The sequence below is a fragment of the Miscanthus floridulus genome, chromosome 16 (assembly GCF_019320115.1).
Source record: "Miscanthus floridulus cultivar M001 chromosome 16, ASM1932011v1, whole genome shotgun sequence".
Taxonomy (NCBI): domain Eukaryota; kingdom Viridiplantae; phylum Streptophyta; class Magnoliopsida; order Poales; family Poaceae; genus Miscanthus; species Miscanthus floridulus.
Window position 1 is genome coordinate 41,750,473 of NC_089595.1, and position 72,089 is coordinate 41,822,561.

The 72,089-nt window shown below is 46.3% G+C and overlaps 1 protein-coding gene, 1 long non-coding RNA gene and 1 pseudogene across 3 annotated transcripts; 2 read left to right on the plus strand and 1 right to left on the minus strand.

The window, feature by feature from the left end:
• Nucleotides 1-14,585: 14,585 nt before the first annotated feature.
• On the minus strand, nt 14,586-17,890 carry LOC136512834 (uncharacterized). Of its 2 annotated transcripts, XR_010773231.1 has the most exons (5): nt 17,399-17,890; nt 16,843-16,995; nt 15,746-16,711; nt 15,218-15,295; nt 14,586-14,778 (listed from the first exon to the last, which is right to left on the minus strand). It is a non-coding gene; the product is annotated as an uncharacterized lncRNA (long non-coding RNA). The 2 variants fall into 2 exon arrangements; XR_010773230.1 differs by lacking the exon at nt 16,843-16,995.
• A 1,706-nt stretch (nt 17,891-19,596) lies between these two features.
• On the plus strand, nt 19,597-21,948 carry LOC136509949 (uncharacterized). The gene is made up of 2 exons (XM_066504530.1): nt 19,597-20,833; nt 21,719-21,948. Exons 1-2 carry the CDS (start codon nt 19,597-19,599, stop codon nt 21,946-21,948), a joined length of 1,467 nt encoding a protein of 488 aa, XP_066360627.1.
• Nucleotides 21,949-22,784: 836 nt separating this feature from the next.
• LOC136510617 (probable galactinol--sucrose galactosyltransferase 6) lies at nt 22,785-24,210 on the plus strand (annotated as a pseudogene).
• The last annotated feature ends 47,879 nt before the right edge of the window (nt 24,211-72,089 follow it).

Consider the following 72,089-nt stretch of genomic DNA (forward strand, 5'->3'; position numbering starts at 1 on the left):
AATTTCCTTGAAGGGAAATTCAAAGATTCAAAGTATAACGTGATAGTCCCAGGTGATCATCCCATCACATTATCAAATAACAGTCGATATCATAGTCATACATCGAATTCCTATCTTAAAGAGAGTACAAATAAAAAGGTTTACTCATTATTACATTGCCACTTGATAGAGTCACTCAGAGCATATAGCATCTAGAATAGCATCAAGTAGAAAGGCAGCGGGTGCCGACTCCATCTTCTCAACCAAACTTGAGCGTAGGAACAAGACCTCTAATCCCCACAACCATCTCCTTAGTAGTCGTACTCAGGCTCAGAACTAGTCAAACAATTATCTGTATGATTTGTACTGGCCACTGGCTCCCACCCTATGCTTTGTGTTTGCTTTGTGGTGGTGGAATGCAAGGGTAGAGCAAAAGACCTATTTGTGGTTGTAGTTTCCTATGCAAGTATGTCAAGTTTTAATAATAATTCATCAAGTTTTAACCCATCTCATCCATACGTTCTCCCATCCCATCACACACATCTCACTACTCTCACACTCTCTAGGTGACAAGGATGACTCCTCGTACCTTGCCTCATCGGCCAAAGCCAGAAACCAACACAAGAACCCAGGGGGAGAGAAGAAAGGACTCCATTCACTAATCAAGGGAAGCGTAGGTCATAGGAATGTACATATATGAGGATGCGGCTATACGTATAGATTGATCAACTCTATAGAGCGTGTACACCTAGAACTATAAGATCACCATCATTGGTGGTGCCCCACCTAGGTTGATACCGACTGCCTCCCAACCGGTATGGTGCCATCCTACCACTCAGCCCTGGGCCACCCCTAGAGTCCACTGGCACGCTGAGACTATTAGACATAGTACCAGGCCCTAGAGGTCACTATGCTATGTTAGGAGGGTGTGGGCCATATGCCCATACCTCCCTACAGTATCCACTTCCTGACCTAGTAGTAATGGCACCATTCTAGTTGGTCGGGTAGCCGTCCCCACCCATTCAGGAGCGAGTGGTGTACGTAGGGTCTTATGATCCGGTTCTCTCAATATACTAGTCCTTAGGGGGACCAGACAGGATGTCTTATCAAAGAGGATAACCAACACCTCGTGCCTCGATGGCACCTCCATCCTAGGGCTTCATCCCACAAAGACACTCCACCCTAGGATCTCCTCGTCTCACATGCACCCGCCATAGGTGCCTCTCGTAGGGGATGCCTAGGTCGCACCCCCCGGTAAGATTCATCCAACAACTCATCGTAACATCCTGCCCAATCGACTCAACCCTCACCACACACCCAAAACGCAAGCCAAGATCTCCCCAGTTGTTACCACATTATCGGCACCTAGTGCCTTAACCACTTACATACAATCCTCCACCAAGCATCACATCACAGATATAATGTGTAGTTGAAGCGGTAGCAAGTAAGTAAGCGAGTGTCTAACCTAACATGGGTGTGTAGGGGTATAGGTTGTGACAAGGTAATGGCTCACAAGCAATTCTACCATGCAACCTATCATAGATCATTTTCATAAAAGTAAAGCACTAGCATCTACATTGTAGCATGTCTAATAGGATTCTACAAGGTTGGTGGGATGTGGCACCTGGCAGGTTGTCTCCAAGCTCCTCAGTGTAGTTGGGGTCATGCTCCTTAGTCTGTGGTTCCTCTAGGTCTATCAAATGAGACATAGCCATGATAAGCGACTCCTATAGATGATCACAAAGAAGCAACAGAAATTCAAAAGATCCAAATGCACTCAAACACAAGCCTATGCTGTAGAGCTCATTTTTAGAAAAATTTGGACACTGGTTTCATATTTTTCTAAGTTCGTATGAATTTTCTAAGTTTAAATCATTTTCTAGAAAAGAAAAAATTAGATTAACCAGAGGCTGACATGTGGCAGGGCTGCATTTGGCCAAGGCGATAGAGTCACTGATAGGTGGGCCTAGTCAATAGTTAGCATTGATCGGTCAATGGTCAACATTGACTAGGCTCAATGGGCTGGGTCATTGGCTGGTCTGGGCCAGGCCAAGCCTAGACACGTGGCGATCGGCCAGGCTAGCCATGTGGCATGTGCGGGCCTCTACTACGCTTGGTCCATGGGGTCGGCTCATGGTGCACGCGAGGCTGGTTCCACAATGGAGCAGGTTCATTCACCCCTCTCTCTCCTTGGCTCATGGTGGAACGTGCCCATAGCACTGCTGTCTCCTCCTCCTCCCTCCTTCTCTCTCTCGAGGTGGCGCTTCCACCAGCGGCGAGCTTGCTTGGTCGAGCGATATGATGGCCAAGCAGGGCAACCAAGGGCATCCACATCATCATGGCTTTGAGTCAAATGCGCTGAGGGCTAAAAGGCGGTGGCTTGGGGTTCTAAGCAACCGAGAATGGTGGCCCGGTGGCTCACGGTGGCACGGGGATGGCGGTGAAGGCGTCTAGGGCTTGGCATGGCTTCGGTGGGGGTCCTTCTGCTTCCTAGGTGCTCTAGTGAGCAAGGCTCGGGCACTAGGCATGGCTCTTAGGGCTTAGGCGGGGCTAGCCATGGTGGTAGCGGCTCGACGGTGACAGCGGGCTATGGAGAGAACTCTACGGTCTCAAATAGAGCCAAAGGTGGCTCTTTTTCCTTCAATTGGCATCACTAGAGAGCCAAAGGGCTCACTGACGATGACTAACAAGCACAGCAGAGTCTATTTCGCTATGAGGGCACGCAACAAAACTTCGACTGAGCACATGGCCTCGATAAACCAAGGCAAGATGGGCGCTTTTCCTTCAACCGACTAGACGGTAGGGTGCATGGGGTCACAGCAAACATCAACGGCCCCTTCTCATGACACGAGGTAGCCTGGATCATCAGGAATGTCCTTGACATGGCGGTGCTCTGACTTGCTGCTACGCCAGTGAGGCAGTCATGGGCTACAGCATCTAGGCCCTCTATGGACAAAACATGGGTGCTTTGGTGGCTACTCATCCAGGCGAGCCCCATCTGTGATGGTTTGGAAACCGCTACTAGCCTATTGCGGCCGGAACATGGTGGTGCCACGGGTGGCCTTGGCTATGGCGACCATGCGGTGTGTGGCAAGGACACACTAGTGTTCCCGAGCACCTGAGGCTTAGCAAGGCCGAGTTCTTGGCCATGTACATGCTCCGGCATGTGTGGTGTGGTGTAGAGCCTAAAGGCTCAACCTTTGCCTCTCCTAGGTGGAGAGAACGTAGCGGCGATCATGGCGATCATGCGATGGTGGATAGGAGGGGATCAGGGTTCACTGTCGAGCATGGGGGTGCAGGCTAGCCATGTAGTGATGAGGTGGGGCTATGGCGAGGTGGTGTAGTGTTATGCCAAGCAGCTACGCTGACATAGCCGATCGGGGTGGCGTCTCTAGCTCCAGCAGCGACTCCATGGCGGCGATCAGCTCTGGTGGGTGGCGCTTCTCCCCTCTTCCTTCTTCTCCTCCCTTCTCCTCCTCTTCTCTGGCTTGGTGTGGCTGGTGAAGCCACCAGTGATGGTGGGGAGGATAGGAGAGGGGCTAGGGCAGTAGGGAGGGGTGTTTTATACCCCAAGCTCACCCATGGCGGGTGGTGGATGGTGGGGAAGGGTAGAGGGGGTACTTGTAGGGCCAATACTGGCCTCTAGGCTAGGGTTTTGGGAGCGTAGAGTGATCACACGGGCATTGGTGTTCCCAATTTGAGCGGTGTCTGGTCAAAAAGGGGTCGTAGTGGGGTCAGGGTTTGGAGCCATGGCGGTGGGAATCAGTAGTGGTGCTGGCGTGATAGGGGGAAGGGTCTGGTTTGTCCGGGGATAATGGATGTGGTGTCCATCGGTGCATTAGTGCCCAACGGCCCAAGAACGGGCGGTGAGGATGCGAGGCGGGGCCTCAAATGCCTGCTCCGGCGAGATGCTCTGCCTGGCAGCTCATGGCAGGGAAAAGCATAGGAGGGGGAAAGAGCGAGGGGGATGACAAGGGGGTCCCACAGGCCTCGCCTGTTGGTTCAACCGGTGAGAGAGGGAGCAGGGGCGCGACGGACGGAAGCTAGGCCACGCATGCGCACGCCTATGGGGAGAGCTGGGCCATGAAGCTGAGCTGGCTTGGGTAGCTTGGGCTGCTTTGGCCTTTGCAATTTCCCTACTTTTCTTAATCCTTTTCTATGCACACTCACCATGCATGGGTTTTGTTAGAAAAAAATTAAGTTCAGATTTTTGGGTTATTGGAAAACATGGGTTGTTACATGCTCCCTCGAGGGGATGTTGTGGTCATGAAGGAAGAGAAGGAGGAGGTCATAACGAGCACTGCGGGGATTGATGCCTTGGTCCCTAGAGGGGCTTGTGTCAAATGCTCCGCCGCAGGCGGTTATCGAGCTCTCCAATAATGAATCGGAGGGTTTGATTGCTTCCTTTGCTACCGTCAGCAGTGCTAGTCCCTCTGACGCCGACCCCTCTACTTCTTGGGTCACCACCCTTCCTAACACTGAGTCATGACTTAGAGTTTGCTCGCCTGCTCTCTACGGAGTTAAACTGGGAAGAGATTCCTAGCGATAGGGAGCAAGCCCAAAAACTCTTCGTCGAGCCAAACCGGGAAGCCCTCTGAACTTTGGGTGACAAAGCTTTGGTGGACCTAGTTAGTGATGATGAGGACGTCAACGAGGGCGACGCTGGTGAGGGCAAAGAAGCGGCCACCCCAGGCGACAAGGAGGAGGAGGGTACCGTGACAATCAATGGGCTATCGAAGCAGTCCTCCACCAAGGCCTGAGCTTGATGACGATCACCTTGGTTGGGCTCTTTTGTCCACTGTATCATAAGGAGCTCGTCCTTGTGGATCGGGATTTGTTTAGGCCCAACTCGGTGTTTGGTATGAGAATAATTAGTTTAGGGTATTGGAATACTCCTTTTGTAATTCCACGTTTCAGCGAGGTTTATTAATGGAGAAAAAAAACTTTTGTCAGTCTATTTTTGCATTTTAATGTTTTGCACATTGTCTGCATAGCAATAGTCTGATCATAGCTTGTATCTCCATCATCTTTGATTAAATGAGCTAATCTATCTATCCTAAGCTGGTCAGGCTTTCCTAGATTCTCACTTGCTTACCGAAGATGCTGCTATTTTTTCTCTTTTACATAGATCATCAGGTTTGGACACTTTAGCTTGGCATGACTTGGTAAAATTTTGGACTAGTGAGTATGTATATGGTAGCCCCTGACTCTTTATCTGAATTTGAGATTCAGATGAAGAGTAAAGACTAGTAGGGAAATTTTTAGCAGCTTTGTTGCTCTTTTTATCTGGTCAATTGAACGAAAACCTAAATAAAAGAGCAACGATCTGCTTGAAGAACTATCAAAAAATAACCAGGGTAGCCCCCGAGCCTTAGGTTGTATTGACAACGGGCTCATATGAAGCTACCAGCAGGCTCCAGCCCCCGAGTATATCAATTCTAAAGGGGCAAGATATTAAACCGAACATATGTAAGAAATATTGACTGAATTATTGCAAAATTTTGAAATAATACTTATCTTTAGACATAGAAACATTGTAGTTGGTCTATATTCCATGTATTCAGGAGTATATCACCGTCGATTTTAGCCAATCTATAAGCCCTGGGCAGGCTATCTCAACTACGATGTACGGTCCCTGCCAAGGGGAAGACAATTTGGTTTTGTCCTTTGTATGTTGGTCCTTTTTTAGTACTAAATCCCTGATGCTTAATGCCCGACTGTGCATATGGTGGTTATGATATTTTCGAAGGGACTGCTGATATTGCTGTACTCGATAAGAGGTTCTATCACGCTCTTCCTCAAGTAGCATTAAGTCAAGATCACGACGCTCAGGTTCTTCATCTTCGGAGAACATCAATACATGTGGCGACTTAAGTCGTATATCTAACAGGAGTACTGCTTCTACACCGTACACAAGGAAGAATGGGGTTTCACCTATAGCATAGCTAGATGTCAGTGCGCATTGACCATAATACTATTGGGACTTCTTGTACCCATTTTTTGTCATAAGCATTGAGCTTGTCAAAAATTTGGGTCTTAATCCCTTGCAATATTATACCATTTGTTCGTTTGACATTTTCGTTGGTCATCGGGTGGTTTACTGAAGATCGAGGATGCTTTATCCCATAAGCAACACAAAAAATCTCAAACTTATTGCTTATAAATTGTGTTCCACTATCCGATATCAATCGCTTAGGTATGCCAAAAATCATTACTTTACCATGCAAGAATTTGACTTTGTTTTCCTTGTTGATACGTCCGACCGACTCTGCCTCAACCCATTTAGTAAAGGTGTCGATGGCAATGATCAGGAACCTATATCCTCCTTGGGCTTTTGGGAATGGTCTAAGTATGTCAATACCTCATGTAGCGAATGGACAAGATAGTGGAATTGTATTCAATGCTTGGGCTGGCCGGTGTATTTGCTTTGCAAAAAATTGATATGATTCACAAGTTCTAACTAGTGCGGTGGCGTCTTTGAGAGCTGTTGGCCAGTAAAATCCTTGTCAAAAGGCTTTTCCTACCAAGGCTCGATGAGAGATATGGGACCCACAGATTCCTCGGTGGATGTAGTGGAGCAAACTAATGCCCTCGGTCTGTGTGATACATTTGAGAAGAAACCCATTACAGGCCTCATTTGTAGAGGATACTGTCTACCATTGTATAGAGCATGGCTTTACGGCTGGTTCATTCCATATCTGCACCATCAACCAGAGTATCTTGGTTTGTGAGGTATGCCTAGATTGGATCCATCCAGTTCTCTCCGTTTCTAACTAGAGCGACAGCATGAGCCAAATCGCCTAGCATAGACTTCACAAGGAATTGGCTGTGTATTGCCTCATCGCTTGACTAGTCAAGCAGTGGGGTTTTTACCCAACCTTGAGATTAGAATAGAGGGTTTCTCAAGCACTTTGACCAGAACGTCTCCCAGTAGGTGCTGTTGTGAAGCTGCTCAATTGGCCAAAGAGTTGGCATCAGTATTATATTTGTGGGGGATATATTGGACTTTGAGTCCATCAAATTTTGATTCTAACCATTGATATGCATGTAAATCTGAGGCCATGCTCTCATTCGTTGCTCGATATCCTTTGGATATTTGTTGGGTGACTACTTCTGAATCCCCTTTCATAAGTAGCCTTTGGATTCCCAAGGATATGGCAATTCATAAACCTGTTAACAGGCCCTCATATTCAGCAATATTGTTGATTGGACTTGGGTTAGTAAAATCAATTTGAATTGCGTACCTTAGAGCATCTCCCTCTGGTGATACCAGGACAACTCCAACCCCCACTGCCGTTTTTACATTTCACACCAGTCGTAAAACATGAGCCAATGCTTGGGGTTCTGCGCTGCCTCTTTAGGTTCGGGGTTTATCCACTATACAACAAAATTAGCTAGAGCCTACGATTTGATCATAGTTCGGGGTACAAATTATATGTCATATTGTCCTAGCTCTATTGACCATTGGGCAATCCTACCGATGGCATCTCTATTATGCACAATGGTGTCCGAGCGGATAAGATGAAACCACTTTGATCTTATGACTCAAGAAATAATGCTTAAGCTTTTGAGAAGACATTAGTACACCACAGAATAGTTTTTGGATATTAGGGTACCAGGATCAGGCATCATGTAGGACTTCACTTATGAAATAAACCGGGTGCTGCTTCATGGATTTCCCTTACTAACGCTCAAACACCAGGACCGCACTAACAACTTTGGGGGTTGCTGCTACATATAAGAGAATGACTTCGCCATCCTTTGGAGCCACGAGGGTCAGTAATTGTTTCAAGTATTGCTTGAATTTCTAAAATACTTCCTCAGCCTATTCATCCCATTGGAAACCATCATGTTTATGTAGCAATCTATAAAATGGCATACCTTGTTCACCTGACTTGGATACGAATCCCAACTCAGGGCTGCCATCGTTCTAGCTAATTTCTGGACTTCCTTGTGACTGCGTGGAGACTACATATCTTTGATCTCCTTGACCTTCTTGGGGTTGGCCTCGATGCCACGCTGAGACACCAAGCACCCAAGTAGCTTACCCGAACAAATGCCAAACATGCATTTATCAGGAATGAGCATCATTTTGTTCTTACGTAAATTGTTAAAAGTTTCATTTTGATCGGTGATTAGATCACCACTGGATTTGCTTTTAACAACAATATCATCTATATATGCTTTGACATTGCGGCCGATCTAGCCTTCTAGAACAATATGAACACATTTATGAAACGTAGAACCAGCATTCTTTAGGCTAAAAGGCATCTTAATATAATAGTATACACTGAAAGGAGTTACAAATGCAGTTTTTTCCTCATCATCTATGCACATGCTAATTTGGTGATACCCCAAATAGGCATTTAGAAAACATAGCAATTCGCATCCGAAGGTTGAATCTACAATTTGATCTATCCTCGGAAGGGGATATTCCAGCAGCGCCCCCACTAGCCCGCTCCCTCCTTTGAATTTGGGCCTTGGCCCTAACCGTGGTCGCAACGCCGGCCCACGCCCCGCGTCCTGTGCCACCGCTAGGCGGGCCTAGCCTGCTAGTTAGGCTGAGCCACTGCCAGCCTGGCCCCATGTGTTAGCCATAGGGGTCTTCTTCCCTAGCACCCCGCATCAGCCGGAGCAAGCCGCTGCCGCTCGATCTCTCCATGCCCTCACCATGAGGATCCCCGCCGCCTATAAAGGGCCTAACCCTAGTGTGTGGTGCCCCCCTTAAACCCTAGAAGCCATAGCCACCAACCCGCTAGCCCTAGCGCGATGCCACCATAGCCACGCCGCCGAGCTTGGAGCCACCACCAACATTCTCCCCGGTCATCGTGTCTCCACCGGCAAAAACCGGTCTACGGGCTTTGCCTCGAGGTGAGCAAGCCACCAGCGCCTCTACCACCTTCTCTATCGTTCTCTTGTGCCTGTGTGACCTCACTGTAGACGCTTCACCATAGACGAGTCATGCTGTTTAGTGCACTCTCTTTTCTAGCTTTTCCTTTTTGAGTGATGTGTTGTTCTTAGTCATGTTTGTTTGTTTGTCTGTTTGTGTTTCTTGGTTGCTGCAAGTAGAAGAAGAGCGGTTCTTTAGCGCTGAAGACCAGAAGCTAAGGACCGATAGTCAAAGCAGAAGCTGGAGACCAGAAGATAGAAGCCGAAGACTTCTGAGCAGCTAAACTTTGGACAAAAGGGAAGTGCAGGCTCCCTTTCATCATGTTGTTACCTATGAACTTTAATACACTTTACATTTCATTACATGTGTCTAAATTATGCAAACCCTAAGGACATGGCTAGCTCTTTACTACATTCCTTGTTTACCTGAGTTTTATTCTTGGGTAGTGTAGTTATGCTTAGCTGTTCCACCCACAACTATTACATGTTAATGAAAGTAATGATGATTAACGATTACTATAATGATGATTAATGGATAATGGAATGATGGTGAAGTAAGGATGCTTTATAGAATTGTGGTTAAGGTGATAGAAGGGGAATGTGTACTGGAGCTTGGCCCAGCTTCTAAGGGCACCCGTGTTTGCCCTCCCTAAGTATCGGTTCGTGGAGCGGCCACTTGGGACTTACCATATAGCTTCAAGCCACATGGCTCTGGCTTGATGTAGTAGCAGACCTCCTGCAAGTTTGTGTCAACTTACTGGGTAGGCGCAAGAGGGGCCCTAGTTGGTTTGATCTCGGCCTACCAAGGGGGTGAATTTTAGTTTTCTTGGTTTTCTTGTTAGTCACCACTTGGAGGAGGGATCTTACCTTATGTTGGGGAATCCTTAGCGAGTTGCTACCTACTAGTTAGGAACTATGAAAAGTCTCGTAGTGAGACCCCGCTTGCTCACCTTGGTAGTGCTTTGGAGAGTCGCGATCCCGGGCAAATGGGAATCATGACTTGAAGTGAATGTGTACACCTCTATAGAGTTAAAACAAATATATCAGTCATGCTCATGGACACGAGCAGCCCAGACTCTCACATGATTAGAATATGACTCACTTGGACAATGGAGATGATTATGTGTTGGAGGTTGCTACCTCGTGTTTTGGTTGGATTGCTATCCTATGCCCTTAATTGGGGATGCTACCCTATGGTTAATGCTGAGGTTGGTACCTCGGTTACAAGATGATAATAACAATGTTATACTCACTCTATTAATTAATGGTTGGGATCTTTCACTCACCTTAGTGATTAGGTTGCTTTAATAAAAGTTTGCCAACTAAAATGCTAATCTGCAGTAAACCTAAGTCAGCCTACCTTTGTCCATAGCCTTGCATGTCATATACTTTCCTCCTGTACTTGTTGAGTTCGACATGGACTTACCCTTGCTATTTTCCCCCTAAACCCCGAGTGTGTAGTAAAGTGCTGCTCAGAAGGACAAAGATGTAGAGGAGTTTTTCCAAAGTTTGTCAGAAGTGATTGGTGTACAGAGCCCCTAGTCAGTCGTGCCTGAGAACAATGGAGCACGAGCAGAAGTTTAGCAACTGTTCCACGTACCCTAATTCTGATAGTTGTAAGTGTTAATTTAAGTATGTTTTCCACTTTATATAAACATTGTTTCTGATATTTTCTATTCTGTGGTGTATGTGTGGACTTCCTGGGCACACATATGATGAGTACTTGGTCTTCTTTTGAAAACCGAGCAGTGACAAGCAACGAGCTCGAGTTCGTATTAGGGGTCCATGTTGGACATGATATTGGTTGTTTTGGTTGGATTCTGAGGATCCAAAACTGCTTTCTTTGTTGATGCGTCATCCTAGGTCTCCTTCACTTGAGGAGTAGGAGCAGGAGTCTTTGCCAACTCATCGTCTTCAGTGGCTTTCACTAGTGGTGACCGCCAGGTTCCTGAGCTGGTGGTGTCGAAGCCTTAGCTCGGGTTGCAGCTACCTTGGAGGACTCAGGGTCTTTTGGCACATCATTCGGCTTTAGGATAGCCAGAGTTGTGGTTGCCACCGCAGCAGTCTTTTGTAGCTTGGCTGATAGTTCCTTTAGGTCTACCGGAGCCTGTGCATAATGCCTGGTCATGTCTAGGGTTTTCATGTCACTAGCGATGACACCCTTTTGGTCACCATAAATAGTCATCGGGCCACGAGGGCCGAGTACCTTGAGTACCGAGTAGGCAAAATGAGCGACTACCATGAACTTTTTTAGGAATAGTCTACCCATGATGCAGTCAGTATGATGACTCAAATTCTACAATCTCGAATGTCAGGAATTGAGACCTCATGTTCTCGCCTTCTCTAAGGGTAACTTGTAGGTCGATTCTCTCGAGGGGGTATGCTGATATGCCTAGCATTATTCCATAGAAAGGCTCTTTGACCAGGAGGAGGTGCTTCCTAGGTAATCCCAGGTTGTCATATGTATTAGGTGAAAAGGAGATTGAGGCCACTAGTGGCTGTCACTTAAGGTTCGACCGACCTTGTAATTCCTGATGTAGGGTTTTATGATCAGCAGGAGCAACGAACCATCGTATAGATTCAGGGGATGATCATGAATGTCAAATTAGATCGATACCTCTAACTATTTAAGCCTTTTGTTCGATGGCTGGGTACTATTCACCTACCGCTCAACCTACTTCAACTTGGTCTTGGAGGCTGGTGTGGCCGTGCCGCCATAGATTATAGCAATCTCATTCTCCCCTAGGGCGATCAGATTGTCATTGTTTTGGGGGTTGGCTTGTCGCCTAGGTGACTCCTACTAGACTGGGCCTTCAGGCTTACGTGCCTACTCTTCCTCCTACTTCTGCTTCTTATAGATCAGACAATCTACAAAGCTATACTTGGTAGAACGGTGAGCATGGTTATAGACAGGAAGGTCCTCAGGTTTACCTTGTCATCGCGGCGGAGCCTTTCCTTTTCCTATGACAAGGACCTCAGCTTCGGTCTTGTGCTTCTTTTCCTTGTTCTTCTTATCTTTAGCATCGGGCTGTTTGTGCATTCGGGCTTGGGGCATCGGCTGCCTTTGCCGTTGCATCGAGAATCTTGTAGTGCTCAGCGACTGTCTTTAGGTTTTTGGTGGCTAACTTCTCCATGGTTCGTTCATCTTTACACCCTTGCTTGAAGGCTATAATCACCCAATCCTCGGTCATGTCGGAGATCGTGTTTCGGATCTTACTGAACCGACGAATAAAGTCCCAAAGATGCCCATCGGATTTTTGTACACACTGCAAACAAATCGTCCTCGTGACCAGGGATGGTTATAAGTCACATGAAAGTTGGCTTTGAACAACTGGCAGCAGATGGTTCCAAGACTGGACCGTGCACTCAGGGCAAGTTCATCAGCCATGTTTGGGCAGACCCCTGAAGGATAGTCAGTAGGAAGTTGGCTTTTTACATAGTCATCTCCTGATGCTGCCTTGATCACCATCTCATAAATTTGGATCCACTCCTTAGGGTTGGTAGTCCCATCGTACTTCTCAATGGGTCTAGGATGGAACTTATTGGGCCATATCACCTGACACAGCCTATGCGCAAATGCTAAATAGGGGCTAACCTAGTAGTTCCTATGCTGGGCCATGTTGATATTGATGGTCTCCCGAGCATCACAATTCCGGTGATGCCTATCAAGTTTGGGCCATAGATCTTGGCCTCGTCATGGTTGATAACGATTTCCTACCGATCGAGTAGATCTCTCGGGAGGAGGGTTTTGACCTCTCAATTGAGATCACGATTTGGCTGCCCTGGCATCCATGCGCTACTTCATCTGGTCAGCTAGATTTTGAGCCTGCTCAATGATTTTGCCAAGGGTGTGCCTTCTTCTGCCAGGGCTCCCATAGTGCCTAGGAGCGTTCTGATCTGGATGTTATCTTCCTGGGCTGCCCAGAAGTCAGAACTTAGATTCCTTGGAGCTAGGGTTGATTGAGTTGGTGCCCAAGGCGTAGCTGTGTTGACTGTCAGGTGCGCTACTCAAGCGTGGAGGTGGTTGGGAAACCGACGAGCCAGCCTCATCGGTGGGGGTCTGAGCATGACTAGTCATATACAGTCGACAACTTTCGAAGGGATCTAACTCATTGTCAGAGTCCTCGAAGTCTAGATCAAGCTGAGCAGTTTTGTCATTCTTCTCCTCCTCGGTCGGGTATCCCCAAGAGGCGAAAACCTCCCGGCCGACGCAAGTCAGATCGGGATCATCGATCCCCGTCCAAAGATTGAAATCACCGTCATGCTCGAATACCAAGCTTCTGAAGTGGATAGTTGGTGGCATGTTGTGGGATGGTGAATAGATCTGAGGTCCTGAGTAGTAGTCGCCCAAGATCTCAGATTTGGCTGAAGTAGGCAATACCTCGATGTCGGAACGCGTCGGTGCGGCATACCAAACTCCGTTGACGATCGACATGATCACTCTTTGCGCAAAATCCCCTACCTGGCGTGCCTCTATCAGTGTTTTTTATCGACAGATATTCGGTTCTTGGAGGAATTCGCCTGATGCAAAGAGAAAGCACAGTAGAAACATGGGATTTATACTGTTTCGGGCCCTCGGAAAGTGAGTAAAAGCCATATGTCCAGTTGCTACTTATTTGTATTACGATCTCATCGAATAGTGAGATGGCAATTACAAGATGGCTATGCCTATGAGAGTTTCGATGATTACAAAAGAGTGGATGGTTAGCTATTTATATCCGAGGCCTACTTGCCCTACAAGTTACATAGTCGTGCTCTAGTCAGAGTCTTGACGTGATCTTCAGATATCTTTCCTTGAATAGGCGAGTTGTGAACCTTCGGGTCTTCTTCGGTATAGATTCAGTTGCTAGCATATCCGGTAGTCGAGAATCCTAAGAGTACGACACCGTCACTAACATTTAACAAACGTCCTTATTCACATGGTTTTATACATAAATCAAAGACACAAGGCTAGAGAAAAATACACCGAAAACTTTGAGTTTAAATAAAAAGATGATTCAAAATGATTTTATAGACCACTGCACGGTTAGAGAGAGACACTTAAAATTTAAATTAAACAATCAATTAAATTTTCTGATATACATGGCAAGACAAAGGACATGATCCAAACGGTTCTATAAACCAACACGTTGTTGGAGAAAAAATGATTAAACTTTAAATTTAGATATACATAATCATGAAACAATTTTTAAAACTAATGCATGGTTGGAAATACAATACACTTCAAAGTTTAGTGATTTTGACTAAAAACGTAACGCTGCCACCATCGTCTTTTATCTTTTGCCGCCACCTGTACTAACTTGTTGCCGGTGCTCTCGTCCATCTTTACCTCGTCCTACCGGTCTAATCCACCTTCTGGCCAATGACACCAACACATCACTATGTAAAAAAACATCATCATAGACGCGCCTTTAGAGACATTATAGACATGTTTCGTCACGTCTGCCATAACACGTCTATAATAAGACCTTATTACAGATGCACGGAAAACACACTGTAATAAGCTATACTATGGCCGCGTGTACCAGCAGTGACTGTGATATTCAAACCCGCGTCTGTGATTACATTTAACACAGACTGGTTAGAGTAAACACACGTCTGTAGTAACCCTATCACAGACGCGTATAGTCGAAACGCGTCTGTGACAACCCCACATCACAGACGCGCATAACCAACACGTGTCTGTGATAATGAATTGAAAAACAAACAAAAATATAAATTCCAATGCCAGGTTCTTATATATACATCCAATATTAGGCAGATAACACTGATTTTTTTATACTGATAGGCTTAATGTACATGGATAGAGCAACTAATTTAAGCTTTGCTTGCTACACATTCACAATACTGTGATCTAGATAGATCATCGAGAGCAGCAAACCCTTTGCTTGCAATCTGGTTTTCGGCACCCTGATGAAAAAAGGCATATCAGCTCATGTGTGCTATAATACTAGCAAGCACATAACATAAAGTACCAAGGAATATATCATATTATCGGACCAGTAAAGTGGCTTAGAACAGATATAACATGACTAAGACCAATAACAGAAGGAAATTGCAGTGTACTTAAGAGTGTTTCACATAATACTATGACACTGATCCAAACACTACGAGTCTAACAGCAAGCTCAGTTCTACAGTTAGTGACACATAATACTATGACACTGATCCAAACACTAAGTCCAAGTTCTGTTCTCAAAAAAAGGAAGACATGCATAACTGCTTGTGGCCAGTTCTACAGTTAGTGTCACATTTACAGCAGCTAACTCAAGTTATTCATGGATTTTTATCAAACATATCAAAACCATATCAAGAACTGAAGTATTTCCAGAGAATTCTGGAGTGTTTACCTGGCTAAACAGAAGCCCTCCAGCAAGCAGCATGCCTGACGTGAGAGTGCAAGTCTGAAGAACAACTCCTTGGGGCACCTGAAATTTTATCACAATAGCAACATATGCACTATTAACCTCAAGGCTTGTACTGGCGCTACTTTTTAGGAGCAACAGAATATATCATATTATTGAACCAGCTTGTTCACAACTCAGAGCAACTTAGCAAAACTAGGGCACCCTGAACCAGCTTGCTTTCTAAAAATTTGGTTGCCCTTCATTTTTAGTTATAGGAAATAAATGGACAGCTACAAACACTATGAACCAGTTACCAGTACATGATCCAGACCCAGGTCTAAACATGAGCAAATTAAATATGTCACTGGTAAAACAAGAAAGGAAGCCTAAGGAGTGGAGTTTAGAACACACTTTTGATATTTCAAGTCCAAATTAAATGTCACTGGTAAAATCTCTAGTGATACTTCCATTAGTTACTGATCAGGTACAGCACGATAATTGTCAGATTCATGTACATACTTGATATCTTACCTTAGAAATCTATGTCCAATTAGAGTCAATAGTAATCCTCTTGGCAGAAACAGTTCGCTTGGATTGTCAACCCATCAATAGTAACACAGCTAACTAAACCTGCCAAAAAGGGAGAGAATTAAAGGGCAAGTCGCCTGCTTGTTAAAAGAAGAGTTATCACTGTATTTAAGCTACGATGGTGCAGTAGTAAATATGATGCCCAACTAGATGGCCAACCTAAAAATTTTCATATACTTCCAGGAATCAAATTACTAAAGTAAAATCACTCAAGTATCTAGTTGAAGAACACTAGGCATAATAACAGATTACTCCATGTTGGGAGAACTTAGCAACAGACTCGTTCTTAGGGTTCTTCTCCTTGAACTACTTGCAGAATTCCTCCCTGTATACACATCCACCAAAAATAGATCGAACCAGTCCAAGATCCTCCTTCCAGTCAAATTACATGCTAACAAAATCTTTGTGTTGGATGGTAATCAAAGTATGAAACCACAGAGAAGAATAAAGTAACATAGACACTTAGAAAGACACTAACCTGTCAGGTAGTCCTGAATATAGGCCAAAATCCCAAGAAAGACACTTCTCAAAATAACTAACTGCTGAAGTGAACTATAAGAAAGTGAGAACTTAAATATGCTCATTTCGACTTACCTATGACTACAAATTATTCAGTTCATATATAAGTGGACTATATAAAAACAGAAGGCTATGCAGTACACTAATACTGAGACAGTAGAAACAAAGAGATATACCACAGAGACATGACCTGCTGCAGCTTAGCATATCTCAGTATATACATTCTCTTCTTTGCACTCACGGAAGATAACTACAACACATAGATGAAAATTTTTGAACCTGGAGGGCACAGAATGACCTACCTGGCTGCAGCATCGTCGATTCAGATTTCAGAAGGTGTTGCTGCATCTATACCTTCGGAGCAGCTCCATTTGATGAGGAAAGGATAATCTAGCAGAGGGCAAAGCCATTGGAAAGGATAATTGGATCATCAGTTTCCATTGCAGATACATGTAGCAAGATACAAAGCTAACGAGAGATCACTAAACCGTAGACCCAATTGACATGGGTAAAGGGCGTACCCAGTGCAGAGAGCTCCCGCTCTGTGCGGGGTCTGGGGAAGGGTGTCAGTGGCAAGCCTTACCCTCACCTGTGCAATGCGAGGAGACCGCGACTCGAACCCGGGACCTTCCGGTCACAGGCGGTAAGACTCTACCGCTTGCACCAGGCCCGCCCTTCACCCAATTGACATGGGTGATAAAACAAATATCAAAGTTAGTAGGCATAATACATGTACACACTTGTGATCAAGGTTTTCATTTTCGGAAATTAAAATTTATCGGATGTCATAGATAAAGAGGATAAACATGATATATCGAAAATATCGGATCAAATTTAAATAAAATTTAATTTGAATTTAAGTAAATTTAAACAAAATTTGTACGAAAAAGATAGATATTTTCTTATCGGCTCCTACGGATAAAAAGAATATATCGAAAATATCAGGAGATTTCGGCCGAAAAAGAAAACCATGCTTGTGATTACATCAGATCCGAATACAAATAGCTAAATAGCTCAAGTTAGGGTTCCGGTGCTCAATTTGGCACAGCAGGAAGGGAAGAGAAGGAGCGGGCATACCTGGTGTGGTGGGTTCCCGTCATCGGCAACGGTCCCGAAGAAGACATGGGAAGCTCGGCGTAGGGCGGCGGCAGTACCTGACGGACGGGCACCGCCTCCTGCCTCTCCTCGCCCGCTGGCGGCAACCACGCCGAGGCCAACATGGTGTCCTTCCGTGTGGAGGAGGGAGGCGCCGACGGCCGGATCTGGAGGAGGGAGGAGCCACCGGCCGGATCTGGAGGACGAAGGCGGCGCCATCCAGTCTTGCACGGGGAGCCGGCGCCGTCTTCCAGGGGAGGAGTTGCGGAGGGGAAGGGAGAGGAGTTGAGGAGGGAGGCGCCGTCTACCAGTCTGGCGGAGGGAGGCGCCGCCGTCTTCGGAGGGGAGGAGTTGCGGAGGGGAAGGGAGAAGAGGCGGACGGAGACTCGGGGCTCGGTGGCTTGGGGCGGACGGGAGCGGACGCGAAGTGTCCGGTGCTCTGCTGGAATGTATAAAAATTTTGGGTCCGTGAGATTGCACTAGTGACGCGCATTGGCTGGCCGCGTCCCAGGTAAGCGATTCATGTTATTGCCGTGCAACTACACACCTTGCTGGACCGGCGACCCTCATCAGCGACTTACTACAGACGCGCGTTGAAAAGATGCGTCTGTAAACTCGTATTACAGACGTGCATTTGTGCTGGTGTCTGTAGGTGCGCTGGTGGATATGTCACTTTTTTACATAGTGCATCATCTCGCCTCGCTGCTACTGCATCCCCGATCGACTTTGCCAACACAAGCTGCCTCCACCACCACTCTTCCACTAGAACTACTAACCAATCGGGGCATCACTAGTGCTCGGCCCACACCCTTACCCTACGCCCAACCAGTCTCCACCGCCTCCTAGCCGGTGATACCAACGAGCCGCCTCACCTCGCTGCCACTGTATACCCGATCAATTTCGACGTATACCTGGCCAATTTCGACGATGTAATGCCGCCTCCACCCTTAAGGGGTGTTTGGTTGCCCTTCCTAAATTTTAGTCGCTGTCCCATCGGATGTTTAGACACATGCATGGAGTATTAAATATAGACTAATTATGAAACTAATTATATAGTTTGCGACTAATTTGTGAGACGAATCTTTTGAGCCTAATTAGTCTATGATTTGACAATGTTTTGCTACAGTAAACATTTGCTAATGATGGATTACTTATGCTTAAAAAATTCGTCACGTGGAGTACTGACGGATTATGTAATTTATTTTTTATTAGTATCTGAACACCCTATGCAACATCCTTTCAATACATCTTTTAAATTTTAGTAGCGGGATCCAAACACCCCTTTACTCGAGCCCACCACTACTGACGGACTGACCTGCCACTCTTTAAGATTCTCTTTTGAGACAACTTAGCCACGTTTAGTTGGCGCCGGAATCGGCATTTGCACAGTGTTCGATGCGACGGTAAACACTGTAGTAATTTTGTTTGTATTTGTGAATTATTGTCCAAACATTGACTAATTAGGCTCAAAAGATTCGTCTCGCAAAGTTCAACCAAACTGTGCAATTAGTTTTTGATTTCATCTACATTTAGTACTCCATACATGTACCGCAAGTTTGATGTGATGGGGAATCTTCTTTTTACATAGTGTCAAAGTTGGGAGTTTGGTGGGAACTAAACATGGCCTTATATACAAAACCATAAATCCCTAATCTCTAAACCCCAAAGCCTAGGAGGACATCGGAGAAGGAGAAGCCATGAAATTAGGTGTAGAGAGCAAAATAAGACACCCCTACTCTAGTAGAAAATTTTCAAAGAAAAAAAGCTAATGTTCATGGACTCATGTATACAGCACGGCTCATGAGAGGCTTGCATGCGGCATACAAGCAGCAGCGCCGGTACACTCGTGTGATAGTGTGATACGATCAACGGCCATGGCCCTCGCTAGTCGCTACCGCGTGCATCCAGTTGCTCGTCTTCCTTCCTCGGGTGACCTCACGTGGACCCCACCCTGTTCCGTGCTGTGCAAGCGTCCAGGAGGAATGGAGAACGCCCCCGTGGGCCCGTCGCCTGCTGCCATGGATGCGCAGCGCAGCCACGCCCGCCTATAAAATCCCCATCCCCTTCCTCTTGCAGCCATCAGGCACGCCGATCACGAATTCAAATCAAACCAACGCAACCGACTCGCCCCCCTACCACCCCAAGCCCACCCCAACCAGTGCAGCGCCTCGCCGCCAGCCATGTCGTCGTCGGCGCCAGATGTGGCGGAGTCGTCGCGTGCCGGCCAGGAAGCGGAGAAGCAGCCCGAGTCAGAGCCGCAGCGCAAGTGGGTGGCCCTCGTCTCCGCTGCCGTCCTCCTCGGCACCGAGGACGAGCGGGCCCAGAAGATCGTCGGCGGAACCGACGTGCTGCTCGACCTCAACGACCCGCCGCTGCCCTCCTACATGGTGCTGCACCCTCGCGTCGCCCCGGACCCCAGGCGCAACGACGAGCCGCTGTCCGCCTACATCCTCGCCACCGACCGCTCCGCCTGCATCCTCCTCCAGGTCGTCGAAGGCAACCAGCCGGACTTCTTCCTCTGCAACACCCACAGAAGTACAGTCACCATCCTCCCCCCGGTGTCTTCCTATATCCAGGCCAGGGGCCACGACATCCGCCCCCGTCTCAGCATCGGCCTCATCGCCGACCCGCACCACCGCGGCCACTACGTAGTCGTCCAGCTCCACCCCACCACCTCCGACGACCATCCCAACAGGCTCCTCTGCTACTCCACCGCCCAAGGCCGGTGGTTCATCAGGGGGCTCAACCTGCAACAGGACAGCATGCGCAACCCCTTCTCCGAGACTGGCGTGCTCGCCCACGACGGCCACCTCTGGTGGCTCGCCCTCGCCTATAGCGTGTTCTTCTGCGACCCCTGCACGCCCCCATTCGAGTCCCCCCAGCTGCGCTTCCTCCCACTTCCGGACGACTGCGAGATGGAGGGCGACGTCGGCTTCGACCCCCGCATCAGGACCCTCATCGACCAGCGCCGCTGCGTCAGGCCCAGCGAGGGCAAGCTGCGCTTCGTCGAGATCCGCGGCCTCTCCTATGACGACCTCGTCGACCTACCCGCGGCTAACCCCACTGTCCGGATGTGGACGCTCGACGACCCGGAGGGCCCCGACGCATGGACGTTCGAGTACGAGGTGGCCTTCGCCGAAATCTGGAAGAACAAGACCTACACTGACGCGGGCCTGCTGCCGGACGTGGTGCCCCACGTCGCCCTCGTCGACCCCAACGACCACTACGTCGTCTACTTCTTCCAGGGCTCGAAGCTCTTCGGCTTGGACATGCGCGAGAAGACGGTCGTCGCCTGCAAGGAATGCCTGATAGACCGTGATCAACTCAGGTTCCCATCCTCCCGCCCCATCGTCGATGCCTGGGAGCCGCCGCCACCTCCACCCACGCTTCCGGGCGATGACGACTCTTCACCAGATGGTATGCGCGTGTACGTCCCCATTAGTTGCTCAGTTCTGACGCATCCACTTGCCTTGCTTTCGGTTACTGAATCGATCGAATGCACCATGCATATGGCTGCTAGAAATCTCGATTTGATGCTCTCTGTGTGTCTGCATGCTCGGCATTCAACTGTAAATTGTGCGTGTTCATACCTAGACTGGCTAGGTCGTTTCCGACATTCATATTGGCCTATGTGCATGCTAGTAACAGTAGTATCTGAACTGGTTTATGCCGGATTGATGGATATGATCGCATTTCCAGTTTCAGTTTGCATGCTTACTGTCTTACACTCTGATCATGTTACAAGGGATCCTCGTGACATGTGTGCGCTTCTCCGATTCATTGCCTTTGTCTTATCATTGAGAAATATGTTCGTTACATTCATAGATGTACTACTTATGTACACTAGGATTACAACTGCACAGCGTGTATAGATGATAGAATAGAGTCACTAAATTAGTCTGAATTTGGCACGTACAGAACACTGCTTCTGTTTGGCATCGGTTCTTTATATATATATTCTTCTTGCGAAAAAGATTTGATTCATGAATGATGACTATAACTTCCGCGAGTATTTGGATTTTGATTGCTGATTTTTTATTTCTTGCTTGACCCTTAATTGCTGCTCTTTTGCATGCTTTTTTAGCATTTGGGTTTGGAATACTCATTTAGAATAGAATCGCTGATTTAGTCTGAATCTGGCATGAACAGAACACTACTCTTCTGTTTGGCATCAGTCATTATATATTCCTCTTGCTAAGATTTGATTCAGGAATCATGACTATGACTTCCACTAGCATTTGGATTTGGAATGATGAATGCTTGCTGACCCTTATGTATTGCTGCTCTTTTCCATGCATGCAGATAATGTTTGGTCGACACAGTCTTACGCCGAGGAAAAGAAGTGCCAGGTGACCCAGTCTGTTAACTCTTGGCTAAACCAGGCCCGGTTGGAGTGGGCGAGGGACACGGACGCGTCGGTCGAGAACTGGAGGGCATGGCAGATGGCACCACCAACATCTGATGAATCATATGTTAACTCGGGTGGCCAAGCTGATGATGAGCCGGAGATACAGTCCCCCCTTTCTCCATAGGTGAGACAGAGAGCCCAGAGCCCGACTCCTCGTGTCAACATGTGGAAGCTTCTTTCGATCTTGCGTTTCAGATACATAGAGCAGAGCCTGCAGCTTTGTGTCATGGACATCTCATCCATTCTCATCTGAGTTGATGAAAGCCAAGGAACAATCATACCGGGACCGTTAGTTGTTACGGAGATGTGTGTGCAGTTCCAGTACTGGAATGCCAGTCCTGTGGTTACCTCTTTCTCTTTTTTGTTTGTTTGTTTTGGCATGGATTGCCACTGTCTGTTGGGCTGTGAGAACCTGCAATGTGTCGCAAGTCGATCTGCTAATACAAATGGAGTTCCGTTTTGGTTCTCCGTGTTCATTCCTTATTCCCTTTGTCCTGTCCTGTTTGCATGCTAATACAAATGGAGTTCAGTTTTGGCTTCTTGGTGGAGCCGTGGAGGACAAGAGGAGCCGCAAGAGTGGCACAAGCACAACGGTCAACGGCTACGTACTCTGAAGAGCAGTGCAACAACGGATAGCAGAGAAAGGTGGCGATCATGGCGTGATAGATCACAAATCCCGGTCACCGGGCGTGCCGCCGCTGATCCCGCACGCCGACGGAGCCCTTGTTTTTCTGTGTTCACTTTTTTTTGTAGTTCGAATTAGAGTTAAATGCATCGTTGGTCCATTAACTTTTACCCATGTTTCATTTAGGTTCATCAACTACGAAAGTGGCTTTTGAGGTCCATAAACTTTTGAAGTGATGCATCTCTAGTCCATACCCCTTCATTTATCTTTTTAATCGTGGCGGGAGTGGAACGGCCGAGCAAGCAACCCAGCCTACATAGCGTGGCGATCGAGCCATGGGGCGCAGCCGGCGCGACGGGGACACGTACGGGCCAGGCCACCAGCAGTCCAGCACGCACGCATGCCGTTTGGCAGCTAGTGATCGAACCGCCGGGAACTAGCTTGCCCGTCGAGCTCCGGCCGACCTCTCGTCTTGTTCCTGCCCCTCGTGGAGGGCGCGTTCCGTGCCAGCCTCCAAGGCGGCGCCGGCGACGCGCTGGAGCTCTGCGTCGAGAGCGGGGACGCCGACACATGCGCTGCGTCCTTCGAGCGCGCGCTCTTCGTGGGCGCCGCGGAGTCCGACCCCTTTGCGGCCATCTCCGGCGCCATCGCCGCCGCCAAGTCCGCGCTCAGGACATTCCGGGTCCGCACCGAGAAGAAGCTCCCGGGCATCGTCGACTACTTCGGCTAGTGCACCTGGGACGCCTTCTACCAGGACGTCACCCAGGAGGGCGTCGAGACCGGGCTCCACAGCCTCATCGCCGGCGGCGCGCCTCCCAAGTTCGTCATCATCGACGACGGTTGGCAGTCTGTCGGCACCGACAAGTCCACCACCGACATCGACGAACCTACCGGAGAGGACAAGCCGCCCTTCCTGTCTCGTCTCACCGGCATCAAGGAGAACAGCAAGTTCTAGAAAGTGGACGACCCGGCCGCCGGCATCAAGACGGTGGTGCGCGCAGCGAAGGAGGAGTACGGGCTCAAGTACGTCTACGTCTGGCACGCGATCACCGGCTACTGGGGCGGCGTCCGTCCCGGCGAGCCCGGGACGAAGCACTACTGCTCCAGCATGCAGTTCCCCAAGGTCTCGCGGGGCGTCATGGAGAACGAGCCCGGCATGAAGACCGACGTGCTCACCGTGCAGGGCTCGGCTTCGTGCACCCGCGCACCGTGTATCGTTTCTACGACGAGCTCCACGCGTACCTCGCTGCCGCCAGAGTCGACGGCATCAAGGTGGACGTGCAGTGCATCCTGGAGACGCTCGGCACGGGCCACGGCGGCCACGTGCAGCTCACCAGGCAGTACCACTAGGCGCTCGACGCCTCCATCGCAAAGAACTTCCCGGAGAACGGCATCATCGCCTGCATGAGCCACAACACCGACGCCCTCTACTGGTACGCGATGGGATGGCCCCCTGGTGACGTGTACGCGTCCGTCCAAGTGTCGCACGCACGCGCTGCTTGGGTTCTCGGCGCTGTGGCATGGGTGGCCACTGCATGGGTGCTCTCGCACGAGACACGAGACAGACAGCGGTGGCCGGTCACGCGAGGAGGACGCCGGCCGGCCTCACTCTCTCCCGACAGCGCAGCTGCACCGAGCCCCCGCGCGCTGGAACAGCGCGGCCCACCTGCTCCGGAGCCTTTCGCCGACCCCGGTCCCCATGCCGGCGCCGCCGCCCCACCCGCCACCGGGCCTCCCGAGGCTGGCCACCACGAACGCTAGTGCATCCGCCGCCGTGTACCGCGCCCGCCCGTCGTCGCCCTTCAGGAGCAGCATCGCGGCCAGCACGCGTCCATGCAGTTCCACACGTTGAGCACGGCCCACGACGGCGGCGGTGTGGCCAGGAACGCCTCCACGCCCTCCTACCCCGGTCCCGTCCACGACGACGACCCCGACAGCAGGGCCAGGAACGTGCCCATCGACAGGTCGTTGGACAGGACGACGTCGATGTCGGTGGGGAAGAACTCGACATTGGCAAAGTGCCAGCGGTACAGCAGCTCGGACAGGTGGTAGGCTAGGTCGACTGGTCGAGCGAGTCCAGCAGCTCACCACCTCACCTTGCTGCATCTGGCCGGCCAGCCGCTGGGCCTATGGTGCTTGCTTACTGTGCATAACCATCTCCCGGGAAGACTAGAGGCCGGCCAGAGCTCGATGGGCAAGCTAGTTCCCAGCGATTCGGTCGCTAGCTGCCAAACGGCATGCGTGCGTGCTGGACTGCTGGTGGCCTGGCCCGTACGTGTCCCCATCGCACCGGCCGCGCCCCATGGCTCGATCGCCACGCCATGTAGGCTGGGCTGCTTGCTCGGCCGTACCGCTCCCGCAGTGCATGCATGCAGCGACACCGTGGATTACCACGTCAGATTAAAAAGATAAATGAAAGGATATGGACTAGAGATGCATCACTTTAAAAGTTTATGGACCTGAAAAGTCACTTTCGTAGTTGATGGACCTAAGTGAAACATGGGTAAAAGTTAATAGACCAACGATGCATTTAACTCTTCGAATTAATTTTGCCCATAATATTTGTTCACCATACAAATGATACACCAGTGATTTCAGTTCATGAATATAAGCTAAATTCAGAAAATTTGGACCGTAACGATTCCATGAAGACAGTGACTACAACGGTTGTTACTCTGCAAAAATTGTACGAGCATTTATGTCCACATAATGCATTCAGCAATTTTCAAGTTCTGAAACCTCAAGGCAACCCTACTAGTACCAAGCATAGAAAGGGCTTGCTGAGTTTTCTAAACCTATTAATTAGAACAAAAAAAGAAATGCCAGTTGTCATCTCATCGTATCCTAATTCCTAAGCAGCGAACTTTTGATTCTGAACCTTGTTGTCAAAAGTCTTGCTCCGGTGTTCCTCTACGGCGCAATAACATTTGGGTACACTAAAGCCTAGCTGAACTCACAAGGCAGCAAGTAAAAACGGGGGGAAAACATCAGTTCAGAACAAGACAGAGAAAACTGAAATTCCTGGACAGTGAACAAGGTATGGAATTTTGTGAATTGACAATGTAACAACGGATCCATTTGTTTCTACATTCTGAATATTTTTAGCCTATACTAAAACACTGATATTCAACAGAAAAAGTTAAATACAGCAAAATCATTAAATTCATTCAATCAATCTACCTCCTCATCTGTAGCTTGTTTCAGATTAGTCCAAACTCATAAGCAAATAAAGCATATCATTTTCTGAAGCACATGTAGAACCCCAAAAGAAATATAAATATTTGAAACTAAATGGCTAAAATAACTAAATAAGGACCCAATGCAAACAAACCAAGAAGAGGATACCAGATGCAGCAACTAGCCAACCAGGTATATTCAAAACCACAGAAAAGTATATGTACATCTGAGCTAAAGCATGTAGTAGGCAAATTACAATTTCTTGGGCTGTTCCGTTGGACCGTGGTTGCGGCTGATTTGTAAGGCTGATTTGTTGTGAGAGAGAAACATATTCCATGGCTGAAAAGCAGGGTCAATTCTAACCGATAAGCTCAAGCGAACAAAGCCTCTATCTACGTACTGTCATCAGTATAATACTATGATTTTTTTGAACATCTGACATGCAGCAAAAAGTTTACTGATTCTTCAATAGCAAAGTCCGAGCATGTGAGTTAACACCACACACTATTCAAGTTCGTAGATCAACTTAACAATCACTTTTCATGAGAAGAGAGACAGATACGAACTGCTGCACAGACTGCTGAAGAAACAGCAGAGTCGTCACCTGGTGACCCGGTGGTGACGACGACAACGTCCATGCTCCATGGTCTCCTCGTTGGCAGTTTGGTCGACAAACAGAGGGGTCAGCCGCCCCTGGGAGGGGGCCCGCACGCACAGCGTGATGCCTGAGGCATTCGCTTCATCCAGCTCGGCCGATCGATCTCTCCTCAGGTGGGCGAGCGGGTTGAAGTTGCCCTCGTCGTCCGCCCGCAGGACCCGGATTCTCCGCTAAAGCACCGGTTCAGGCACGGCGCGCCCGCGGCTCCGACCACCGATGGCCACCGCTGGAGTCTGTAGCAAACTAGCAATGGGGCAGCGCACTAGTGCTCATCAGGAGGGCCAAGACAAGCACTCAGGTATCTGAATAACGAACAAATCTGAACTTCTGAATGCACTCTCACTACCGGAGACACGCTCTTTGCCGAGTGCCAAGTGGATTGCCGAATGTTTTTTTAGCACTCAGCAAAAAACTTCTTTGCCGAGTGCTTTTAAAAAAGCACTCGGCAAAGAAGTTCTTTGCCGAGTGTTTTTTTTACACTCGGCAAAGAAGCTTCTTTGCCGAGTGTTTTTTTTTGACACTCGGCAAAGAAACTCTTTGCCGAGTGTTTTTTTACACTCGGCAAAGAAGCTTTTTTGCTGAGTGTTTTTTTTTACTCGGCAAAGAAGCTCTTTGCCGAGTGTTTTTTTACACTAGACAAAGAAAATTTCAAAGCACATTTTAAAGCAGTAAATTAATTCAAATAAAAAAGTTTTCAATTACAAAGTTGTATAACTCATCAAGATATACAATGTTTGTTTTGGTCCTTTCTTCATATGACAAAGTGAAAGTAAATTTGTTCACAAAACTAACATATCTCTCTTGTAGTTTATAAAACTATAAGAGAGATATATAAGATTTGTGAACAATGTTAGAACGACCATGTCGGATGAATAGATGACCAAACAACTAAAGAAACTTTGTAGATCTCGAAAAGTTATGAAACTTTGTAATTGGCAACTTTTTGATTTGAAATCATCTTGGTATGCAAAACTGTGTTTGAATTTCAAAAATTTAAAATTCAAACTTTTCAAACGACCTCGGATGGAAAAACAACCAAAATAAACTTTGTAGATCTCGAAAAGTTATGAAACATTGTAGTTGGCAACTTTTTGATTTGAAATCATCTTGTCATGCAAAACTGTGTTTGAATTTTAAAAATTTAAAATTTGAACTTTTTAAACGACCTCGAATGGAAAAACAACCAAAATAAACTTTGTAGATCTCGAAAAGTTATGAAACATTGTAGTTGGCAACTTTTGATTTGAAATCATCTTGTCATGCAAAACTGTATTTGGATTTCAAATTTTAGAAACGACCTCGGATGGAAAAACTTCCTAAACTAAAAGTGTAGATCTCGAAAAGTTATAAAACTTTGTAGTTTACAATTTTTTTATTTGAATTCGTTTATGGCCTCAAACAAGCAATTTACACTCGGTTAGTATAATATATGGGGAACTAAAACGGAATCTAGACATAGGTGATAGTATGGTGTAGTGGTTAGAGGAGGGGAGGCGTGAGAGAGAGGTTGCCGGTTTAAATCCCGCCGGTCTTGTAGCCACGAATTTTACACGAAAAATACCGGAGATGGGCGGCCGCTGGCTGGTGAGGGCACTCGGCAACTTTGCCATTTTTTTCTATTTTTTTCGGGTTTTTTTCGGTTTCAACTTTGCCCCGTGTCGGACACTCTGCAAAGGCTTTGCCGAGTGCCCGACAAAAGACACTCGACAAAGACGCCTTTGCCGACCCATTTTTGTCGAGTGGTATTTGCCGAGTACAGCATTCGGCAAAGCCTTTGCTAAGTACAAATTGGACTTTGCCGAGTGTCCCTGGCACTCGGTAAAACCAAGTCCGGTAGTGTCTGATAGCTGGCTCTTACTACGACCAGATCAACGCGAGCTCACCGGAATCACCAGCCTATTCGGTTGACTGGTTCGTATCGTTGCTGGTTCGTGAAGAAGTACCGCTGACTGGTTTATGTGAGAGAAAAATACTATTTCAGTTAAAAATTTACGATTATTTACGACAAGCAACACCTAAACGAACAGGCTGCACGTCTGCGAGTTCGGGCGGGTACTGTCTCGGGGAGACGGCCTCGATCATCCAGCGCATCATCGAGCTAGGGCCGTCGAAGTCGCACCACGGCCCGTACCTAGGCTGGCGCAGGACGACGTCGTCGGAGTCGGACCCGTCCTCCGCGCCGAGGACCTCCCACAGGACGTCGTCCTTCTCCGGGCTGTCGTAGCCTCGTAGGCGCCCTGGCAGTGGCACACCGCGTTCGGCGTGTCGCCCATCCCGTCCTCCTGCTTCGGATTGGATGTACCTCCCGTGGCGTGGCTCAAGTTCGTTGCCGCGGTTGCTGAACATGCCACCTGTCCGCTGGCAGGTGAGGTCAGTCACGGCCGCGATACGAGCCAGGCTGCCAGCCCTGCAGTCACTGCATGTGGGGGCCACAGTTCCGAAGAAGGTGGGGAAAGAAGCTGCATATTGCAGGGTAAACAAAAACTAAAAAGGGTGAGACATGCAAATGATGCAGTTTAGAATGGTTGTTAGTTCACATAGTTTACACGTGTGAATTGTTATGAGTTTGCAAATGACGTCGTTGTTGGCCCACGGAAACAGGCAGTCACCTATTCCTGTGCTGCGTATACAGCCGTGAGCTATGGCTTAAGCTGCTCTCTCAGTCTCCGGTCTCCCCCACGGTCTCCAGTCCATTGCGCCCTCGCAAAGTCGCACGACGCAGCCATGACTGAGTGGTGGCTCCATGCCCGCAGATGTGCGTAGAGGTTTCGATTGCCTGGTGCTCCTAGTCTGCTGGTTCCTTTGGAAGGAACGCAACCGTCGAGTTTTTGATGCTATCTCCAGGCTACCGGATGCCCTCCTAGCTGTGGTGGAGGAGGGGAACAACTTGATTACGGCCGGAAACTCTAACCAAGCTGTCGCACGAGTCTGGCCAAGGCTTGCGGCCTGGCATGCGTCTCGCACTCTAAGCCGCCGGGCATGCTCTTTGTACCGGTGTCCGGACCAACCCTTCTTCTTAACGAAATACAAGAACGTGTTCCAGAAAAAAAAAAACGCTGTTGGCCTGGACTGGTAAAGATAAAGACAGCTCCTCTTCCGCAGCCTGTTCATGGTCCTGCTCCTGATCTTTGTCCAACAACAGAGGGCTGACAGTTTCATCAACATTTGACTGCCGCAACTCCAAAGCCGCTGCATTTCAAGGGAACAAGTAAAATCAGTGATACAGTTAGGCATGAGTTAGACTGGGCAATCGGTTTAAACTACAAATTCAGTTCGGTTTCTTTGGTTTGGTAAAACTTCGGTTTCCAACAATCAATAACTGTCGGTTTATTTCAAAACTGGAAACTAGTGAATTTGGTTTCGGTTTTTCACATTGGTTATTCAGTTTAAACCGAACCGACCGAGTCACAACAAAATCAGCAAAGCAGGACAAAACAAGGAAGTCGAGTGGATCCACACGCTCACACGAACAGCAACGCATCCAAAAGAGACTAAGAGAGCCATACGGACGTTCATCACCAGACAGCAGCACTAATAATATATTAATATGTATAGCTGGGCCATCTAATCCACATCCTCATCTCAATCCCAATCCCAATCTCAATCAGCAACAAGATCGATTCGTTTTTCAAAAAAAAAAAACACGAGATCGAATCGAAGCAATGTGGAGAGGCACCAGCAGCAGCCAGCATGCGGAGTAGCGACCAACCAGCAGCGGCCTCCCTGCTCCTTTGCCGGAGGCTCCTTGCTCGCGTTGCATCCCACGCGGCCTCCTTGCTCCCTAGTTTGTTTGCACCGCCACACAGGCTGCTCCCAGCTCGTGCCGCGGCACCAGGCCATTCCCTGCTCCGAGATGCGCTGCGCGCTGGTCAGCCACATGGCCCCACCGCTTGCGGGGTTAGGGTTTGGGGTGTGAGTGTGGATGAAAGGCAAAGACAGGAATGGGACGGAAATGACTGAATGCGTGTACTCCCTCCGTCTCAAGTTGAACACTTTTGACTAAACATATATAAAAAATATTAATATTTATAGAACATAATTAATGTCAGTAGGTAGATCATTCAATATACTTTCATAATAAACTTATTTAGATATATAAATATTGCACACATTTTCTACAAACCTAGTCAAAGTTAAGAAATTTTGAGTTGTACGCATCCCATAACGACTTCTATTTTGGGACAAGAAGTAGATGAGATTGGGGTTGGACGTGGTGGGCTCTGTTTTGTGCTCTCTACGGGGTCACGCTTGGAGAGTGGAGTCTTGATGTCTTCGTCTGCTCGATTTTAATGGTTTTTAGGTTCGGTTTGAGTAGAAAACCGTAAATGAAGCCGACAACCGAAACTCTAGAATACATGAACCGAAGTTAAAGCCAAAAACCGAATAAACTACCTTTTCGGTTCGGTTCGGCTTGGTTTTTGATTTAGAGTGAAAATCTGCCCTCACAAGATCAACTTATTTGCTACTAAAAACTCGAATGCTTCTGTGTGTACAAAAACCCACAAAAAAAATGTGAATACCGATAGAAAAATATTTTTCTAACCGTGTACCATCAGAGAATAACACACAGAAATAGAATGACAGAAAAAATAATTTTTTCTGACGGTTTGCCGTCAGAAACCATTTTTCTGTAGGTCTTACACGCACAGAAAAATTGCATTCACCCAGATTAAAAATAAAATTTATGTGTGTTATTTCTCACAGAAAAAAGCAAAACCCGATAGAAAAATCATGTTTTCTGTTAGTGTTGCCCGGTCACGGTTTTAGATGTGCACTCACACGGAAAAAATTATTTTCCTGTCGGGTTACGCACAGAAAAATTATATTTTTCCTTTAGGGTGTTAAAAGACCACCGACAGAATAAATACACTTACCCATGCTGCAAATTGGATACAATAATTATTTAAAAACAGTAGCAACAACATATTAAAATATAGACTGTCCATAAAGCAATTTCATCACAATATAATAAATAGCATACATATAAAGATGGAGTTCAAATGTTCGGCACATTCATTCATACCATCTAGGCTACATGTAGATGATGTCCAAATGTTCCGGCATCAATACATTTAAAAAGCATTACCATCTCATCTCAGCAGTGCAAGTTTCAGCCAAGATGAATAAAATATCAACATGCATCGTTGAGTTATATTATAGCTAAAACTAAAGCTAACAGATTAGAGGCACCTACTAGTTAATGTGCAAAAGCACAACTCTACAAAAAGATGAAACCACCACCACATCCATGTTTTGCAACTAAACACAACCATCACATTGATGCATGATCTCCATTGTTGTCAGAACCTTGATTGTTGCCAACGTCTGCAACATGAAGGTCCCCATTGGTGTGACAAACATCGTTAGCATTGTTGGCAAATTCTGAGGCAGCATGAGAAGAACTAGTTGTCTGAATGTGAACAAAGTTACATCAGTAAGTAGAATTGTCTCCCAACAATATAGCACTTTTAGCAAAGCCTCTAAATTTTAATGTAAAGTCATTTGAATGTGGTACCATGAATTGGACAAGATCTAAAGTGTTCAAACTACTGGTTTTCAAGGTGTGAAACATTACAAACCAACACAAGGCCACTTCCTTATTGCAATAGCCATACAAATTCACTACAGTAGCTATACAACAGTCAACATGAGGCCACTTCCTCACACTGCACTGTGTTGCCATTCTAAATAGTACCCCACAAAATACTAATTAGTTTCTACTTTCTTTCCATCTTAAAATCTCTAGGTGATGGATCTGACAGCTACAAAACATGTTGACAGTGGAATGAAAATATACTCACAATTGCTTGCGCAGCGGACAAGCGTAGTAACGCTTCTTCTGGTACAACCCTTTCTGACTCCTGATAAAGGTTCTACAAGTGTATTGCAAGCACAGATATTTCAGATTCAAATCATTAGATAATTCACATATAATATTAGTAAAGTATTTACAGGAGCAGTGCATATACTAGTACTAAGTCTACAAGAACTTTGTTTTGCTGTAGTGCACATATCTATGATTGGAAGATAGCGCAAACCTTTGCGTGCAACCTTTGTTCACCCTTCCACATATTGATTAGGACCACAAAAATCACATTTATCTTTGTCCTTGTTATCTTTGTAGAATAGCATGCAATTGTTATAGCAAACATCAATTTTGATATATTGCATACCAAGACCCTCTAATAATTTCCTAGATTGGTAGAAGTCGTTAGGTAACTTAGAGTCAGGAGGAAGGAGTTCATGTACTATGCCTAGTATATCATCATATTCTGCGACGGACATATTGTATCATGGCTTCACATCAAACAAACGAGCTACAACAGACAAACATGAGTGTGTGGTTCTATCATGCACCAACTCATCTGCACTAGCAACCATCCTATAGAAAGCATTAGCATATGTTGTTGGTTCAGCATCTAGTATAGGTAGATGGTGGCCAACAAGGTCAACTAACATTTGATCCATCTGATCAACTTCATCAGCGCCCTCTCTATTTGCCATACCATCATATCCATCATGTGAAATCAGCTCCTCACCATGCTCAGTCCAAGTTTCATAGCCTTCCTAAAAACTATGCCTACACAAATGCATCTCTATAGTATATCTTTTATATCTAAAGTAGTTCCGATATTGTGCATAAGGACACTTAATGGTATCATTTTTAGCAACACCAGGAATTGAAAATGCACTATCCAAGAATTCTGTGGTTCCATCAATCCATTCATTTGAGGGAGCTTTGCCACGTTGCCAACCATTATACATCCATGTTCGGTTTGACATGTTAACTAGTTCTGTTGTTCTAGGCCATAACCTTAGAACCCCTGACCATCACCCGAACGTACCCAAAACCTAGAAGGAGAGAGTTGGCGAAAGGTTACCACAGGCAACATAATTCCATACAATGAGCAAGAATTAGGCTTCCCCCTTTTACAACCCCTGCGGGGCGCTATTTATATAGTTCCATAGCATTTGTAGGGACACATCTACCCCTACAACTACCCTGATCTAGGAGAATATTCCTTTTTGCCAAGGGCACTCCGGTCTTTCTCTTCTTCACCTTCCTTAGACTCCAACTACCATCGTCGTGGCCTGGTGGTCCCGCCTACTAGCTATAGTTGTTGGGACGCCATGCCGCCTTCTGCCTCAGCGGCAAAAGGGCGAAAAGCTTTCTATACTACCTGAGCAGTCACATCATGCGAACATTTAAATAATCCCGTGTTTTCGCTCGATAGCTAAGCTTTCGCCCAAACGAGCGAAAGCCTTGTCTCTATAAGCCAGTTATCGGCCGAATGCTTCCTTTCGTCCTCAAAGGGATGCGAAAGTGCCGAACATTGATCAAATCCCCTTTTCGCCAGCAGGGGGTGTGAACGGTGGGGGCGTAGCCCAACAAGTTCTGTTTCAAATATTAATATATTAGATATCACAACAAAGGAAGCTCAATTATTTTTAGTGCAAGGACAAACATTCCAAACTCTGACAAGTGGGCACACAAATAAAATGTAGAATAACAACATACAACAAATAGATCCAGTGAAGAAAGAAGTATACCTTTCAGTCTCAATCACAAGTCCTAAATAATTCTTCACTGTCTTGAAAGTAAACAACACCTCTAATAGGAACCTTCAGTCCATACTTAGCCAAAAATCTCCACTGTAGTACATTAGAACCATGCTTTACTTCTGTATACATATAGCCACACATAGAGAAAGAAAGTATAATATACACATTTTCATGGAGAAACACGAAACATGAAAACTCGATTCAGATTTGACGGAGACAGCACCCGTGGACAAATCTTGAGGGAAGAGACTTCAACTAAAAATCAGGGGTGGTGGAGATCAATAGGGACGTGTGTAGGGACGTGCGCCGAACAGGAGGGAGACCAGAGGCGGCAGGCCTGGGATGCTCCTGGCCGACTAGTGGCCGCTCTAGGGCCATGTCGAGATGGCCGGCCAGTGGCCGCCATAGGGCCATGCCTGGATGGACGATGGCGGGCCTAAAGCCACACCTAGAGGGCCACCTGCGGGGCTGGGGCCACGCACTGTAGGTGATGAGGATATGTTACCTTCGGATATGACCATTGATTTTATGGTGAGCTCATTTCTACATTTGTATAGTGATTTTTGTTACAATTCACTTGGTTCCATATGTACATGTCATTATTTGCTTGTAGCTACAAATGTGTATAAAAGTGCAAGTCCATCGAAGTTGAACTTTCAGTTCAACGGTAGCCAGACAATACTTAATTGGGAAGGCTATAACTCATTCATCCGGAGTGTGATTGAGGTCAATGATCACTTGATGGAAAGCTTGTTTCATAATCTTTCAAATAGATCTGGTTCGATCTCAATATCATATTAGCAAGGCCTCCAAATCATCATGACAAGTTGCCATTATTTTTGCCAAGTGCTATGTCATCGTCGTGGGTCTCATATTCACCCTTGGAACCCTAGTCCCTGATGGACCACGCCCCAAGGAGATGGAGAATACCTCAAAGATGCCCAAGGATGTCCTGCTCCTTGGCCACCACCTTAGGAGGCAAGCAAGGGCGTTCAAGCCAAGTTGGAGGCCCAATCCATTTGAAGTTTGAGTTAATCTCAAGCTCCACGAATAGTCAATAGTAAAATGGACGCCCAGGTCACAAACGGACTCCGTTTTCAATGATCCACGTATGGATGGAAAGCTATTTTGAGAATCTAACCCATGGAAGTGGTGTCACATTAAAATTCCTTCAGAATCAGTAGGAATCATTGAAACAATTTGACGTCCAGAATCTATCAGGACGCTGCGTTGCCATCTTTTGGGCCGTTTAGGCCTTGTAACGTGTTGGACTTCTTAGGGACGTGAATAGAGGTCCTCGGACGCCGCTTAGGTTAAATAATAAATAGCCGCTGCCTATGTTAGGTTTTGGGTTATGCTTTAGATCAATCTGTGTCACACCCAATTTTAAGGATAAAATTGAATGCACTAACTCATGTGTGCCCAGGGATCAATCACACATACAATCTGACAAATTATAAAAGAGTATCACCACAGTGTATCTTACATCACAATAATAACAATACTTAGTCTTATACATCACAGCGGAAAATAAAAGATAACTCTCTCTCGTGGAACACTATCACAGGGAAGGTCAACTGGTTGACCACAAGCCTAAAAATCCTCAGGAAACTCCTCATACCTGTTGTCATCTGTTACCCATCCGGGATTTTTGTCCAAATAAAGAAAATAAATAAGCGTAAGTACTTCCCATACTTAACAAGATAATATGGGGTTATATAGCTCAAAAAGGACGACACTGGTTTACTGCAGATTAGCACTTTTAGTAAGTCAGGATTTTATTACCAATTATTATCAAGTTATGCTTAAGCTCCCTTTTAAACCCACATATTCAGATATCAGCATCATTTGGATCATATCATCATAAACCATCATAAATGAACCACAATGAGTAACCAATTATTCTGTGAGTTTTCTGGGCCGCTCGTGACCGTGAGCACGACTGTTATAACAGTTTGTAACCCTCTATAGAGGTGGTGCACATTCACCGTGAGTCGTGATTCCTATATGCCCGGGTTAATTACTCCCATATAACTGCCAAGGTGAGCGGGCAGGGTACACTATGAAGTCATTTCGTAGGTTTCTCTAATAAGTTAGGGCCGCTACGTTTCCTCGGTAGGCAGATGTAGGAACCCTCCTTTCCTATGGCACATATCCATCACGGCTATACACATAGGAACAGAGGTAGCCCTATACCCAACATGGCAAGCCCCTCTTGCACCATAAAGGTAACCTCTAACAAGCTAGAAAAGGTCCTATTACTGAGCTAAAGTCAGAGCCATATGACTCTCACGGTTGCACTGTCAGTCCCAGCTTTTGCCGACAGATAAGTCCTTATGGAGGGCCGGGAGCAACATGATCAAAAGTCATTTGCACCTTGTTACAAATCATGTTATACTTTTAGTTCCATAGAACCATTAACTATCGGATAGATCATGTTTAGTTAGAGCACTAGCAATCTACCCATATGCAATTAACCCATAGGAGTCAAGGGAACAAGTCATCAAATGACTAGAATGTCCTTATGGTTATCAAAGTTAGACACATGCACATGAGTAAATAATTAAAGTGAATAGGACATCAAGGTAGGCCCATGCTATACTTGCCTTGGTTCACAAACTCTTGCTGGTTCTGCTGGTCATCGAAGAACTCTGGATCTCCAACGTTCTCCTCACTGTCTGAACACGACCAACACGACAACATACAACATTCCATAGGCATTCATGCAAAGCAAACAATCCTATAGTTAGAACAATACACCAATAGTATAGAAAACAAGATAAAATGTTTATGAAAAGAACCTATGTCTCGCTACAATCACATCAACACGAAGTTCACAAAAATCGGAGCTAAAACGCGAAAGTTATGAATTAAACGGGGTTTTCTATAGCACTTTATTTAATTAAAACTATTCATGAAATTTAAAAGTTGCAAACTTGATTAACAGTGGTACTAACACATAGATTATGAGATTACGAAGCTAACGCAATTTGAACGGATCAATTCGGAGCTAAAACGAAGTTTTTATGAGCAAAACAAATCTAATGGCATTTCTGTAAATACTGAAAACGTATTTTGAACTAAAACAATGCACTTTACGTTTTCAAAATGAGAAAGCGTACTCAGGGAAATGCGCTAGGGATGGTGGGTTCAATTTGGCGAAAATAGGGGGTCTCTTAAGCAATTTTACCCACGAAGGGGTATCTTCTAATCCTGGCCGTAGATCTAGAGATGGACGGCTTGGATCGGCTCAGGTGAAAGAAGAGAAGGGGGGGGTTCGGCCGGCACAGTGATGCTAGTGGCAAGCTCCATGGCCGGCGGCGTGGAGGTCACTGGCGCGCACGGTTAAGGGCCTACGGGCCACGGTTCGAAGAACCGAAGGCACCGAGGGAGAGAGGGGGTGAAGGGGGACTCACCAAGGCCGAGAGAGTGGCTAGAGGACACGGCCAGCGGGGTGGTCGCCATGGCCGATGGCATGGAGGTCTTTGGCACATGTGAATAGGGCTCAAACGACCATGAAACAAGAAAATAATGGCACTGGGAGATGGAGGGGGTACTCGCGAACTCATCCAGGCCGAGAACAGGGCCGGTGGACGTGGTTGGCGCGGTGGTCGCCATGGCCGGTGCCTAAAGCTCACGGGCGCACGCAATAATGGTCATGCAAGCCACCAAAAGCCAAGGGAAAAGGTCGGGGAGAGAGAGGAGAGCACGACGATTCTCACCATGGTGAAAGTCAGAGCGGAGGTGGCTCGGGGACGGTGGTTCGCGTGGAGGGCGGACGGCGAAACCGGCGACCTCGATGCGGTGGTTGCTGGGCTTCCTCGGTGCCTGGCGAACACGAAGAAGAGAGCGAGGAGCAGTAGGGGTGTGCGCGGGGGGTTCGGCTCCCTTTAAAATGAGGCCGAGGAGCGGGGAGGGGCACTCCCACGATCGAAGGCGTGGGCGCGGCAGCGGTTGCGCCAGGCGCGCATGGGGTGGGAGGTCGGGGGCGGCATTGACACGCAGGGCCGGGATGGCAGCGGCTGTAGCGCGAGGCAGTGGCGCGGCAGTGGTTGCTATGGAGCTAGGCTGTGGCACGACGGTTTCACGCGAGCTGGGCCAGCCCAAGAACAGGAGGAGAGGAGAGCGAGCGGGCCACGGGGAGAAAATGGGCTAGCAGGCCGGTTGGGCCAGCGGGAGGGAGAAATGGCCTACGGGCCGAGACTGAGGAATGGAGGGGGAGGAGAAAAAGAATTTATTTTCTTTTTCCAAATACATTTTCCAATCTCATTTTCAAGTTGAATTTGAATTCAATTCAAATTCTAGTAAAAGTCAATCATTACAAAAACAAATGTGCAGCAGCATGAATGCATCAACATGTTACTAACCTTATATTTGATTTTATTTTCACAAAAATTATTTCTTTCCTAAATTTCAATGCTAACATAATAACATAATTAAATCGAATTTTTTATATTTCAAAACACTGAAATTTTGGGTGTTACAATTCTACCCCCCTTAAAATGAATCTCGTCCTCGAGATTCAGGTGGTTGCTTACTCAAACAGTTGAGGATAAGACTTTCTCAGATCCTCTTCTCTTTCCTAAGTAGCCTCATCCTCTGTATACCGATTCCACTGCACCTTGCACATCTTTATAGTTTGGCTTCTTGTAACTCTTTTGATAGTTTCCAAGATCTTTATCGGATACTCTTCATATGTAAGATCTTCCTTAATAGCAAGCTCTTCCAAAGGAATCTGCTCTTCTGGTACCCTAAAACACTTTTTCAATTGAGAAACATGGAACACATCATGCACACCTGACAAGCTTTTAGGCAGTTCCAATTGATAAGCTACTTCTCCATGTCTCTCTAGGATCTTAAAAGATCTTATATACCTTGGTGCCAACTTTCCCTTCATATTGAATCTTTTCACATTTCTCATTGGTGACACCTTCAAGTACACATAATCTCCAACTTCGAAAGTCAGCTCTCTTCTACGAGTATCAGCGTAACTCTTCTGTCAGGACTGAGCCACTCTTAAGTTGTCTCTAATCATTCTCACTTGTTCTTCCTCGTCTCTAAGGACATCGGGTCCAAACACTTGAGTTTCACCAGTCTGATTCCAGAACAAAGGCATTCTACATTTACGTCCATATAACGCCTCAAAAGGTGCCATCTTGAGACTCTTCTGATAACTGTTGTTGTACGAGAACTCTACGTATGGCAGACTCTTCTCCCAACTATTACCATACTGTAGTGCACAGGCTCTCAACATATCTTCCAAAATATGGTTGATCCTTTCAGTCTGTCCATCAGTTTAAGGGTGGTAAGCAGAACTAAAATTCAACTTTGTCCCCAAAGATCTGTGTACTTTATGCCAGAATTACGATGTAAATTGAGTGCCTCTATCCAACACAATCTTCTTGGGAACACCATGTAAACACACTATTCTTTCCATGTACAACTCTGCTAACCTTGCACCTGTATAGGTAGTCTTGACTGGTAAAAAGTGAGCAACCTTGGTGAGTCTATCAGCTTCTTCCCTAGCATGAGCTAGTCTTTGTGTTGCTCTCTCAATTTTTTGGCCGAAAATTAGCTTGCCAGTGTCTGGGTCTAGGCTTCCCCCATGAGCGTAGAACCAATTCTTCGCGCGTTGAGGCCAGTTCTTCTCTATTGTTTCAGGTATGATTCCCTTGGTAGTAATCTCTGCTTCTAGGTTCTGCCACTTGGGAATAGCACTCCTATAACCACCTGATCCCATACGATGATGGTATTGCTTCTGTCGGGCATTCTGCCGATTCCTCATCACATGTTCCTCACTGTCTTGAGATGTCTTGTATTCTATGAAGGCATCCCAATGAGACTCCAACTTAACAAACGCCTTAGCATTGAAATTCGGCGTAGCATTCTTCAAGATAAACTTTTTATACAATGTCTTCTTCCAACTCTGGAACAATGTTGCCATCGTCTTCATTGTCCAATCCCTCACTAGCTCCTTCAAAGCATCATCTGCTTGTAATGTGAAATGCTGAGTGATATCTCTCTAAGCTAGGTTCTTGTCACGATCAGATACAAAACTAACACTAGGAGCGGATATCTTCTGCTTTCATTCACGAGCACTAACTGGGATCCTATTCCTTACAATGAACCCACATTGATTGACATATGTCTGAGCGCGTGGTCCCAATGGTTTACCGGTGTCGGTGTCGAATTCTGATATTATGAAACGGCCCTCTAATGGCTTTTTTGGCCCTCGGACTTTCCTACTTTTATCGGTGGTTGATGTAGATCCAGAGACCAGCTACATGAGTAGAAACACAACGATTAACAATAAATATACATACGCATGCATCTATAAAAGATGATAGATAATCGAATATACCTCGCCAGTATTTTCTTACACGACAATTTGTTGATCTTCAACCATCGGTATATTCAGGATATCCTCATAATCAGCAAAGTACTGACTCGTGTCATCTACATCCACATTAATTGGTGCCGGCGTTGATAATATCCGCCATTATGTCATCACTTAAGTTATCATCCGGAGCAGCCATTTATATCTTCAAGATAACACATAGATAGAATTACTATGGTACATAAGTACATGTGATAACACATATAGAATTATTAAATTCAATTAAATATAATAACCCATAATATTTCATAAGGATAAACAATAATAAGGTATAGGCTTTGGAATCGAATCAAAAACACTTTCGATCCAAAAACATGGAAATAAGTACATGTATATATATACACATAGAATGATACAATATATTTTCTCTCTCTCTCAACACATAGAAATAAGTGCATATGTCTATATCTCTAGATATGCATGTGATAACACATAGAATGTCTCTCTAGATACAATTTTCTCTCTCTCTCAACACATGAAAATAAGTACATGTATATATACATATAGAAATAATTAAGTACATATGTATACATATAGAATCTCTCTCTAGATATATATAGAGAGATATAATATATAATTAATAAATCCAATTAAATAAATCTAACATGAAATTAGATAAACTAGTAATAGATAATACATTTTAATCTAACATATATCAAAAACTATAATAAAAAACTGTCTAAAAAAACTATCTAAATAAAATACTAATTAAATTTTAATACATTTAAATCTAACATATATCAAAAACTATCTAAAAAATAACTAAAAAACTAACAATAAACTACTAATTAAAATTTAATACATTTTAATCTAACATACAGCCGAGACTTTGTAAAAAAAATCTAAAAAACATGGCCGATCGAGAGCACAGATCAAGAGTTCGACGGAGGGTACGGTGGGCGCGCGGGAAGCATCGGTGACGGAGGGTGGGGTCGGGTGCGGCGGCGGAGACGGGATGTGGCGCGCGATGCGGGCCGGGAGAATGGCGCGGCTGGGCGGGGGTAGACGACGACGGCGACGCGGCAGAGACGAGCTCGACGACGATGGATGGCGCGGCCGGGTGGGGCTGAGCGACGGAGGCAAGATCGAAGATGAACAGAACAGACATTCGATATATATAGGTCGGGACCCTTTAGTCCCGGCTGGTAAGACCAACCGGGACTAAAGGTCCAACCCTTTAGTCCCGGTTGGTCTTACCAGCCGAGACTAAATGTCCGTCGGGACTAAAGGTATTTTTGGGCAGGCACCGAAATTGTTGCCCACCCTTTAGTCCCGGTTCTTGGCCTAGGCCGGGACCAAAGGCCTCAAATTTTAGCAACCCGCCAACGTAATTGGAAAGGCCTGGGATTTTGATTTTGTTTAATACTAGGTTAATCAATTAATTCCATAACAACTTCAATACTTTGCAATATTTATTTTAAAAAATACTATTGATTAACTAATTATTTATTGTAAATAGGAAAAATTTGTAACCTAAAGTTTTTAATTTCTTTTATGAATATAGAATATAAATGTTACTAATACTAAGTATTTTATTAATGCAAAAATATATTTGTAACTTAAAATTAATAAAACTAATATTATTCGATAGGAAATTTATTATCACATTATTGTAACGTCAATGTTTCAATTTTTTCTCGGTTTTTGACCAGAACTGACAGGAAATTTTTGTTGAACCTATAAAAATAAAGAAAATATAGTATTTTTTGTTCTACAACTTTTTCAAATGAAAAAATGGCCTATATAAGGATTGTATATATTGATTAGCTTAACAAACTTGGTATTCAAAAATTTTCAATTTGAGACAATCTAGGGTTCTGAAAACTAGTTTGTAGGCGTTGAAATTTAAAAATCACAAATTTGAACCATCCAAACTTTCTCAAATGGAAAGTTGACCAAAACAACAATTGTAGATCTTTTTTAGTTTGACAAACTTGGTATTCAAAACTTTTCAATTAGAAGTAATTTAGAGTTCATAATACTAGAGTCAAAGTATTGTTTTTTCATTTGGCCAAATTTGACTTGGTCAAGCTCAAATGAGACACTAAATGACCTTAGATGAAAAAACTCTGAATACCAAGTTTGATCATCTCAGCAAGATCTACAATTGTTACATAGCTTATTTTCCCATTTGAGAAATTTTTATCAAACACTAGTCACAACTTCTTGAGTCTCATATAGACTTTCTAAAACTATGTCACACACTTACGAAATTTGAACTACATTTTATTCAAGCTTTCTCAAATGAAAAAATGGCCTATATAAGGATTGTAGATATTGATGAGCTTAACAAATTTGGTATTCAAAACTTTTCAATTTGAGACAATCTAGGGTCCCGAAAACTAGTTTATAGGCGTTGAAATTTAAAAATCACAAATTTGAACCACCCAAACTTTCTCAAATGGAAAGTTGACCAAAACAACAATTGTAGATCTTTTTGAGTTGCATAACCTTGGTATTCAAAACTTTTCAATTTGAAGTCATTTAGAGTTTATAATACTAGAGTCAAAGTGTTGTTTTTTTTCATTTGACCAAATTTGACTTGGTCAAACTTGCTCAAATGAGACACTAAATGACCTCAGATGAAAAAACTCTGAATACCAAGTTTGATCATCTCAGCAAGATCTACAATTGTTACATAGCTCATTTTCCCATTTGAGAAATTTTTATCAAACACTAGTCACAACTTCTTGAATCTCATATAGACTTTCTAAAACTATGTCACACACTTGTGAAATTTGAACTACATTTTGTTCAAGCTTTCTCAAATGAAAAAAATAGCCTATATAAGGATTGTAGATATTGATGAGCTTAACAAACTTGGTATTCAAAACTTTTCAATTTGAGACAATCTAGGGTCCCGAAAACTAGTTTATAGGCGTCGAAATTTAAAAATCACAAATTTAAACCATCCAAACTTTCTCAAATGGAAAGTTGACCAAAACAACAATTGTAGATCTTTTTGAGTTTAGTAAACTTGGTATTCAAAACTTTTCAATTTGAAGTCATTTAGAGTTCATAATATTAGAGTCAAAGTGTTGTTTTTTTCATTTGACTAAATTTGACTTGGTCAAACTTGCTCAAATGAGACACTAAATGACCTCAGATGAAAAAACTCTGAATACCAAGTTTGATCATCTCAGCAAGATCTACAATTGTTACATAGCTCATTTTCCCATTTAAGAAATTTTTATCAAACACTAGTCACAACTTCTTGAATCTCATATAGACTTTCTAAAACTATGTCACACACTTGTGAAATTTGAACTACATTTTGTTCAAGCTTTCTCAAATGAAAAAATGGCCTATATAAGGATTGTAGATATTGATGAGCTTAACAAACTTGGTATTCAAAACTTTTCAATTTGAGATAATCTAGGGTCCCGAAAACTAGTTTGTAGGTGTCGAAATTTAAAAGTCATAAATTTTAGACACTTACAAGGCGATGAGGTTAATTATGAAAAGTGGAATGCTGACGTGCTAGGAGCCTTTCTGTCCAAGACGACCTACGAATCCCTGGTCCACAAGCTAGGATGCAGGGGCCCGCGGACTACCAAGGAACTCCTGGACATCGCCACCAGTCACGCCTCTAGAGAGGAGGCGGTGGAGCCATCTTTGATCGCTCCGACGGAAAGACAAGGCGGAACGAGGACGTCGGCGAAGGCACCTCCAACCGTCCTGCCAAAGGGAAAAATAAGAAGCAACGGCGCGACAACTCACTCGTGGCCGCTACCGACCGTAAAGGTGGCCGGAAGCCCACGGAGGGCACTCCGAACCACTTCGAGAAAATGCTCAAGGGGCCATGCCCAAACCACGCCTTCCCAGCCAAGCACCTATACAAGGAATACGGCCTTATGCGCAAATACTTGGCTGGGGGCCTTAATAAGGGGGAGCAGGGGAAGGAGCCTGTCCCCACCACTGATGACGCAGAGGAGAAGGACGACACCTTCCCAACACCGACCAGCGCCCTCATGATCTTTGGAGGATCAACGACCTACGACTCTAGGCACAGCCAGAAGGTCGCACGTCGTGAGGTCTATACCGTCGGACCGACCATGCTAGCCTTTCTCCGGTGGTCGGAATCCACCATAACCTTCGACCGGACCGACTATCCGGATGCCATCCCACACCTAGGAAGGTATCCGCTTGTCGTCGACCCGATCGTCGGTCCAAAGCGGCTCACCAAGGTACTGATGGATGGGGGCAGCGGCCTCAACATCATGTACGCCAAGACACTCAATGAGATGGGCATCGACCGAACGCACCTCCGTCCCATCCAAGCACCTTTCCATGGCATCATGCCTAGAAGGCAAGCCGTGCCACTGGGGCAGATTGACTTGCCCGTCACTTTTGGGGATCGGTCCAATTACCGGACTGAGACCCTCACCTTCGATGTAGTGGGGTTCCTAGAGACTTTCCACGCCATCCAAGGGTGACCATGCTATGCGAAGTTCATGGCCATACCCAATTACACGTACCTGAAGCTGAAGATGCCAGGTCCCCGTGGGGTCATCACCATCGGCACCTCCTTCTAGTGCGCTTACAAGTGTGAGGTCGAATGCTGCGGACACGCATCCGCAGTCATCGCATCCGAAGAGCTCGCCACCCTTAGGGAGGAGGTCATTGAAGGGACACCCGACGCAAAGAAGTCATCCAGATCGTTCGAATCGGCAGAAGGCTCTAGGGAGGTCCTCTTGGATCCCAGCAGCTCCGAGGGCAAAAAAGTCTGTATCGGGACCGCGCTCTCCTCCGAATAGGAAAGCGCGCTCATTGACTTCCTCCGTGCCAACAAAGACATCTTTGCGTGGAAACCCTTGGATATGCCGGGCATCCCGAGGGAGGTCATCGAGCATACCCTCCAAATCCTCCCGGGCTCCAAGCCGGTGAAACAACGCCTGCACCGCTTCAATGAGGAGAAACGCATGGCCATTGGCAAGGAGATAGCCAAACTACTGGCCGCAGGATTCATTAAGGAAGTATACCACCCAGAGTGGTTAGCAAATCCTGTTCTTGTCTGAAAAAAGAATGGGAAATGGAGAATGTGTGTCGATTATACCGGCCTCAACAAAGCATGTCCAAAGGATCCATTTCCTTTACCACGAATAGACCAAATAGTCGATTCCACCTTGGGGTGCAAAACCCTCTACTTCCTTGATGCATACTCTGGCTACCATCAAATCGCGATGAAAGAATCCGACCAGCTCGCAACATCTTTTATCACGCCCTTCGGATCGTTTTGCTATATTTCAATGCCGTTCGGTCTAAAGAATGCTGGGGCAACGTACCAGCGCTGTATGCTTAATTGCTTCAGAGACCTCATCGAGTGAACTGTTGAGGCCTATGTCGACGACATCATAGTTAAATCCAAGTGAGCTGACCACCTTATCGCCGACCTTGAACAAACCTTTGCGAAACTCTAGGCAAACGACATCAAACTCAATCCCGAAAAATGTGTTTTCGGGGTCCCGAAGGGCATGCTGCTCGGCTTCATCATCTCCGAGCGCGGCATCGAAGCCAACCTAGAGAAAATATCAGCCATCACAAGGATGGGCCCAATCCAAAACATAAAGGGGGTTCAGCGAATCACAGGGTGCCTTGCCGCCCTCAGCCAATTCATTTCACGCCTCGACGAACGAGGACTCCCCCTTTGTCGACTCCTAAAGAAAACTGATCGCTTTAAGTGGACAGCCAAGGCTCAGGAGGCGCTTGACATGGTTAAATGATTTTTAACTAAGCCGCCGGTCCTAGTTCCTCCATGCGACGGAGAATCTCTCCTACTATATATATTGGCCACCACTCAAGTGGTTAGCTCCGCCTTAATATTAGAGTGAGAGGAAGAGGGGCACGCCTTCAGGGTGCAGCGCCCTGTATATTTCATCAGCGAGGTTTTATCCGACTCCAAAACCCGCTACTCCCAAATCCAAAAACTTCTCGACACCGTCCTCATCTCCAAAAGGAAGCTACGCCACTACTTCGAGTCACACCCCGTGACAGTAGTGACGTCGTTCCCCCTCGGTGAGGTCATTCGTAGCCATGACACTACGGGAAGAACCGCAAAGTGGGCACTCGAGCTGATGGATCAGGGCATTTCTTATGCCCCCCGAACGGCGATCAAATCTTAGGCACTAGCCGACTTCATCGCGGAGTGGACCGAGGTCCAGATGCCACCAGCAGCCGTCGATCAAGAGTACTGGACAATGTATTTCGACGGATCGCTGATGAAGAAGAGCGCTGGGGCAGGACTAGTCTTTGTATCCCCCCTTGGAGTCCACATGAGGTACATGGTTTGGCTTCATTTCCCCTCATCCAATAATACTGCAGAATACGAAGCGCTCATCAACGGCCTACGAATTGCCATCGAGCTAGGCATCCGATGCCTCGACATTAGGGGCGACTCTCAGTTGGTCGTCAACCAGGTTATGAAAGAGTCATGCTGCCACGACACCAAGATGGAGGCATACTGTCAAGAGGTCCGACATCTGGAGGACAAATTGGACAGCCTCGAACTCAATCACATCCCCAGGCACCTCAATGAAGCGGCCGACACGCTCGCAAAAGTAGCATCCACTCGAGAGCCAGTCCTAATAGGCGTCTTTGCCAGTGATCAACACAAACCCTTAGTATGCTACGCGGGATCGGAACAAGCCGATAATGGCCCTTCTAGTCCGACCCCTGGGGCCGATCCACCAACTGCTCCGCCCGACCCCAAGGTCATGGAGCTTGAAGAGGACCCAACAGTGGAGTCCGATCCTCCCGATGACTGGAGAACGCTTTACCTCGACTATCTCCTCCACGATGTACTACTGACCGAAAAGATGGAAGCCCGACGGCTCACACGATGCGCCAAGTCCTTCGTTCTTGTAGAGGGCGAACTCTACAAACGAAGTCACATCGGAATTCTGCAACTCTATATTCCTAGCGAATAGGGAAAACTTCTACTGAGCGACATCCACGGTGGAGCATGCGGTCATCATGCCACACCAAGAACCTTGGTTGGGAATGCATTCCGACAAGGTTTCTACTGGCCCACCGCAGTAGCCGATGTCGAGCAAATTGTACGCACCTGCGAAGGGTGCCAATACTACGCTCGGCAAACACACCTCCCAACCCAGGCTCTCCAGATGATCCCCATCACATGGCCCTTTGCGGTCTAGGGGCTCGACCTGGTTGGGCCACTCAAAAAGGCACCCGGGGGCTTTACCCACCTGCTTATCACCATAGACAAGTTTACAAAATGGATTGAAGCTCGACCAATATCCATAATCAAATCCGAGCAAGCTGTGCTGTTCTTTCTCGACATCATCCATCGCTTTGGAGTACCGAACTCCATCATCACAGACAACGGCACGTAGTTCACCGGTAGGAAATTCGTTCGCTTCTGTGATGAACAACACATCCGAATCGATTGGGCAGCCGCCGTGCACCCCCGGATGAACGGGCAGGTCAAGCGCGCAAATGGCATGCTTCTTCAAGGCCTCAAACCTAGAATTTTCAACCAGTTGAACAAGTTCGGCGCGCGTTGGCTTGCTGAGCTCCTAGCTATGCTCTAGAGCCTAAGGACAACTCCTAGCCAAGCCACCGGCTACACACCTTTCTTCATGGTCTACGGTTCCGAGGCCGTTCTCCCAATGGACCTCGACTATGGAGCACCAAGAATCAGAGCATATGACAAGCAGGGAGCCGAGGCATCTCACCAAGACGCCATGGACTTGCTGGATGAAGCCCGAGACATCACCCTCCTCCGTTCAACTAAGTACCAGCAAGTGTTGCGGCGGTACCACAGCCGACGGGTGTGGGGTCGAGCCTTCAACGTCGGAGACCTCGTCCTCCATCTTGTGCAGAGCAACAAGGATCGCCACAAACTCTCCCCGCCCTGGGAAGGGCCCTACGTCGTCGTGGAAATACTTCGCCCAGGCGCCTACCGGTTGAAAACCATCAAAGGCGAGGTCTTCACCAACACCTAGAACATTGAGCAGCTACGTCGCTTTTACCCTTAAAATAAGCATACGCTCTTCCTTATCAGTTTTTGTCATAATAATACTCCGATCCTTAGTGACTTCCGACCCCTGCAAATAGCGAGGGGTCAGACCTCACTCGGGGGCTGGCATGAGATCGTAACATATGACATATATAATACAAATATTACGCTTGCAAAAAATTCCTGTGTTATACTTACAAACATTCTCTAAGTTTTCCATTCGCCTCATAAACGAGTCCCGAGGGCTAAGATCTTGGGAACCAATTCTGAATACAACTGGTAGGACTGCGAGACACCCACGCCCTAGCGGCTGCAACCTCTTTGCTCACCAGTTCAATTAGAATTAGTTCGCCCATGTTCCTAGCTTCTTATGACTTAGACCATGAGAAGAGTCGGAAAGCACTAAAATCATTCCTACAGAAAGGAGAGAAGATAAAAATTGCTTGCCATAAGCAAAGGATGTAATTTCGTTCATTTTTTGCACAAATTCGTCACTTACAAAGCGATTTCATTACAAAAAGGAACAATATACTTATAAATTCAGAGGACTGTTTGCTCGGGGGCTTCCCCACAAAGTTATTTCATTATAGTCTCTGCTTAGCTCTACTACAAGTACTACTGCGGTCGCCGCGACACGCTCTCCATCGGTGATGCCCAGGGCATGTACACGGGCCAGCTCGTCTACTACGGTCGCCGCGCCATGCTCTCCATCGGTGACGCCCAGGGCATGTACACGGGCCAGCTCGTCTACTATGGTCACCGTGCCACACTCTCCATCGGCGATGCCCAAGGCATGTACATGGGCCAGCTCGTCTACTGTGGTCGCCGCGCCATGCTCTCCATCGGCGACATCCCGATATCCCGCCGCTTCGCTGGATCCTCGAAGGCGCCACCATCTACGACGTCTCCACCAGAGCATCTGGGGACTATGCCATCGTCGTCAGCCACAACCTCGACAATGATGCCACCACCAGGGCGTCTGGGGACTATGCCATCATCCCTAGCCATAACCCTGACAACGGTGTATGAGCAAGAAACACCTCCCGCCAAAGGAGGAGCATAGCGGACGATGGCACAGTCGACGACGTACGACGCCCACCGGCGCCTCTTCTCTTTCGACAGCAGCGACTCCTCAGCAAGGGCAGTACGCACCATCTCATCTACGTTGGATAACCTCCGGCTCGACATCACACGCCAGACTCGTGAGCAAATTTGTGAGTTCTCTCTCTCTCTCTCTCTAGCATTACTCTTCCTCACTTAGGAATTGCCGCGATGCACGGACGTGTTCGGCGGAAAGGAAGAAGAAGGAGAGATAGCGGCTCGGAGGTAGAAGAGGAGGTGGGATGAGAACTCCTCTCCCCCTCCCTATTTAAAGAGGAGGCGCGGTAGCTAAGGAAAGGCGAAAGGTTGGACGAAAAAACCCTCTCCCTTCCCCTCTTTAAATACGGAATCAATGCTGAATGATATCTGAGGGGATGCACCAAAACTGACGGGACGCACCCCGGTCGACGAGGCATCCCTCTTTGGTCAAACTGAGCACTGCCTGGGTATGGCCTGCTACTGACCCACTCTGGACGTGGCAATTAAGGCGCCCACATAGGCAGATAGCCCTTCACCTCCCCATGCAGGACCACGGATGATCCAATGATAGGACCTTTCGAATCTCCTGGGCTGGCCGTTCGGCCCAGAAGACACGACGAACGAACGTCCAAAGAAAGATAAGCCTCTCAGCTTTCTCACTTTATGCGTTAAAATTCATTCACAAGTTTCTGACCCTGTCAAACGGCGGGGACACGAACATCACTCGGGGGCTACCGAGGATGACTACCAGTCTAGACATCCTCTTCACCCGACCCCTCCGTATGCTTGAAACTGGGAGTACAGAATACGGGCATAGAACTTTGAGTAAAACTGGACGAACTGGCAGACCCTATGCCTCGGTGGCTACGGTGTTTTCGTTCACCAGAAAAACCATGCTCAAACACCCCTCATTCACGTCTGCCTTCTCAAGAAGGGTTCGGAGGGGTCCACCTACAGAGTCTCTCCCAAAAGAGAAGCTGTCATGTTCCCTAAGTTAATTAAATGGCTCGGATCGCCACCGAGACACGAAAAACAAAGAATAGCAATTCTTATGCAGGTTACTCCAACCTCATCGCGAAACATCAGGGTCCGAACCCCGCGTGGACACATTTGGTAAGAGCCTTTCATCACTCATACTGCCAAGGTAACGTTGCCGACCCCGCCTTCATTTCGATTATATTATACGTAGGCAAAACATCCCAATGCTTTGTGTCGCACCACGAAACGGCTGTCGCCTCATTCGATATAGGCGACCACAGGCCGAGGTTCGAAGGTCAGCCCACGAAGGGCTCGAGGCCGCCTCATGCCGAACAGAGCTAGGGAGAGATAACCGAGACAAGCCCCAGTGGCCCTGCTTGACCCCGCTCAGAAGCGAATAGGGATGTCTCAACCTTCTCTCGTTCGATTCTAACCTTGAGCCAAACCCACAGAATCTCCATCGAGGAGAGGCCATCGGCCCCCCTGAGCTTATCGAACGACTTAGGCATCTACTGGGAGGCGGGTTAAGAAGTTGTGGAGTGCCACCAGAGGGCTCTACCGACCCATTAGCAAATGATGGACCCGGATTCCACACGAACATACCCATTAGTGAGCTCATTGAGCGCGACAATCGAGCCGTCAAGGAAAGTGTCGTTCACTCAGCCCCTCCGATTGTGAAAACCGAGGACGGGGTAACACGCAAATAACGGCCAACCCCTATTAGACCCTAACAAGGCTCGGGGGCTCGAGCCAAACAATACAGGGACATAGGTTCGAAGGCCCCACCTTGCCGAGCCCATAGAGTCCCCAGTTGGGGATTTCTGTTGGAAGATAGGGCGGGGAATATTATGATGACATCCATGGACTTCATCGACCCTGTCACCAAAACCACAGTTCCGATCTCCAGTAACCCCCGACCCCAGCAAATGCAGGGGGTCGGACCTTACTTGGGGGCTGGTTAAGGTACAGCTACCTCCTTTCTTTCTTTTGGAACAATCTCCTCGCATTATAACCAGCGGTATAATTCAGGGGAATAGATTGGTAAGATCGTAAAACATCAAACAAAACAAAATTACGACGCAAAATCGCAAAAAGCATCCAGACTCGAAAAATACTGACACTTGTCCACATATTACACATATGTTGTTCTCAAAATTGTTCGACTAATTATTCCCGCAGAGGGAGAACCATCTCTTTCAGATTGTCTGCCAGGTTCTTCGCAAGGGGAGCAACCATCTTCTCCATTTCCTCCAGCTCTTCATCCTCGTAGGTGGACGGGAAGCCTTCGCTCATCACCTTCAGGTTTATTTCCTTCTTGTAATGGGCGTGGGCGACGGTGAAGGCCTGGGTAATCCCAGCGTGAAAGGCACTCTCCTCAAGCTGGCCCACCCAAGCCGTGATACCTGTGACACGAGCCGTGAGCGGGCTGGTCTCCACCGGCTCTGTCACATTCAGGGCATTAAGGACCACCCTGACCGCAGCTTGTAGAAGATCGTGCTCATCACTCTCAACCTAAAGGGCCCTTCGCGCATAGGCAGCCTCTTTTTCTAGCTTGGTGGAGACGTTCTCAGCTCTCAACCTACGGTTCACCGCGTCACCGAGCTCCGCCCGGAGAGAGCGGACCACCGCGACATCCTCATCCACCTTCTGCTGGAGGGTCATGGCCCTGCTCTCGGCCTCCTGCCGGAGTTCCCGCTCCATCTCTAGCTCCTTCAGGACTTCGCCAGCCTTCTCATTGACCGCGGCATTCTTCTACAGCAGCTCGTCTCGCTCTTTCTAGAGCCTGGCAATCTCCTCCCCATCCAGCTTAGACCTCGCCGACAGATCCTCAAACATCCCGTGGGCCTCCTCCACGTCCTGACGCGCCTGGGCCTCCTGCTCCTGGGCAGTAGCAAGCTGGGCGGCCATGTCTGCTCATAGCCGGGCCTCCTTGAAAAGGTGATCCCTCTCCGCCTTCTGCTCATGGAGAAATTGGGACTTTTCTGGCTACGAGCAACAAGAATCTGAAGAGGAAGAAGACCGGTATCAGAAAAGCGAAAACACAAAAAACATGCGCAGAAAGAAGAAAGCCCAGCAAATACCTGAGTAGTAGGAATAACAATCTCACGGAGGGCTCCTCTGGCCTGGTCTAGGGCATTCAGCATGGTCGAAATCCCGATGTCAAGACCCTCCCGCTCCATGCTCTCGGAATGATCATCGAGCGAGAAAAGGGCCGACGTCGGGTCCTGAGTAGCCATCCACTAGAGCGGTGGCTCCCCCCGCACGGGGAGCAGTCTCCTCCCGACAAAGGGGCCGGGGGCGGCTCCCTCCTGACCCTATGCGGCACCACTGCCGCGCTTGAGGATCCTTCGATTGGATCCTCCTCCATCTAGGCCACTTCGAGCGCCACGGTTGGATCCACCTGGGCCCCCGGTGGCACAGATTGCACTACGCCCTCGTGCGCTATCACGGCCGTACCCAGCTAGTCCAGGCTTGGCGCAGTCATGACCGCCTCCACCGGTGGTATACGGCCCTCGGCTGGCTATACCACGTCCACCATGAAGGAAGCCGCCTACTCGGTAACCTCCGCGGGCGTGGGCGCCACCACAAACGCCGTCGGGTCGGCCAATGCGGCCCCAACGTCGGCATCACTCCTGCCCAAAATAGGGGTGATGGCAGGCGACACCATCTATCTTGCTTGAATGGTGAGGCTCTTCTTGGGCGCCAGCCCTAGGGGGTGACCCGTCCGCAAGAACCTACACAAAGGTAATAACCATTAAAGTCAAAATAAAAATGGAAAAAGGATGAAAATAGAGGAATCAGCAGCTTACGTTGACGTCCTCAGCCAGTGGAAGCGTTTTGGGGATGGATCCCTAGATCCCTGCCCTAACTCATCTAGGCGGGACCATTTCATGCCTGCCCCCTGCTCTGGGCAGGGGGGTTCATCTCGTCGGGTGCGGCACTGGAGTCGCTTCTCTCCATCGTCTTATCGGGCGCGGCACCAGAGCCGTCCCCCTCCATCGTCTCACGGGGTGCAGCACCAGAGCTACTCCCTTCCATCGTTGCCTCAGGGATGGCGGCAGCAGGCCCGCCCTCCCCCATCCACCAGTCCTTGGCCGGCATGCCGTGCGAAGTGGCGGACTCGCCGGCCTCCACTGACCTCATCGATCTACTTCCCTCCACGTGGAAAGGGAAGGGCCCTTGCATGGATGGGTGGCCACTCGTCAGCGTGTCCTCGTCCTCCAGGACACCCCAATCCACGCCGATGGCTACCTCATCATCATCGTCGTCATCGTCGTCATCCTCACTGCTCACGTCCTCTCCCCAATCCCGTGCCTCCTGCTTTAGTCGTTTCGCCTTCTTCATCTCTTCCCTTGCTTTCTTGTCCTGCTCGACCACGAGTTGATTCGCCGCTACCACGACCTTGTCCTTTGGCAGTGGAACCAGGCTGTCTTTAAAGACCAGCACCCTCAACTGGTCCCAACGTCATAAAGCAAGTGTTAAAAATGGAGATCCAGGAAAAAAGAAAAGAGCACGGGAGAGGAGGGCTTACAAATTCAAAGAATCCAGGCTTCGGCCACATTGGGGGGGTGTCCGGGCACCGGATACACAATGTTGAGGACCCTACCTGTAGAATCCTTCGTTAGGTCCATCACCTCCTTGATGCGCTGCGCCACTTCCGAGTAAGGGAGCGCCTCGTCAACAAGCATCGTCCCCTCAAACGATATCCCGGGCATCATCCGATGTAGGGGAAGCACACGCGCCATCAGGGGTGCCACCCTCCTAGCATGGTAGGCACCGATAATCTCTGTCCCCTTTACACCCCGACCCTTCAGGGCTTGGAGGGCGGAAAGAAGGTCGAAGATGTGTTTCTTGTCTTTGGACTGGACGCCCCAGCCCCACAACTCCGGAACGTCCACAATAAGACGTCCAGTATACTTCGGTAGGGTGGCACTCGCATCATCCCTAATGTAAAACCACTACGAGTGCCATCCCTTGTTGGATGTCGCCAGACGCATGTATGGGTAACCCTTTGACCGGGTATGGCGCAGATGAATGCTGGCACATCCCATCGGCACGTTCACATCTTTCCCCCCCAATTTTCCTCTTTGACAGACTAATGTTAAAGAAATACCGCCATAGATCAAAATGGGGATCGATCCCCAGGAAACCCTCGCACAGGGCAACAAACGCTGCCTTGTGCTGAATCCCATTGGGATTAGATGCTGCAGCTCTACCTCATAATAATCCAACAGCCCCCTAAGGAATCTATGCGTGGGTACCCCGAATCCCCGCTCATGGAAGATGGCAAAAGAGACAACATACCCTTCAGGCGGCACCGACTCACCCTCGTCGCCAGGTAGCAACCACTCTTGGATGGCGGACAGTGGGCAGAGAAGGCCATGGTGGACGAGGCCCTCCAGACACTGGGAGGTGATGCTTGATCTGCCCCACAACTCCATTAAAACAGTAGGGGGAAGGGCAGGCGTGAGCTTGACGGTGGCTGGAACACGAACGCAGGCCGGTCGATGGTGGCGATGCGGGCGCGAGAGGCTGGGATGATTGGCGGCGGATGTTTCAGAACACAAAGGTAGGGGAGCAAAATACGGAACCTTGGGGGCAAACCCCGTGGTTTTATAGGGGGCGATGGACGCGAGAAGGGCAACCGTCTGCCTCGATCTCCAGGCCTGCCACGCGTGCCACCGCGTCACGTCGCGGGACACGCGCCCGCAGTCCCTATCCTCTCACCCCAAAAATCTCGGTGGACGGTTCGCCTTCCCCAGGCGAATCCAGACTCTCTACCCACCTGGGAAACGCAAGCCACGAAGGCCTTTTTTTCCTCTCCTTGGCCCACCTAGGGCCTCGAAGCTCAGCGGCCAGCCCAACTGAGGAAGGGTCCATGAACAACCCAAAATCAAGGGCGCAAGCACCAGTTAGGTCAGCCCTGAAATAAGTTCCCCACGAACAGGATACCACGACCCTCTTGAAAAAATGACCAGTTGACGAAAAGATTAAGTCCTTCAGCCTTACCCACAAAGGGACCAATACAACCCCCCGGGCGACTCTACTCAAATCACCCGAGGGCTCGGGGGCTACACCCATCGGGTGCGCTCGCGCGCACCCTCTGGCAAAGAAACTCCGACGAAATCAAAAAACACCCTCCAGGTGGTTCTACTCGAATCACCTAGAGGCTCGGGGGCTACTGTTGGGGACCTAATACCGAGGTACCCTAGAAGGTGGAACCAATAACCACCGAACGTTAAAAACTTCTGGACACATAAGAGCGTTGCTTCACCCCTTACTGGGGTGACAGGAGCTTGGTTCCACTTCACTCGACGCCTCTGAGGTGGCTCTGTCTCGCTCAAGGGCCGAGGATTAGTCTCCATCTCGCCCGATGCCTCTAAGGTGGCTCTGCCTCGCTCGAGGGACTCAGGGCTAGTCTCCGTCTTACCCAACGCCTTTAGGGTAGGCTTGGTCTCACCCAAGGGCTGAGGCATAGTTTTTTCCTCGCCTGGCCCCAGAGGGGCAGGGTCGGTCTCGCCTAGGAGATAGGGATTGGTCTCCGCTTCGCCCGACGACGAGGATGATAGAGACAGGGCAAGACAAGACATTCGGGTCAACCATGGCTCCAAGAACCATACCCTGCGCCCTGGCAGGAAAAGTACTGCCAGGGGAGGACGGGACAGGTACTTTAGACCCTTCCGGGTGCAGCAGGGCCCAAAAGGTTGTATAGGTGCGTACTCCTCACCCTGTAGAATTGTAGGCGCCGCCTTCAGCCCTGGGACACGGAACCCGATGAAGATATACGACAACCGCTACACTCTAGAAGAAGATTTGCTATCTCCACGAACGACGGGAATTCCGTCACCATGCTGTAGACCCGAGGGAGCAGCGCCCGCTTCCCAACCCCTCAGGTCCAAAGCCAAAAGGCCTTGACCTCAGCGTTACTCTGGACCCCGACCCCTCGACACTCCGATGAAGACTCACAAGAACCAGAAGACATGCGGAGCAAGGCTGGGAAAGGCTAATAAGTCAAAATCACTGTACTACAGCCCATACCCTAAGCAGGACAATATTCTGTAATCAACCTGACACACTATAGGGACATCAACAGTGTTGTAGGCACTTATCTTCCTTAGCACTCATCAGAATAAAGGACCAGGCCGGGTAGACGTGAACCACAAGATTAGATAAAACCCTCATCCTTGTAAAGCCACCCCCTTGATCTATAAAAGGGGATGCGCCTATCCCATAAAGGGGGGAGAAGAAGGGAAGAAGACCAGGCACTCATAGACATAGTCAAGCGGCCTTGAAGCTCTTGGCCTCCTTTCAACCCATCCATCAGAGACTTGGGACCAGTCCCTCTCTCGATCGTTTGTACCCCTTACTGCAGACTATTCACGGTGCTAATAACATGAGCAGCAGCAAACTGGACGTAGGGACATTCGGCCCGAACCAGTATGAATCTTGTGTCCTTTAGCGCACCATCCGAGCCTAACGTGCATTACTATAAATTTACTTGCCGGTGCTTGTACGAAACACCAACAATGTGTTCATAAAAAAATACATCTCTAGAGATATAGATACGCCCCTCAGCAGGATCTAAACACTTAAAACTTGTGAAGATTGCTATACCCTAGAAAGACACATTGTTTCGATCTATATTGCAACTTTCTAGTGTTATATGGGTGCAAGTTGGGCCAGCAAGCACAGCCAAAGGTGTGAAGCGAGGTGTAATCCGGATCTTGACCAAGAAGATGAGCAAAGGGGGTTCCATTGTTGATGACTTTAGAAGGAAGTCGATTTATATGAAAAACAGCGGTAAGGAACGCTTCATCCCAAAATTTAAGAGGCATGGATGCATGTGCTAGGAGAGTAAGACCAACTTCTACTATGTGCCTGTGTTTGCGCTCCGCGGAGCTGTTTTGTTGGTGTGCGTGAGGGCAGGAGACATGATGGGAAATACCTATGCGCTGGAAAAAGGAGTTTAATGAACGATACTCCCCTCCCAAATCAGTCTGAACAACAAAGATCTTGCGGTTAAATTGTCGTTCAACAAGACTTCAAAAATTATGAAAACATTGAAAAACTTCAGACTTGTGATGGAGAAGATAAATCCAAACAAATTTGTTGTGATCATCTATAAAACTAACATAATAATTGTGTCATCCAACAGATGTTGGTGCTGGTCCCCATACATCTGAGAAAATGAGATCTAACGGCCTAGTTGATACACTTGTAGACCGCGGATAAGGCAACTGATGGGCTTTGCATTGCTGACACTACTACAGAATGGACTTGTTGTCCTGGGCGGTAACGGCCTTTAGTCCCGGTTACTGCGCCGGGACAACGATCCTGGGACTAAAGGTGCCACCTTTAGTCCTGGGTCATCGAGCTGGGACTAAAGAGGGACCTTTAGTCCCGGTTGGTGTTACCAACCGGGATTAAAGGCCCTCCAGCCGAGCAAACGTGGCCGCACCCTTTAGTTCCGGTTGGTAACCCCAACCGGGACTAAAGGTTCCTTTTTTTTTTCTTTTTTTTGTTTAATTTGTTTTCAGTTTAGTTACACATATTTGTTTAATATATAATATGTTTTTATGTACGTATTCTACGCTGCTAATATAAATACACGCACGCATATAATTACATCTAATTCTCATCTCGAGCATTATTATATTCGAATAAAGTATGAACCTATATATATTATAGATATATATATGTATATATACAACACTTTCATAATCTTGTTCTCGAAAATAACGATATCAATAAACATTTAATTTACATCATTTATTTCTTAGGATCAAAGTAGAACTCGCCGTTGGGATTTAACACTTTTTCTAGAAGATATCCTGCTATTGACTCTTGAACTGCTTTCAGATGGTCTTTTTGCATGACCCTTCGTTTCAACCATTCAGTCTTGCATTTGAAATAAAAGGAAAAGTATTAATACATATATATATATATATATTCATTTAAAAATAAATAAAAAATTGATATATACGTACTCTGAGGACATCTTTAGGAGTTCTTCTTATGTGCGCAGTGATAAATTCACAAACGTAGTATCCACACAAGTTATTACCTGGTTCCTGCCGCAAACACCACTGTACGAGAAGAAGATTATTCTCATCATCTCACACATAAATTAAAGTACAATATAGTAATTAAACACGTGGGGAAGTGTATATAGTACAACTTACTAGTATTTCAACTACATTAAGTGGTGCCTTGCAATCCTTGCGATGTTGCCGAATAAACTCTTTCCAAACCCTGTGCGACCAATAATGTACGATCGTTAATAAATTATGGGAAAGTCTATTCAATAATAGTTGTGCGCGAGAGATCGAAATTACCCCTAGATAATGTCTATCATATCTTGGTATAGTGCCCGCTCTTTTCTCAACGAGTCAAAGATTACTAACCGACTTGAGTTTAACTCAATGACAATGAGTATCCAGTGAAACCTGCATTGGTTTATACACACACATACATGCATATAAGTTGTATTGATATTACATAAAATGTGTAGACTACATTATTATTAACACTTACTCAAAGTTGTATGGGAAAAGTATTGTTGTCTTGTTGTGCTGCTTCACGAAGAACATCATGATATTATCCTGTGCTTTAGATACCCACCGCTCCTTGACAATAATACTGGTTTTGAATATGATATAAGGATCAATGAAGCCAACACTGGTGTCTTGTATTCTTTGGAGCTCTGACATCTGGAATCTGTATATAAATATAAGTTACATGTGAGGATAATTATATACACGTACGCATGGAAGTGAGTTTATTAAATAAAAGTAAGAATCACTTACAAACAAAAGGAGCTAATGATTGATTTTTCCAGAGCGTCCATGTGGTATAGTTGATGCAATTCTTCGAAACTAATATGTAAGATGTCATCACCACAGAAGTAATGATGGTCTCTAAATCTGACAAAGATCCACTGCTCACCCCTGCCACATGCCTACATGTACCACTTGTTGAGCAAGTACATTTGCATACCCAATTCATTCAGAGCCGCAGGGTTGTACAGACTTTTGCCATATTTATAAGTCTTCCAGGTATCAACTTCCAGGTTCTGGATTGGAGCTTTGCCCGTCAATTGATCCAAGGTTAAACCAGTATCTTGAAAAAAGCATTAAGGGCTTGAACCGACACTTCTCCAGAGTTGTCTGGTCGATAGACTTCTATGTTGGAACCATATTCATTAGCAACAACAAGATTTTGCATTGGTTGCTTCTGTTGTCTGAGCTATGGGACATCCTTCCCTGATGCTCTTTTCCTTTTCTTATCTGCATCATGTGACTTCACGAGGGAGCGGTCATAGTCTGATAGTGGTGAAGGCTTACGAAGTTCAATCATCTTTTTCTTGTGTGCATTGACCTTCTGACTTAGCACATCTCGTGATATGTAAAAGTACGGCTTCTCCTTAAGCTTCGCTTGACTCTTGTTTTTGATATCTATAAAAAAAATCTTTCACTTTTTTGTCTTCTTCAGCTGCTATTTGCTCATCAGTCTTTTTAGGAAGTATTTCTTGAGAAATAACTCTTTTTCTCGGGGTCTTCTTTGCCGCCGGGACCTTAGACGTCTTTGTAGTGCGTCGCTGTGGAGGGGGTGGGGGTGGTGTTGGAGACCGGTGTGGAGGCGATGAGGCCGGTGTTGGTGGAGACCGGCATGGAGGCGTTGGAGATCGTTGTGGAGACGGTGGGCCGGTGTAGGAGTTGGAGATCGTTGTGGAGGCGATGGGGCCGGTGTAGGAGTTGGTGATCACTGTGGGGATGAAGTCGTCTCGCCCCCCACAGCGCTGTGATGAGATGGGGAATGAATGATTAGGCTAGGCTAGGGGGAGACCCTGCTACAAAAACAAGTTGTGTGTCAATTATTTTTGAAGCCAATAGAAAATTAATGGAAAATAATATTTCATTCACTTTCATTCGTACCTAGGGTGAGGTAGGAGAAGCGGTGGCGCCCCAGGAATGATGATGAAGCATTTGCGCCATTGAATAAATGTCTTCTCTGCTTCTCATAGTGTTTTCTCCCCATCACCGCCTTCAATGTCAAGAGGAACATTGCTATAACCTTTGAGCACTCTATCGACCGAGATGCTAGCATATCTAGGTTGAATAACTAACCCATGGATTCTTGGTGTCTTCGTTCGGTCTATTGGAGATACAACCCCGACAGCCACCATGATTGATGCATTATTACCATCTAGAATGTGCAGCTCACATGTTGTTAGAGGCTCGGTAATATCATCAACAGGGAAGCGCAACCTAGCGTCGTCTTGAATAACTGGCAGCTCTGTAGAAGCACAACTGCTTTTCATCTGACCAATGGGGCTAATGGTGACTCTTGACGTTGATTGTGATTGCATTTGACTCATTGCTAGCTGCACTTGCCTCTTGATCTCCTCCTGCATTCTTGCCTCAAGAGATTTTTCTCGTTCACATGATTCAAGCAATGCTTGTCGTGACTCATCAACAAATTGCTCCAATGCACGGATTCATTCTACCTCCTCATCCTTCTTTCTCTGGCGGCTTCTGTAGGTATCCTTGTCTGCTAGGAATGCATGTAGCCATGGAACCGCCCCATAGCCTCTTGTTCGACCACCGTGTTCAAGATTCTCTAGGGCATATGTCAATTCATCCTTCTCTCTCTTGGGCTTGAAAACACCACTATTAGCTTCTTCCCTAGCATGAGCTAGTCTCTGTGTTGCTCTCTCAATTTTTTGGCCAAAAATTAGCTTGCCAGTGTCTGGGTCTAGGCTTCCCCCATGAGCGTAGAACCAATTCTTCGCGCATTGAGGCCAGTTCTTCTCTATTGTTTCAGGTATGATTCCCTTGGCAGTAATCTCTGCTTCTAGGTTCTGCCACTTGGGAATAGCACTCCTATAACCACCTGATCCCATGCGATGATGGTATTGCTTCTGTCGGGCATTCTGCCGATTCCTCATCACACGTTCCTCACTGTCTTGAGATGTCTTGTATTCTACAAAGGCATCCCAATGGGACTCCAACTTGACAAACGCCTTAGCATTGAAATTTGGCGTAGCATTCTTCAAGATAAACTTTTTATACAATGTCTTCTTCCAACTCTGGAACAATGTTGCCATCGTCTTCATTGTCCAATCCCTCACTAGCTCCTTCAAAGCATCATCTGCTTGTAATGTGAAATGCTGAGTGATATCTCTCCAAGCTAGGTTCTTGTCACGATCAGATACAAAACTAACATTAGGAGTGGATATCTTCTGCTTTCATTCATGAGCACTAACTGGGATCCTATTCCTTACAATGAACCCACATTGATTGACATATGTCTGAGCATGTGGTCCTAATGGTTTGCCGGTGTCGATGTCGAATTCTGATATTATGAAACGGCCCTCTAATGGCTTTTTTGGCCCTCGGACTTTCCTACTTTTGTCGGTGGTTGATGTAGATCCAGAGACCGGCTACATGAGTAGAAACACAACGATTAACAACAAATATACGTACATATGCATCTATAAGAGATGATAGATAATCGAATATACCTCGCCAGTATTTTCTTGCGTGACAATTTGTTGATCTTCAACCACCGGCATATTTAGGATATCCTCATAATCAGCAAAGTACTGACTCGTGTCATCTATATCCACATTAATTGGTGCCGGCGTTGATAATATCCGCCATTATGTCATCACTCAAGTTATCATCCGGAACAACCATTTGTATCTTCAAGATAACACATAGATAGAATTACTATGGTACATAAGTACATGTGATAACACATATAGAATTATTAAATCCAATTAAATATAATAACACATAATATTTCATAAGGATAAACAATAATAAGGTATAGGCTTTGGAATCAAATCAAAAACACTTTCGATCCAAAAACATGGAAATAAGTACATGTATATATATACACATAGAATGATACAATATATTTTCTCTCTCTCTCAACACATAGAAATAAGTGCATATGTCTATATCTCTAGATATGCATGTGATAACACATAGAATGTCTCTCTAGATACAATTTTCTCTCTCTCAACACATGAAAATAAGTACATGTATATATACATATAGAAATAATTAAGTACATATGTATACATATAGAATCTCTCTCTAGATATATATAGAGAGATAGAATATATAATTACTAAATCCAATTAAATAAATCTAACATGAAATCAGATAAACTAGTAATAGATAATACATTTTAATCTAACATATATAAAAAACTATAATAAAAAACTATCTAAAAAACTATCTAAATAAAATACTAATTAAATTTAATACATTTAAATCTAACATATATCAAAAACTATCTAAAAAATAACTAAAAAACTAACAATAAACTACTAATTAAAATTTAATACATTTTAATCTAACATACAGCCGAGACTTTGTAAAAAAAATCTAAAAAACATGGCCGATCGAGAGCACAGATCAAGAGTTCGACGGAGGGTACGGTGGGCGCGCGGGAAGCGTCGGCGACGGAGGGTGGGGTCGGGTGCGGCGGCGGAGACGGGATGCGGCGCGCGATGTGGGCCGGGAGAATGGCGCGGCTGGGCGGGGGTAGACAACGATGGCGGCACGGCAGAGACGAGCTCGACGACGGCGGATGGCACGGCCGGGCGGGGCTGAGCGACGGAGGCGAGATCGAAGATGAACAGAACAAACGTTCGATATATATAGGTCGGGACCCTTTAGTCCCGGCTGGTAAGACCAACTGGGACTAAAGGTCCAACCCTTTAGTCCCAGTTGGTCTTACCAGCCGGGACTAAATGTCCTCCGAGACTAAAGGTATTTTTGGGCGGGCACCGAAATTGCCGCCCACCCTTTAGTCCCGGTTGTTGGCCTAGGCTGGGACCGAAGGCCTCAAATTTTGGCAACCCGCCAGCGTAATTGGAAAGGCCTGGGATTTTAATTTTGTTTAATACTAGGTTAATCAATTAATTCTATAGCAACTTCAATACTTTGCAATATTTATTTTAAAAAATACTATTGATTAACTAATTATTTATTGTAAATAGGAAAATTTTGTAACCTAAAGTTTTTAATTTCTTTTATGAATATAGAATATAAATGTTACTAATACTAAGTATTTTTTAATGCAAAAATATATTTGTAACTTAAAATTAATAAAACTAATATTATTCGATAGGAAATTTATTATCACATTATTGTAACGTCAATGTTTCAATTTTTTCTCGGTTTTTGACCAAAATTGACAGGAAATTTTTTGTTGAACCTATAAAAATAAAGAAAATATAGTATTTTTTGTTCTACAACTTTTTCAAATGAAAAAATGGCCTATATAAGGATTGTATATATTGATGAGCTTAACAAACTTGGTATTAAAAAATTTTCAATTTGAGACAATCTAGGGTTCCGAAAACTAGTTTGTAGGCGTCGAAATTTAAAAATCTTAAATTTGAACCATCCAAACTTTCTCAAATGGAAAGTTGACCAAAACAACAATTGTAGATCTTTTTGAGTTTAACAAACTTGGTATTCAAAACTTTTCAATTAGAAGTAATTTAGAGTTCATAATACTAGAGTCAAAGTATTGTTTTTTCATTTGACCAAATTTGACTTGGTCAAACTTGCTCAAATGAGACACTAAATGACCTCAGATGAAAAAACTCTGAATACCAAGTTTGATCATCTCAGCAAGATCTACAATTGTTACATAGCTCATTTTTCCATTTGAGAAATTTTTATCAAACACTAGTCACAACTTCTTGAGTCTCATATAGACTTTCTAAAACTATGTCACACACTTATGAAATTTGAACTACATTTTGTTCAAGCTTTCTCAAATGAAAAAATAGCCTATATAAGGATTGTAGATATTGATGAGCTTAACAAATTTGGTATTCAAAACTTTTCAATTTGAGATAATCTAGGGTCCCGAAAACTAGTTTATAGGCGTTGAAATTTAAAAATCACAAATTTGAACCATCTAAACTTTCTCAAATGGAAAGTTGACCAAAACAAAAATTGTAGATCTTTTTGAGTTTAATAAACTTGGTATTCAAAACTTTTCAATTTGAAGTCATTTAGAGTTCATAATACTAGAGTCAAAGTGTTATTTTTTTTCATTTGACCAAATTTGACTTGGTCAAACTTGCTCAAATGAGACACTAAATGACCTCAGATGAAAAAACTCTGAATACCAAGTTTGATCATCTCAGCAAGATCTACAATTGTTACATAGCTTATTTTCCCATTTGAGAAATTTTTATCAAACACTAGTCACAACTTCTTGAATCTCATATAGACTTTCTAAAACTATGTCACACACTTGTGAAATTTGAACTACATTTTGTTCAAGCTTTCTCAAATGAAAAAATGGCCTATATGAGGATTGTAGATATTAATGAGCTTAACAAACTTGGTATTCAAAACTTTTCAATTTAAGATAATCTAGGGTCCCGAAAACTAGTTTGTAGGCGTCAAAATTTAAAAATCACAAATTTTAGATACAGCAAGTTCTTAATATATATATATATATGTGTTGGTCACGTGATTACTTAAAAATCACCAAGGTTGCTCACTTTTTACCAGTCAAGACTACCTATACAGGTGCAAGGTTAGCAGAGTTGTACATAGAAAGAATAGTGTGTTTACATGGTGTCCCCAAGAAGATTGTGTCGGATAGAGGCACTCAGTTTACATCGCAATTTTGGCATAAAGTACACAGATCTTTGGGGACAAAGTTGAATTTTAGTTCTGCTTACCACCCACAAACTGATTGACAGACTGAAAGGATCAACCATATTTTGGAAGATATGTTGAGAGCCTATGCACTGCAGTATGGTAATAGTTGGGATAAGAGTCTGCCATACGTAGAGTTCTCGTACAACAACAGTTGTCAAAAGAGTCTCAAGATGGCACCTTTTGAGGCGTTATATGGACGTAAATGTAGAACACCTTTGTTCTGGAATCAGACTTGTGAAACTCAAGTGTTTGGACCCGATGTCCTTAGAGACGAGGAAGAACAAGTGAGAATGATTAGAGACAACTTAAGAGTGGCTCAGTCCTGACAGAAGAGTTACACTAATACTCGTAGAAGAGAGCTGACTTTCGAAGTTGGAGATTATGTGTACTTGAAGGTGTCACCAATGAGAAATGTGAAAAGATTCAATATGAAGGGAAAGTTGGCACCAAGGTATATATGAAGGGAAGAACTGGGGTGTATGAAACCTTTTTCTTGCAACTCTTTTAGTTGTTTCTTAAGCTCTTATAATTCATTAACCCCCATTTTATATGGACGTTTAGCTATTGATGCAGTTCCAGGTAATAATTCAATAATGAATTCAATGTCTCGATCAGGTGGCATACCTGGCAAGTCATCGGGGAAGACATCTGGGAACTCCTCCACAACACAATCTTGTCCATTGGCATCACCCCCCATAGTTTCCAACATCGACAAACGTTTGGCTTCTTGTAACTCTGAGAATGATTAGAGACAACTTAAGAGTGGCTCAGTCCCGACAGAAGAGTTACGCTGATACTCATAGAAGAGAGCTAACTTTAGAAGTTGGAGATTATGTGTACTTGAAGGTGTCACCAATGAGAAATGTGAAAAGATTCAATATGAAGGGAAAGTTGGCACCAAGGTATATAAGATCTTTTAAGATCCTAGAGAGACATGGAGAAGTAGCTTATCAATTGGAACTGCCTAAAAGCTTGTTAGGTGTGCATGATGTGTTCTATGTTTCTCAATTGAAAAAGTGTTTTAGGGTACCAGAAGAGCAGATTCCTTTGGAAGAGCTTGCTATTAAGGAAGATCTTACATATGAAGAGTATCCGATAAAGATCTTGGAAACTATCGAAAGAGTTACAAGAAGCCAAACGTTTGTCGATCTTGGAAACTGTGGGGGGTGATACCTCAGCACCAAGGATAATGGGTTAGACCGAGGAGCAGCGGACGGAGGTGAGAGCATAGAGCACGTTTGTCGATGTTGCAGCCCGTGGGAAGGCCATAGTGATCGCAGAAGCTGCTAACTCCGGACTAGCACCAATACCCGAAGGAGAGGCCAAAGAGGATGAAGTAGAAGAGGTCCTGGGCCATCCACAGGATAGATGACAACATGTATATGTGTCACGCTGGCAGAATGACCAATGGGTTGTTCATGAAGAAATCCCAGAGGTCGAAGAGACCATGAAATTTGAACGAGCGGTGAAACGACTTGTGACGGAGGTCTAGGTATGTTTTGCTTTATCACCTAATCTTGCTGTGTAGTCAAACTTTCTTACTTAGCTTTTTGCATATAGGACTTAATTTAGACTGCAAGGTACCGTAAGAAGTGCTTTGACCAGATCGAGGGGATCACTGCAAGCAATAAAGAGCTGACGGTAGAGGTGGAACGCTTGTGCCACCAACTTGAAGCCGCTAATCATGAGAGGAGGGAACAAGAGTCCTAGAACCAAAACCTGGTCATCCAGCTCAATGACAAAGAGCAGGAATTAACAAGTAAGTAGTCACTTTATCACAATGAGTGCATGATAAGTGTTGTTGCATTGCTGGTAGTAATAGCTATAGTGCAGGCTTAGAAGCCGAGGTGGTCTGTCTCCGAGAGGAGAATAGTCGTGCAGTCGTAGAGTGTGATCGCCTGAAGGAGGACAATAGGAAACTGGTGCACGACCAGTCGTAGCTCCGGGACCACACGACCAAGATGAAAGAGGAACTAAAAAGTAAGTGTTCCAGACCCTTTTGCTCACTGTTGTTGCCCACCTTATCTTGTCGTGGTATGACGTTTTGATGTCTTGTGTGGTTTGCAGTTTTAAAAGTCAATGCCAAGAAGCATCTGGAGGCCGTGATAAAAGATCATGATGGCTGGAAAGCACGGTGCCAAGAGATCTCCGAGGATCGGGACACGTGGAAGAACCGGTGCCAGGAAGTGGCAACAAGCATTCTACCGGTCCTCAACCTTATCGATCCAGCTCTTACAGAGGACGTGCCTAGGATGCCATAGCTCGGACTGGTTGATAGATGCCAAAAGGCATGGGGATGGTTCCAAGAGTTCGTGAAGGAGGCGGGTGAGTACACAGGCGCACATGTGCTAAGCATGGTGTGTGCTCACTACCCCTTGATCGATCTCAAACGCCTAGAGGCTAGATACTCGAAGGAGGTAGATCTAGACAAGGCTAAGGAGCTTCGGATGACCTAGCTGGACTTGTCGACAAAAATAATTGGTGACATTAACCTGTGTGGAGGCGGAACAACACCTGTACAAGGTACGCCATTAACAAGTCAGCTGGAAGCGCCTTTAGTTTTAAGCCAACCAGCAAAGCCTACGGTCTCGACCAGCCAGGCATGGGTGGGGCCATCTTCTTTAGCTCGACCAGTACAAGAGTCCTTGGGACTCGAGCACGATGCCAGGCCCAGCGAGCAGTAGGTGCCATGTGACCCGACCAGCCAATAGTATAGGCTGTAGCTATAGAAGAAGATGTAGTTGTGTTATTGTAAACTTGGACCTTTTCAGGCAAGCTTGTAATAACATAACTGTATATCAGCATAAGCTTGTTTGTTTTGTGGAAAACGTATTTAAGCTTAGATCTCGTGTTGATGTAACTAAGTAAGAACATATTAGCGTTCTGTTTAGTTGTACTAGTTGAGTCGACATGTCATCCTGACAGGTTTGTATGGCCCTGATTTGTCCTATGGTCGGAGTGTGAGGTGCGTAGCCTGTGAACACGTAGATGTAGACAAGTCAAACCAGAGGGGACCTACCAATCACCCATAGCGTAGAGAGCAGATCCCATGCACGCATTGGGAGAAACCGGAGACAGGGCCTGCTCCAAAAACCCGGGAAGGAATGGTGGTCGATTTTGACTGGTTGAGTTAGAAAAACTGTAGACTTTGAAGTGACACATTAGAGTGGTCGGAGAAATTATAATAGCTTTATTAAATTGAAAGTACAAAAGGAGTACATATCTTAGTAGTAAAGCATAGAAACGCCTAAGCTTGTCGATGTGCCATGAATTGGGTACGTCCGTGCCGTCCAGGTGAGCTAACCTATAAGACGTTAGTCATGTAACTTCCTTGATCATGAAGGGCCCTTCCTATGGAGTTGCGAGTTTGTGGACACCAGCCTGATTCATCTTCCACTTTAGGACCAGGTCCTCGACCATGAAGGACCGCTCCTTAACGTTCTTGTTGTAGTACCTGCGCAAAACAGCAAGGTATTTGGTTGTACATAAGCAAGAATCGAGCCGCTTCTCTTCTGCACTATTCACTTCTAGCTCCCGCACTTCATTGGCCTTGTCTTCGTCGAAGTTCTCTACCTGTGCTGATCTGAAGGCTATATCTGCTAGGAGCACTGCCTCAGCACCATAAACCATAAAGTATGGTGATACGCCGGTATTGCGACTGGGCTAGGTTCTGAGGCCCCAGACCACGGCTGGTAACTCTTTGAGCCATCTTTCGGGAGCTTTGTTGTTTTCTCTATATATCCTCTTCTTAAGTGCATCCAAGATCATACCATTTGCCCACTCGACCTATCCATTAGCTCTAGGGTGCGCCACCTAGACATATTTTACTACTATGCTCCTTTCATCGCAGAAGTCCCAAAAAGCATTCCCGGTGAACTGAGTACCCAGATCAGTGATGATGCTGTTGGGTATGCCAAAGCGGTGGATGACCTAGTCAATGAACGTGATGGCTTTTTCTGAAGATGCCTATACCAGAGGCATGTACTCTATCCACTTAGAAAATTTGTCGATTAGCACAAAGACACATGTAAATTTCCCAGGAGCCGGCTTGAAGGGCCCGATCATATCTAGTCCCTAGCATGCGAAGGGCCAAGAGGCTGGTATTGTCTGAATCTCATGTGCTGGTACGTGGGTTCTCTTAGCGAAGAACTAACAACCCTCACAATGGCGGACTAGCTTCTCTGCATCGGCTACAGCTGACGGCCAATAAAACCCTGCTCATAAGGCCTTGCCAACCAGTGTTCTCATGGCCGCGTGGTTGCCATAGGAGCCAGAGTGGATTTGGTCTAGGAGATGTTTGCCATCCTCCTAGGTTATACACTTCATCAAGATTTCCTCCTTTGCGTTCTTGCGCCACAATTTGCCATCGACGAGCAGATACTGCTTACTGCGACACATCAAGCATTCTGTTTTCTGTTTGATCTGTGTAACCACTACCATCTATCAGGTACTTGATGAAAGGTACTCTCTAGTCAGGCTTCTTAATGGTCGGAGGTGGTTCGATGGTGTTTGACGCCGGAACCGTAGCCACCAAAAGCTGGTCTAGAGGCTTGTCGACCGTGGGATCTTCCTCTTCGATGGAAGGCGTGAGCAGGTCTTGAATGAATACACCATGTGGGACTTTGGCTCAGGATGATCCTAACTTTGACAGCGCATCTGCTGATTGATTTTTGTCTTGGACCACATGTGAGTACTCGATGCCATAGAACTTGCCTTCCAGCTTTCTGATTGATTTGTAGTATGCATCCATCTTTTCGCTAGTCGTGTCCTAGTCCTTGTTGAGCTGGTTGATGACCAGAGCTGAGTCTCCATAGACATAGAGACGTTTGACACCGAGCTCGACCGCAATGCGTAAACCATGTAGGCATGCTTCGTACTCGGCGGCGTTATTAGATGCTAGGAAATAAATCCTGAGGATGTACCGGAGCTGCTCCTTGGATGGTGACATGAAAAGGACTCCTACTACTACACCATCGATGTTGAGAGAGCCATTGAAGTACATCTTCCAATACTCATCGGGCCCCTGAGAGGGAGGTGTGCTTAAGTCTGTCCACTCAACGAGTGCCTGAGACTTGATTGCAGTACGACTTGCAAATTCCAAAGAGAAAGGGCATAGCTCCATTGCCCATTTGATGATGCACCCGTTTGCATCCTTGTTACGAATGATGTCTCCTAGAGGGTACTCGGTCATGACCACCACACGATATCCGTCGAAGTAATGTTTCAACTTTTGGGATGTTATCAGTATTGCATAGATCTGTTTCTGAATCTGTGGGTACCTGGTCTTGGATTCATTGAGTACCTCACTGATGAAATAAATTGGTCACTGTACCTTGTAGGCATGGCTAGGCTCATCGCGCTTGACCACCACGATAGTGGAGACCACCCGATTAGTTGCCGCAATGTAAAGTAGGAGAGTCTCATCTTCTTTGGGAGCAGTGAGGACCAGAGGTGATGCAAGGTATTGTTTCAGCTGTGTGAAGGCAGCGTCTGCTTCCTCCAACCACTCAAACTTCTCAGATGCTTTGAGCAGCTTGAAAAACAGTAGTCTTTTTTCTCCTAATCTTGACATGAAACGACTGAGAGCAGGCATGCATCCGGTAAGCTTCTAGACATCCTTCACCTTTTTGGGTGGCTTCATGTCTAAGATAGCTTTGACTTTCTCTAGGTTAGGGCATATGCCATCGTAACTGACGATGTTGCCAAGCAGTATACCAAAAGGAACACCAAAGATGCACTTCTTTGGGTTTAATTTCCATTGGAATGTATTAAGGGCTGCAAAGGTGCGTTCTAGGTTGTCAACAAGGGTACGTGCTTCCTTGGTTTTGACAACTACATCATCAACATAAGCCTTGACGAGGTCGTCTTTTATCTCGTCTTTGAGGCAGGCCTGTATAGCGCATTGGTAGGTAGCCCTAGCGTTCTTGAGCCCGAACGACATGGTCGTGTAGCGGTAGGCGCCGAAAGGCATGATAAAAGATGTCTTGATCTAGTCATCCTTTTTGAGAGCGATCTGGTGATAACCAGAGTAGCAATCGAGAAAGGAAAGCAGCTCGCAACCGGCGGTTGAATCTACGACCTCGTCTATGCGAGGTAAGCCGAAGGGGTCTTTAGGGCAGTGCTTGTTGAGATCAATGTAATCAATGCACATTCTCCATTCATTATTCTTTTTGTGTACAAGAACCAGGTTGGCTAACCACTCTGGATGATACACTTCTTTAATAAATCTGGCTGCCAAAAGCCGTGTAACTTCTACCCTAATCGCCTCCTTTTTGTCGCGAGTGAACCATCGTAGCTTCTGCTTGATAGGTTTGGCCTTGCCGTCGACATTTAAGGAGTGCTCGATCAAGTTCTGATGTACACCGGGCATGTCAGCAGGTTTCCATGCGAACACGCTCACGTTGCTCCTTAAGAACCTGATGAGCGCGTCTTCCTATTTAGGATCCAGGTTGGCCGCGATAAGGACCGTTTTGCTAGGATCACCATCGACCAGCTGGATCATTTTGTGCTCTTTGGACTTGATGTTCTTGCGTGGGGCCTCGATCTCTGGAATCTCTAGGTGGTCAGCTAGGGTCTTCTTGGCATCGAGCGTGGTCTCAGCCATGCGAATAGAGAGGTCGTGAGCCTCTGCTATTTTGAAGCTGTCATCCTCACAGGTGTAAGCTGCGTACACGTTGCCCTTGAGAGTTAGAACCCCCTTCTCAGTAGGCATCTTGAGCACCAAATACCTATAGTGAGGTATGGCCATGAACTTGGTGAGCACTGGTCGACCAAGGATAGCATGGTAGGTGCCTTCGAAGTCGGCGACCACGAAGTTGACGTAGTCGGTGCGGAAGTGGTCTGGGGTACCAAATTGCACATGTAGCGTGATCTACCCGAGAGGAGTAGAGCTCTGTCTAGGGAGAACACCCCAGAACTATGCCTCGTATGGCTTGAGATCAGTCGAAGTTATCTTCAGAGCTGGTAAACTGTTCTTGAATAGTATATCAATGGAGCTGTCGCCGTCAATCAGCACTCTGTCTAGACCCTGTTGATACAAGGATCAAGGACCAGAGGGAAACGTCCTGGCTCAGGTATTGCGGCCCATTGGTCCTTTCTGCTGAA

Coding starts and splice junctions, on each gene's coding strand:
- LOC136509949 (XM_066504530.1), top strand. CDS start 19,597: ATGTCGTCGTCGGCGCCAGATGTGGCGGAGTCGTCGCGTGCCGGCCAG. Junction 20,834..21,718: donor TGACGACTCTTCACCAGATG/GTATGCGCGTGT, acceptor CCATGCATGCAG/ATAATGTTTGGTCGACACAG.